At 49.8% G+C, this 60,948-nt stretch overlaps 1 protein-coding gene across 2 annotated transcripts; it reads right to left on the bottom strand.

Moving 5' to 3' along the window:
• Positions 1-1,890: 1,890 nt before the first annotated feature.
• Positions 1,891-43,344, bottom strand: HM13 (histocompatibility minor 13; the record flags this gene model as incomplete). Of its 2 annotated transcripts, XM_079719551.1 has the most annotated exons (13): positions 1,891-2,325; positions 3,232-3,378; positions 5,107-5,192; positions 9,697-9,799; positions 12,553-12,589; positions 17,887-17,970; positions 21,077-21,134; positions 21,943-22,068; positions 22,161-22,246; positions 23,871-23,959; positions 30,551-30,633; positions 35,972-36,070; positions 43,132-43,344. In XM_079719551.1, 13 exons carry the CDS (start codon positions 43,312-43,314, stop codon positions 2,226-2,228), a joined length of 1,281 nt encoding a protein of 426 aa, XP_079575677.1. In that variant the 3' UTR covers positions 1,891-2,225. The 2 variants fall into 2 exon arrangements, with proteins under 2 accessions (XP_079575677.1, XP_079575678.1); XM_079719552.1 differs by lacking the exon at positions 3,232-3,378 and having other exon boundaries at positions 43,132-43,314.
• Between the last annotated feature and the right edge of the window lie 17,604 nt (positions 43,345-60,948).

The raw sequence follows: 60,948 nt of genomic DNA, 5'->3' as shown, positions 1-60,948 counted from the left end.
CTAACAAATCAGGGGCAGAATATGGGGGCTTTGGAGCAGTTTCCCAAGAATCCACTCCCACTCCAGGGTGAGGCTGGCACTAGGCCCACCCAGGGCCCTGCCCACCCCCACCTCTCCGGCGTGCAGACCCAATCCGTGCCCGGCCTGGTGCCATTTTTCCATGGGACTCTGGCTGTGGCGGTTCACATCTGGAGTCTAGACTCGGAGGCTCTGCGGGCCGGGCCTACCGCCCGGGCTGGGCCACCACTGCCCGCTGTTTGCTCAGCTGAAGCTGGTTAATTGGAATTAGAGTGGCCTCTGCGGTGCCGGCTGGCCGGCGGGCCCTGGCCGGCCGCTGCCGAGGTCTGTGGAACATCTGGCCGGGCCAGGACGGTCATTAGGTGGCAGGCGCCCGGCGCCACTGCCACCTCAGCCTCCGCCGGGGGCCGGCGGTGACTCAATGAGGCCTTTGTGGGCTCCGGGCTGCAGAACCAACCGTGCTGTGTGCCTGGGCTGCCTGCCCCATCTTCCGCCCTCAGAGTGGCCTTGTTCCAGGACCACACGGCCTCCCCTCTGGAGGCGGCTGGAAGCGGCAGAGATACGAGAAGTCCCTGAAAGGGACCCCCTGGACTGGGAGAAGCTTTTGAGATTTCCCACCCCTCCTTTCCAGAAGGCCCAGAGAAGTTGGTAGGGACTCAGGCCCAGGGGTCTGCAGAGGAGTTGCAAAGTCCTTAGGAACTCTGGAATTTGATTCAGATTGCTCAAGGTCAAATCCATGTCTATGATCAGGTCATCTGCCTCAACTCTCTCACTTGTGCAATGGGGCTTATACTAGCACCCACAGCCTGAGAGTATGAGAATTAAGTGAAATCCTGTATTGAGGTGCTCGGTACATGTAACAGCTCCCCTTCTCTGCTCCTACCTGTGCTTTAGCTCCAAACTGTCTGGAAGCCCCTGTCATTTTCAGCCTTTAAACCTGAAGCTCAGGCAAGAGAGATCTCTGGGTGGGGTGTTGAAGGTCTGAGTCTCGGGCCAGTGGCCACCGTCCCCCACATCAGTTTCTCCACCCAGTGACCCCACCCCAGGCAGGCAGATGAGGGCTGTGCCCACCCCTGGCTTGGTCCACTGGGGGTTCTCCTACAGGACAGAGCTGCTGTCTTCAGCAAACCTTGGAGAAACCCTAGCTATGGGATCTCCAGCTCTCGGGCCTGGATGGCCTCTCGGAAGCACTGGGCCCAGTCCTTCCACCCCCGCCCCCCAGCCTCTCCAGGGGCCCTGGGGGCAGCTCCTAGAATCAGGATCTTTCTGGCCTTATAGTAGTCATTTTGGGAAGAATCTCAGGAATGGGCAGAATGGGAGCAGTGGGGCCTTCATCTCTAGGGCAACCTAGAGTCCAAGTGCTCTCCAGCTGAAGCCATGGGGACATCAGGATCACAGATGACTTCTGCCAGCCTGGGAATAAAATCCAAACTCTTTCCTGGGGCTCACGTGGCCCTGCCCATTTCCTTGGCTTTGCAGATAATGATCCCCTTGCTGAGTCAGGCCAGCCTTCTGGTACCATGGCCTCCTCCCTGCAAACCTTTCCGCCAGTAGGTAATGCATCCAGCACCTGTCCAACACCCTCACTGCCCCCAAGTATTGGGAGCAGCATGGCAGGAAAACTGGATGGCAGGGGAGAGGGCTCAAGGGCCCCCTCTTCTGGCCAGAGGGTATCCTGGGGGTGCTGAGCTGGCATACTGGCCAGGCACTGGGTGGGCATACAGGAAGGAGGGGCCCAGAAGTCAGGGCCTCAACACAGGTTGCGACGGTCCACAGTCCCCTTCCTTACAGGAAAGTCCCTGGGTGGGAAGGTGAGACCTAGTATACCCACTGTAAGATACTGGATAAGAACCTTCCAGAAGCACAGTGGACTGCCCGGGCAATGGGATGAGTTTTTAATGCGAGGCAAAGTCAGTCCACAATACAAAAGTCTAAAAATCAGACCCACTTTTCCCACCTGGCACCTGGGGGGGTGGGGGCAGTTGGGGGCTTCCTTTGCGGGCAGGGATGGGGAGGGGCACAGCGAGGCCAGAGACGGGGGAGAGGGAACCAGGCCCCGGAGGCCCCGCTGGAGGGAGCCTGCTGCCCCTGTCCCTCTCCCGGAGCCGCCGGTCCCCTTCAGCAGGACTGCGGTCGTGCGGGCCCGTGTGCGGGGGACCACCCCACCCGTGTGTCTGGCCCTCAGAGAGGGTCAGGCACCAGCCGCATCATTTCTCCTTCTTCTCCAGCCCCTTCGATGTCGAGGCCTCTGTTCCCTCTTTGGATTCTGTCACTGCTGCTGGATCCTTAGGATTTGACTCCTCATAACTGACCAAAAGAACAAAACAACGGCGACACACTTAGAGGAGGGAAGAGCAGAATCTTTGTGCCCCACCTCCCACCATCGCGGGGAAACCCCTGGGCGCACACATCCTCGGCCCAGCACCTTCCAGGACTTGGCCCGGCCCCGCTGTGTGCCCTCCTCAGACAGGCTGCCTGCTCCGCTTTCTCTGTGCCTGGTGCTGCCAAGAGGTGGCAAGGGCAGCGGCAAACGGGAGAGGTTGGACTTGGGCTTGTGAAGACCAATTTTAAGCTTCTTGAACCTTCCACTGGAGAGAATGGGGGGAGAAAAGGGGCAGCCAGGATGAGGCTACGGGAGATGCGCTGCTTCCCAGGGCACACGGCAGGAGTCAAAAAGCTCAGCCCCAGGGGTGCGGGCAGGCAGGGGGCTGCTCTACTGGCAAGTGGCAGGGTGCCACTCTCCCAGGCGGACACCCTGCTTAACTCTTACTATGGGCTCCACTTATTGAGCAAGTGAGCTCATGCCAAGGACAATACTCACATTTCCTTACCAGATCAACCACACAAGGCAGGCACGTGCCCACTTACAGATGAACAGAGAGGTTTCCGAGAGAGGAAAGTGACTTGCCCAAGGCTATACGTATACGGTATACGGAGAGTGGTAACAGTGTCTACTGCTGTATGACAAGGGCTGCTGACACCCACTCTCACGTGAGTCCCACCGTACTGGTGAGGACACCAGGGTTCTGAGGCCCTGCTCCCCCACCCTGCGGCTGGGCACCGTGACTGCCTGGTGGTGGTGGAGGAGCTGCCTCTTGCCACCTGTCCCTGGCAAACCTCCCTGCCCTGTACACTGGAGCTGGGGTGTCTGCCCTACCTTGGGCCCCAGGGCAGTGGGGGGAAGTGGGCAGGTGGGCACCCGCTGGGCATTACATGGCGCTGGGATTCTGCGGGCGCCGGCGGCGAGGGCCAGCTAGCTTCTGCTGCATGGAGTCCGCCAGGCTGGCTGGGGAGCCCGAGACTGTGGGGAAGTGGGTGAGCCTCGGGGTATGAGGCAGGATTTCCGCTGAGGACTCGTAGCTGTGTGAGAGACAGACAGAGAGACAGAAAAAAGAGATGGAGAGGAAGAGACTAAGGGAGGACAGGGAGCAGGAGCAGGACTGGGTCTTACGTTTACCTATCTCTGCACTTTCAGGCTCTGTGGAAAGAAGCCAGTGTTACTTGGAGAACAAAGAAAAAAAGATGCACCTACATAGGGGGACACTCTGCAAAAGAACTAGGATGCCCTAGATGTATACGTGCTGCTGCGAAAACATCTCTCAGATACACCCTTGTGTGAAAAATCAAGACGCAGAATGCTCCAAGAATGCCATCATCTGCACAGGAATGTGTACACACATACGTGCTTTTAGGTGCAGAGATGTCTCTGAATGTCCAGGGACAGAGCTGGCCTCTGGGGGTGGCTGAGGTCTGAGGGGTTGTCCCTCTCATGCTATGGAATTTTTTTTTTTTCATGCTGTGGAATTTTGACCGATGTGCATGTGTTACCTATTTAAAAAGTAAATGAATTAAAAAAAAAAGGAGAGTGCCAATAAAAAGAAAAGTAAAACCAAAGATAAGGTGGAGAATTAGGGAGAGAGATGGGCAGAAAGAGAAGAGAGAGACCATTTGCTTTATCACCTCAATCTAAGAACCTCCTGGGGAGTGGGGGACAGAAAGGTGGGGCACCCATGTGGGTGAACATTTAGAGAAACAAAGCACCAAGTGGTTAAAGGCAGGCACTCTCTGTCCTGGCTGGGGAGGTGACCCCAAGTGGGGGCTGGGAGCCGAGGGTGAGGGTAGGGACTGAGCTCAGGGCTCAGGTCCCACCCCTGCCCCCAGAGCTCCCCCAGATCTGCCCCCAAGTTTACCACCAGCCTTGCCTCAGAGTCCACAGGGCTTTGCCAGGCCAGGAGCCACGAGCAGGCAGGTTGGGAGCCTGGGGCTCCTAGGAAGGGCAGAGGCAGGTACGGGGGAAGGGTGAGTCACAGGTTCCCCTGCAGGCAGCCAGGTGCACAGAAGGCTCTGGCAGCTGCTCGAGGGACAACCGGGAGGCCAGGCAGGTGGAGCTGGGTGGAAGGCCCCTGAGTGGGCAGCTTCAGTTGCAGCTGGCAGCTATTTCTGGGTCCCTGGCGGGCGGGGTCAGTGCTGCTGGGGAGCAGACACCTGTCGGAGTCATGCAGGCCTTGGGGTCAGGGTGGGGCTGATCATCGGTGTGGCACGTGTGCGGACGGGCATGGGGAAGGGGTATATGTGCGACTGAGACAGAGGGAAAGCAGCTAGCTGTGGGTTACGGCCACAGAGGTGACTGGATGGGGATTGACACTTGACTTCTAACAGCGCATTTCCATCACACTAGGGTCCCCTCTATTACTCATGTGTAGAAACTGAGGCCGGAGGAGGGGAAGGACATGCCTGAAGTCACACGGCAGCAGAGTCAGGAATGGGAACGCAGGGCTCCCACCAGTGGGGCAGTCTGGGGGGGAATCTACACCAGCCAGTTCCTTCTCAAGACTCAGCTGGCATCTGGGTGTGGGGGCTGCCTCGAGAGCCCCAAGGCCTTGCCCTCCCCTGGCTCCTGGCCCCCAGGAGGGTTCCGCTGGTGCCCACGGGCCTGGTACCCATGTGCTGGTGGAAAGGGCAAGGGGTGAGGCCGGCGGTGGGAACGGTGCTCCCCTGGAGACAGGTACCAACCGCCCTGGCAGGCTCCACTAGCTGCCTGCAGCTGCACCTGTGCCATGCAGACTTCTGCCCCCTGCCGCCTCTTACCTGAACATCTCTGTCACTTCTCCCTTGGCCAGTGCCACCAGGACAGGAAAGCCGATACAGGCGGGGACCAGGTACAGGAGTGCAGGCTGAGAGAGAACACAGGCTGGTGAGGCAGTGATGGGCAGGGCACATGCTCAGGGCTGTGCCCATCACCCAACCCTCTCCCGGGTGTGACTTTAGAGGGACCCTGACTGCCCAGGTTCACAGAGCAAGTCAGTGGCTGGGCCCAAACCCAGGGCTCCTGACTCCAGACCAGGGCTGTTCTTCTCTGGGAGGGAACACAAGAAACCCAAAGAAACTCAAGTATGCAGGGCTTTAAGGGCGCCCATTAGTCTGGATGGCAGCATCCCAACTGCCCAGGACATCAGGTTCAAACTTGCAACCTCCTGAGTTGGTCCTATTCCCAGAGACCCTGCTTGTCTAGGTCTGGGGCTGGAAGTCTGCACTTTTAGCAATGCTCCAGGAGATGCTGTTAGAATGACAATGATTACGACATAGCTGCTATGGTTGGAGTACTTTCTGTGGCCTGGATTGAGGTCACCCAACTGGTCATTGGCTCCACCGGGATTCATGCCCAGGTGGTCTGGGCCCACAGCCTGTGAGGAAACTCCTGGTGAAGCTGGGTCTGGAGGACGGGACAATGACACTAACAGGTCCTGCTCCCAGAGTACCTACTGGGTGCACCGAGCTCAGCCTCTGGGGAGCGCTTCAGTCCATCTCCACACCCGCTGTGACCATCCTCCTTGTGTACGGAAGGAAGGCTGATGCTTCCAGAGGAGAGGGGGTAGCCCAGGCCTTGGAGGCCTAAATGGCAAACTGGAGGTTGAACTTGGGCACCCCCCAGACTCCAAAGCCATTCTTCTCCTTGCAGCATCTGAAAGCTGGACCTCATGCTACTGATCAACCCTCCGTGGCCCCCAATGCTCCCAGCAGCCTGAAGTCCCCATGAGATGTGACCCCTGCTTCCTTCTCCAACCTCCCCTGCCCTGCCCTACTCTGGCCACACTGGTCTCACTGTGGTCCTCCTTGTCACCTGAAGCTACAGGACCTCTGCATGTACCGTTTCTGGGATGTTCTTCCCACCTGTGCCTAGGTTCCTCCTCCATCAGACCTCGGCTCAGCTGTCACTTCCGTGGGGCAGCCTGTGCTTGCGTGGGGTCAGGCCCTCTTGCTGCACGCTCTCAGCTCCCCCACTCCCCCCGCAATTCTTCACAACATTCTCTGGCAACTTGGACTGAAACATTCCTGTGCCATTATAGGCTGGCGTTTCTCTCCTGTTACGCTGTCAACTCCATGAGGGCAGGCCCCACAGCTGTCTTGTTCACTGCTGTATTCCTGGTACTCAGAAGAGGGCCTGGTAAATACGAAGCCAATGGCTTCCTCACAGATGCTCACAAAATTAAGGGGGTGTCCTGGAGATAACTAGGGTGAGGGTGAGGGAGACATCACTCCAAAGGCAAAGCCAGCACCTGACTAGAGAACAGGGCTCCACAGTCTCCTGAGGCTGACCATCAGACCATTTCCTGGCTCCTGCCATGGGTGAGCTGTGAACCACCCCACTTCCTATATATTATCCTTGAAACTAATAACACCCTATTCATTTGGATCTGAGTTTTACAGATGATGCTATTGAGGTTCAGAAGGAAATGACTTGCCTGAGGTCACACAGGGTGTTAAGGGGCTGAGTTGGGATTTGAACTTGGGCAGCTGAGCTTCTTCTCCTGCATCAGGTATTTGCTATGAGATAGGCTTTGGGCCAAGAATGATAGAAATCACAACAACAAGACTTGTGAGAGGCAGCCAAAGCAGTACTCAGGGGAAAATTTGTAACCCTAAGTATATTTACTAGAAAGACTGGAAATAAACAATCTCAGTTTTCAAATCAGGAAGCCAGAAAAAGAATAAAATAAACACCCCCAAAGTAGGAAGAAAATAATAAAGGCAAAGCAAAAATTAATGAAATAAAAATAAAACAAATATAAACTGATTAAAATTTAATTTCTGAAAAGTAGATCACTTTTATAGATGAAGAGACTGAAGATCAGAGGAGAAAAAAGGATCTGCTCTAAATCACACAGTTGGTCAGGATACAGACCCAGGTTCCTCTGTCTCTAAGTCCAGTATATTTTCTTCACCAAGGCCAGGCTGGGCAAAACAGAAGGCTTCCCAGGAGGAGGGTGCGTAGAAGTCTGGCCCCACCATAGCCTGCCACACTTAAGAGCTGGCAGCAACTGAGGGGCTCCTTTGGGAAGAACTGAGTTTGCTTAGTATCACAGGGATACACACCTATTCTTTTTTTTCCTCTCAAGGCACCAGGGAACCTCTCCAAAGAAAGTCAGTGCTAAGGAGAGGATGGGATGTACAGCTTGGGGCAGTGTGGGGGTCAGGACTCCTGCCTCTCCATCTTGCCTTGGCTTTGCTGTGTGACCACAGATAAACCACGTTCCTTTCTGGGCTTCCCTCTCCGTCCGTATGATGAGGACACCTGATCATCATTAAAGGCCTTTCTAGGAGGCTGCTAGTCCTGGCTTGGAGTGCTTTTTTTTTTTTTTTTTGCGATACATGGGCCTCTCACCGTTGTGGCCTCTCCCGTTACGGAGCACAGGCTCCGGACACGCAGGCTCAGCGGCCATGGCTCACGGGCCCAGCCGCTCCGCAGCATGTGGGATCTTCCCGGACCGGGGCACGAACGTGTGTCCCTTGCATCGGCAAGCGGACTCTCAACCACTGCGCCACCAGGGAAGCCCTGGAGTGCATTTTTGATAGAAGCCAAATGGGAACACAGAGGCAGAGGTGACCCCTACCTAGGGAACTGCTCACACTGGGACTGCCTATGTCTTGGAGAGGGAGAAGGAGCTCAAAGAACAGGTTTCCCTTGTGTCCCAATCCCCATCCCAAAAAAGATTTTCAGAGAGATGCCCGTGTGGATGACTGGGGAGAACAGTTGGGCTGCTGCTGGGGAGTAGCAGAGGCCTGAGACCAGGAGTCTAGGGCTCTAGCCAGGTCTCAGCTTGACTTGCTGTGTCACCCAGGGAAGGCTCCTTTTCTCTCTCCCACAGAGAGGACCACCTCTCCCACCTCTGCCCTGAGCCTGTGTGAGAGCTCCCAATGGAGCCTTCTCTGAGTCTAGCCCAGGCAGAAGGCAAGCCTGCCACCTGGTGGCCCTCTGTGGAATAGCTCTGGGCTTGGACTCTCACGGGACTGACAGCTGGAGAACAGACCTCCAAGGAGGCCCAAGCACTCTCTGCGCCCTCCTTGCCAAGTGCGTGTCCCTCTCAGCTTGCGGAGCTTCCAAGGCCATTTGGGGCAGAAGTGAATGAGAGGTGCTTCCCCACTGGTTCTTGGTTTCTCTATGGGCCAGGGGACCTTGGACCTTCTGTAAAGCATCAGTATCAATTTCACAAACACTGTAGATATGAAAATATTGTAAGGACTAAATGAGTTAATGAGCGAGAGGGTTTAGCACGGTGCCTGGCACAGAGTAACTGGCCAGCAGCTCTTGTGATTAACTTAAATGTGGCTTCCCTGTGGCCGGTGCCCTGGGGAAGCGGGAAGGGAGGAGGAGGAGGAGGGGAGGGTGGAGGGGGTACAGTAATACTAACTGGGCCGGGCATGGTTCTGAGCACGTTACTTATATTAACTCATTTCACCCTCAGACGACCCCAAGGTGGCTTCTATTATTTATCCTCATTTTGTTTTCACGAATCAATGAGGAATCCTGAGTATAACTTCAGCAACTTGCCCAGAGTCCTGCAGAAGCAGACGGTGGAGCCTGGATTCACACCAGGGCTCCCTTAGCCTCCACTCCACACTGCCTCTCCCATGGCCGGGGGTTCAGAGCCTGGGCTTGGTCTTCACGTGACACAGGTTTGAATCCTGGCTCCACCACACACCTGCCACGTAGCACCTGAACTCCAGTTCCCTCATCTGTTCACAGGATCCTCCTGAAGTACTGAGCAGAGCCTGACCCATGGGGAGTGCTCTTATTTCCAGAAGAAAGCAACCTTGCCTGCCGGCTTTCCCCTCGCCAGCTCTTCTCCAGGCCACACACTGACAGCTTTCAACCCCAGCCCAGCCTGGTTCACTCTGTGGCAGCTCAGTACCCATCTAGGTGAGAGAAGGGGGCAGAGCCTGGCCTGCTTGGGGAGTGATGGAAGGGGGGCCCTGACATCCTATCACTTACCTGGTGGGTGGACAATGGGCTGAGACGCCCAACACCCACCTGATCCCGTTCTTCTGTCTGCTCCCACTACCGAGGCTGAGAAGCCATGGCCACATTACAGCTGGAGCCCAGGGACACTGATCTGTCCCAGGAGATGTGGGCAAAGATCTGCTGAGAGGACTCGGAGAAAGGTGTCGCCTTCCTGATGAAGGTGACAGGCAGGCTGGCGTCCTTCCTCCTTCTCCTCGCCACCCGTGTGCGTGTGCTGCCTGAAGTAGGGCAGTCACCTTGCAACGACCACAGGTGGAAAGGCCAAGAGAATCACAGACACGCTTGCTCTACACCACTGGACTGCTTGCATGTGGGACAAGTAAGTGCCCACCACTTGCAGTGAAAGCACTCCCGATACACCGAGGAGTCATGCTCACCTGGGCGTGTTTGAAGATGTGCATGATGAAGATGGTCAGGCCCAGGCCGAAGATGTAGGCTGCAAAGCTGGTGTAGAAGTAGGTGTGGGTGTTCTTCTTCAAGCTTCAGTGATGGTGTGGGGAGAGAGGAGGGTGAGACTGAGGCACTGCAGAGCAACAGTGAGGAGGAGGGGAGCTGGGGAAGACCCTGGAGGCTGTGTGGGATGGCTGAGAGCTCTGGGCCGGGGGCTTGGAGGTGGGCATGCACTCTGATTCTGCCCCAGCTAAGTGTCTCTGGACCAGTCACTTTCCTTCTTTCAGCCTCAGTTTACTCATCTGCAAAATGGGAAAACCATGAGCCATCTCCCTAGTGGTTGTTGAGTATCAAATGCTATAACCTAGAACAGTGGCTAGGAAGCTCAGGCCAGCATAAAAATCACCTGGACAGCATGTTAAAAAAATAGAGCTGTATGGGAGTTCTCTGGTGGTCTAGTGGGTAGGATTCTGGGCTTTCAATGCCGTGGCTGGGTTCAATCCCTGGTCGGGGAACTGAGATTCCGCAAGCCACGCAGCACGGCCAAAAAAACAAAACAAAAAACAAAACAAAAACAAAACAAAAGAAACACCCAGAGTTCTACGTCCAATTCCCAGGGAGTCAGATCTAATAGGTCTGGGGATCTGCATTTAAAAAAAAATTTTTGGGGCTTCCCTGGTGGCGCAGTGGTTCAGAGTCCGCCTGCCGGTGCAGGGGACACGGGTTCGTGCCCCGGTCCGGGAAGATCCCACATGCCGCGGAGCGGCTGGGCCCGCGAGCCATGGCTGCTGAGGCTGCGCGTCCGGAGCCTGTGCTCCGCAACGGGAGAGGCCACAACAGTGAGAGGCCCGTGTACCGCAAAAATAAATAAATAAATAAATAAATAAATAAATAAAAAATTTTTGTAATAACTATTTATTTTTGGCTTTTTTTTTTTTTTTGGTATGCGGGCCTCTCACTGTTGTGGCCTCTCCCGTTGTGGAGCACAGGCTCTGGACGCGCAGGCTCAGCGACCATGGCTCATGGGCCCAGCCGCTCCACGGCATGTGGGATCCTCCCGGACCGGGGCACGAACCTGTGTCCCCTGCATCGGCAGGTGGACTCTCAACCACTGCGCCACCAGGGAAGCCCGGCTTTTTTTTTTTAATTGAAGTATAGTTGATTTATAATATCATGTTACTTTCAGGTGGAAAGCACAGTGATTCATATATATACAAATATATATATATATTCTTCAGATTCTCTTCCCTTACAGGTTATTACAAAATATTAAGTATAGTTCCCTGTGCTATACAGTAGGTCCTTGTTGGTTTGGGGATCTGCATTTGAATCTGATATACAGGTGGATCATGCTTTGAGGAACACTGATACAGAAACTGTACAGCTAAGTTCTTTTAAGCGCAGTGGAGCTAATAGTTCAGTAAACCGCTGTGAATACTGAATGGATGTTGATTACATGGATAGAACGCCACTGGCTTTCTGGGCGATTCACCCAAGATCAGCTTCAGAAGAGCTGACCCGTGCAACCTGGCACTGCCATCACCTGATGCCCTTTCACAGTGCCAGCTCAGGACCTGTGCCTGTGTCCAGCAACATCTGTGGAATGAATGAGTGCTTCTGAAGCCCTTCCCTCCTTACCCTGGCGGCTTCTGAGCCTGGAGCTGCAAGTACACTGAGACCTGTCCTGTTGTGCAGCCTGGAGGGTAACGGATTCCCTGTGGGAATGTCACGCAGATTCTGGAACCATCTTGGAAGGACCTGCTTACCCTGCAAGTCCAGGCCCGGAAGGAGATCCTTCCTCCGAGGGTGCTGCCAGCTGAATCTGTATCTCTAGCAAATGGCCGGGAGGCTCTCGTGGGTTGCTCTCTGTATTACCTCTGAACATCTAGGGGCAGAGCAGCTGGCACAGATGTGCTTCTACTTACAGACTGGCCAGGTCCCTTCCAAAGGCTCCACAGTGGCACTACCCAAATAACCCACATCTATGTCAGTGAGGAAAAGTTAAAAGTTTCACATGCAACTTGGATTTCCATGACACTGGCACTGAGTTTCTCACTATCACTTTCAACACTATTACTGTTTTGGCAACTACTGGGCACAAGGAGATTAAGAAAAGTTCATAAACCACCTCAAAATTAAGCGCACACACAGCAAGCCCTCCGCTGGGAAGACTGAGCACCACTTACTGGTGGCAGGCCCAGCTGACCAGGTGCATTAACTCGGTGTGACCTTTTCTGAGTTTCAAGGGGTGGCTCAACTTGGTCCCCTTCCCTCGCCCTTGTGCTCACGTTCTACAAAGGACTGAAAATGTCTGAGCAAGGAGAGGGTGCGGAACAGCTAGTGCAGCTGGGACACGGTGACCTGACCCCGGGCTGATAAAAAGCGATAATGATGACGACGGTGCCTGCAGCTGGACTTCCCTGGGAGCCGCTGGGGTCAGCCTGTGCTCAGCACTCCCTCCACATCTTCTCGGTCAGCCCCAGGCAGGAGCTCCTGTTTACTACTAACTTAAGGATGAGAAACCTTCCCTCAGAAAGGTCAGTTCACTTGCCAAGATCACACGGTGAGAAAGCTCTATGGGTACCACCAGGACCCTCTGGGTTTAAATCTCACTCTGTGATTCATACCTCCCCCAACCTCTCCAGGCTCTTTGAACACTTAGAACCTCAAGATGCAAAATGCAGATAAAGTCGGAATTGCCCTGGCTGCTGTGGGGGTGGAAGGTGTGGTCCCGAGTTACCTCCTTTGGGCTCCTGGAAGCTGAAGAACCCCAGAGAACCTCCCTGCCCAGGGGAGGCCCCTCACTTGTGGAACCTGAGCATTAGGGTGCCTAAGCGGCTTACCTGATGTCAAAACGCAGCAGCAAGGCGATGAAGATTCCTGCAGGGAGAAAGCCAGGTTAGACAGTGGTAGAGGAGGAGCAGGGTAGTCAGCTAATATGCAACTGGGTCCCCACTTGTTCTCAGCCACGGAGCAATCATCAGGGGCCAAGGGTGTGGCTGACACTGCTAACTGCCAGCAGAACTCCCGTTTCTCCACCTTCAGGCCACCTGGAACAATGAGACGGTCCCAGGATTTTGCTTTGGTCTGGGACCACGTTGACCTGGCACCTCATAGCACCACAGTGTGGCACACTGGGCCCACCCTCCCAAACATTTACAGGGTGCCTAAGCACCAGGCACTGTACGCAATACAGGGGGAAGCAAAACCACTGCTCTCAGAGCCCAGCCGAGGGGGCAGGGCATGCTGATCGAATATTAACAAAAATCAATGTAAGTAATCGGAAAAGAAGTAGTAAAGCTGTCATTGTTTGCAGATGACATGATACTATACATAGAGAATTCTAAAGATGCTACCAGAAAACTACTAACCAATGAATTTGGTAAAGTAGCAGGATACAAAATTGATACACAGAAATCTCTTGCATTCCTATACACTAATGATGAAAAATCTGAAAGAGAAATTAAGGAAACACTCCCATTTACCACTGCAACAAAAAGAATAAAACACCTAGTAATAAACCTACCTAAGGAGACAAAAGACCTGTATGCAGAAAACTATAAGACACCGAGGAAAGAAATTAAAGATGATACAAAAAGATGGAGAGATATACAATGTTCTTGGATTGGAAGAAGCAACATTGTGAAAATGACTATACTACCCAAAGCAATCTACAGAGTGAATGAAATCCCTATCAAACTACCAATGGCATTTTTCGCAGAACTAGAACAAAAAATTTCACAATTTGTATGGAAACACAAAAGACCCCGAATAGGCAAAGCAACCTTGAGAAAGAAAAATGGAGCTGGAGGAATCAGGCTCCTGGACTTCAGACTATATTACAAAGCTACAGTAATCAAGACAGTATGGTACTGGCACAAAAACAGAAATATAGATCAATGGAACAGGATAGAAAGCCCAGAGATAAACCCATGCCCATATGGTCACCTTACCTTTGATAAAGGAGGCAAGAATATACAATGGAGAAAAGACAGCCTCTTCCATAAGTGGTGCTGGGAAAACTGGACAGCTACATGTAAAAGAATGAAATCAGAACACTCCCTAACACCATACACAAAAATAAACTCAAAATGGATTAAAGACCTACACGTAAGACCAGACACTACAAAACCCTTAGAGGAAAACACAGGCAGAACACTCTATGATATAAATCACAGCAAGATCCTTTTTGACCCACCTCCTAGAGAAATGGAAATAAAAACAAAGATAAACAAATGGGACCTAATGAAACTTCAAAGCTTTTGCACAGCAAAGGAAACCATAACAAGATGAAAAGACAACTCTCAGAATGGCAGAAAATATTTGCAAACCAAGCAACTGACAAAGGATTAATCTCTAAAATTTACAAGCAGCTCATGCAGCTCAATATCAAAAAAAACAAACAACCCAGTCCAAAAATGGCCGGAAGACCTAAATAGACATTTCTCCAAAGAAGATATACAGATTGCCAACAAACACATGAAAGGATGATCAACATCACTAATCATCAGAGAAATGCAAATCAAAACTACAATGAGGCATCACCTCACACCAGTCAGAATGGCCATCATCAAAAAAATCTAGAAACAATAAATGCTGGAGAGGGTGTGGAGAAAAGGGAACCCTCTTGCACTGTTGGTGGGAATGTAAATTGATACAGCCACTATGGAGAACAGTATGGAGGTTCCTTAAAAAACTAAAAACAGAACTACCATACGACCCAGCAATCCCACTACTGGGCATACACCCTAAGAAAACCAAAATTCAAAAAGAGTCATGTACCACAATGTTCACTGCAGCTCTATTTACAATAGCCAGGACATGGAAGCAACCTAAATGTCCATCAACAGATGAATGGATAAAGAAGATGTGGCACATATATATGATGGAATATTACTCAGCCATAAAAAGAAACGAAATTGAGTTATTTATAGTGAGGTGGATGGACCTAGAGTCTGTCATATAGAGTGAAGTAAGTCAGAAAGAGAAAAACAAATACCGTATGCTAACACATATATATGGAATCTAGGGGAAAAAAAGGCTCTGAAGAACGCAGGGGCAGGACAAGAATAAAGATGCAGATGTAGAGAATGGACTTGAGGACACGGGGAGGGGGAAGGGTAAGCTGGGACAAAGTGAGAGAGTGGCATGGACATATATACACTACCAAATGTAAAACAGATAGCTAGTGGGAAGCAGCCATATAGCACAGGGAGATCAGCTCGGTGCTTTGTGATCACCTAGAGGTGTGGGATAGGGAGGGTGGGAGGGAGATGCAAGAGGGAGGAGATATGGGGATATATGTATATGTATAGCTGATTCACTTCGTTATACAACAGAAACTAACACACCATTGTAAAGCAATTATACTCCAATAAAGATGTTAAAAAAAAATCAATGTAAAACTGTGCCTGTGAAAGGGTGCTTCCTGTGTCATGGGAAGGTCTATCAGGGGATGAGACTCAGGCTGGGGGGAGGTGGGGAGGAAGGAGGGCTTCTTTGAGGAAGTGACACTTACCAGGGAAAGGGAACAGCATGTGCAAAGAGGAAAGAGGGCTCAGGAGGTGTGGCAGGGCTCTAGGAGCCAGTAAGGCTGCAGCCCAGAGCAGGAGATGCTGGGGATGGACCAGCCATGCAGGGCCCCATGGGTACGAGGAGTGGGAGTAATGGGACACACTGGAAGAATTCTAAGTGGGAGAATAACCTAAAAAGATTTTGAGAAAGACCCTCATGGCAGTTGCTTGGCTGGAGGGAGAAAGAGTAGGAGCAAGCAGACCACCGGGAGGTCCTGCAGGAGCTGAGACAAGGACAGTGAACTCTGTCCACCCACTGCACTATTTGCACTTCAAAACCAAGCCCAGTCACGCTGGAAACTTGAGTCCCTGAGACACAGCCAGCCAGTCCAGCCTCTGCATGTTGTACACATGTCCATCTGTGTGTCTGTCTCCCTGACTTATCTTTGGGCTCAGACAGAGCAGGGCTGAACCTCATTCAGTTGAGAGCAGGTTCTCAGGAGCCAAAACATTCCGTGCTCATCAGAAGCGCTGACTGGCAACATGTGATTAATTTCAAAGAGGAAAATGAATTAGTCCTCATTGAAGACTGCGAGTAGGGAGCTGGTGGGTGGTGAGAACAGACAAATGCTGCCGTTCTGGAAACAAAACTGGGAACCCAGTGGCCCCTGGCAGCTGAATTCTACAACTGTTCTTCAACTAATCCACGGGCCAGAGCTCCCAAGAGCTTTTACTCATAATAATGCATCTGATTCTCAAAGCAACACCCCACAACCCATTCTTCCTTCAAGGTCATCCCCGAGGCTCTGTGAGGGTACAATAACTCACACTGATTGTGACTGCTGAAAAGACTCAGATACACAGGAATATGAGGATATGCAGAGATGTCCCATGCAGGCCTCAAGCCCAGAACCACCCAACAAGGACAGTGGGGAAGTCTGCGGGTGCCTGTGACAGACCCCCCGCCGCAGGGCGAGACGAATGCTTTATGGGACTCGGTTTCTTCAGTCGGATGGAGCTGCTTCCCTCCTCCCAGAACCACCAGCTATGGGAACACCTGGCTTCAAGACCATGGCCCCACGGCCTTAGGCAAGTCTCTTTGAACCTCAGTTTCCTCATCAGTAACATGGAAATACCCTCTACCTCATCGGGCTGCTAGAAGTAGCAAAGATAACGTATTAAAAAACACCCAGCATAGTGCTTGGCCAACAACAGGTGCTTGACAAATGATAGTTCTGGGACTATCTTATTATTGTTATTACTGTCATAAAAGCAGTTCTGATAACATTTTTTGCAGTCAGATAGACCTGGTCTGAGTCTTGGCCCTTTTGCTTCTTTTTTTTTTTTTTTTTGCGGTATGCGGGCCTCTCACTGTTGTGGCCTCTCCCGTTGCGGAGCACAGGCTCCGGATGCGCAGGCTCAGCGGCCATGGCTCACGGGCCCAGCCGCTCCGCGGCATATGGGATCCTCCCAGACCGGGGCATGAACCCGTATCCCCTGCATCGGCAGGCGGACTCTCAACCACTGCGCCACCAGGGAGGCCCCCTTTTGCTTCTTAGTGTGTGAATTTACCTTAAGTCCCTTCATTTCTGAGCCTCAGTTTCCTCATTGGTACAAGAGAGAAAGCCTTTGCGTCATCATCATACGTATCACAAAAGGAAGGTATCACAACACAAGTGCCTGTACCATCCCTGCTTACTAGCAGAATTGTTATTATGTCCTACACTGGAAAATAAACTGGCTTTTAATTTGTTCCAAACTTTCTTCTTTCAAGCAAGCACCAGGGGTGCTTCTAACCCTCTGACTCTGAGCCTCTGGGACTAGGGGATAAGAATGTTCTTTGGATGTTCTGTGCCCCTGTCACCAGGCCTGGATCTCGCAGACACACAGAATCCAAGCCTCAGCCATTTCAGCTGCCCTCAAGAGAGGCAGCTCAGCTTTGCCCCCAGGTAGTTCGGGCTGCAGGCCGCCAGGGATGTATGTCCAGGCTCAGACCTTCACACGGGGCACCTGTCTCTGTATCCACAGGTACGCTGACTAGCACCCACACATAGATGATGGGTTCAAAGGCCAGCTCGTGCAGTCGAGCAGGTGCGTGCCACCTGTCCCTCTGCTAAGACTGCAGACAAAGGAGCCCACAGCCATGGTGCTCCGTGTCCACACATAGTGCATGTTCTCCCTGGAGCCCTCCCAGTACTGGGGAGAGGAGGACCAAGGGGACTGTGGCAGTTCTAGCACATTTGTGTTACCTGAAAACACTGGGAAGGGGTGTGTACACGTGCAAGTGTGTGAAGGGATCAGATTCCTTTAACACTGCCACAGAATGTGCTTTTGTAGAGTGTATTTCGGTCTGTCATATACATTTACTTCTGTAGTTCTTGAGTAATGTCTGCTCACCCAGTCAGAAGCTCCGTGAGAGGCAGTCTTGCTCAGCACTGTCCCTCCAGCGCGCAGCCCATGGCTTGGCCCAGGACTGGCACTCCACAATGTATGCCGAGGTGGACCCCTTCACCAGACCCCCGGGCAGGGGGCGGGGGGATCTCCCAGCCTAACCCTTTCTCCTTCCCTCTCCTGGTGGGTAAGGCTGTGTTTCACAGGACTCCTCCTTCTCCAGGGAAGCCCCCTCCACCCTTTGCACTGTGGCCCCCACCTCAGCCTGGTCACCTGGAATGACGATGTCTCCGAGTCCCAGCATGGCAAAATTGTCCGCTTCCAGGCCCTTCTCCAGCAGATCCTGGGGAAACACCACTGCAGGGGGAGGCAGGGATGCGAGGAGGTGGTGAGAGCCCAGCGCACTCTGACTCCTACCCTTCCACCTCTGGTGTATGGAACGTACACACTTGCATTTCTGGGTGGGGGGATGGGAGTGGGGAGCTCAGAGGATGTCGAAGGGCTGAAGGGCAATGTCTCCATCTGGAATCACAGCTGGTTAGAGCAGGGAAGAATCTAGGATCATCTAGGCTAAAGGTTTAATGCCTTTATTCAGCTGTAACTCACATGTCATTTCAGTGCCCTTTTATAGCTAGAACTCTGGTTAAATGGGATTGACCCTAAAGCCTAGTATATAAAAGATGAAACAGCCCACACGGTGCTGGCATCTAATAGGCTTTGCATCTCACTGCAGCTGGGGTGTGGACAGACCCTTGTTCTGAAGCAGGGAGAGCTTGGGCTACAGGCTGTTTCTGTATCTGCTGAGAGTGAAGAGGTCACATACCTATAAATTCCTTGCTTAGAGCCCCTTACTCAGAAACCCTGCTGGCCAGCTTGTTTGGATAAATACAGATTGAGAGAAATGCCTCCCTGTCTGTCCAGTTATGGCAAGAGGCAGCTGTAGCTGGATTTCATCCATAGCGGCCTGGAGCAGAGAGCAGTTACGTGTGGGCTTCAGGGTCAGACTGTGTGGGTCTGAATCCTGGCTCTGCTGTGTGACTGCACAGTTTACTTAACTGCTCTGCGTCTTCGTTGTCTCACCTATAAAATGGGTATAACAGCTGAACTGACCCCATAGGGTTGTGGTGAGGATTAGGTGATTTGCACACATTGTTAACTGCTACGTCATGCCTTCTTTACTAACCCAGTCCTGCTTTTGTGTGGGGCCGCCCTCCCAGGGGATGAATCAAGTGTGGCATAAGGCTAAGACAATCAGGACAATCTGGTTCCCAAATTCCTGACTTCCCTTGCAGCTAGGAGTGGTCATGTGACCCAGCTCTGGCCAATGGTACGTAAGCAGAGGTAAGCTGGGGGTTCTGGGCAAGCTTGTGCCTCCCTAATGAATTGTACAGAGGCCCTTCCTTGCCTGCTTCTTCCTGCCTTGAATGCACAATCACAGTGACTTACAGCTCTCCTCATTTGATCCTCCCAAACCTGGTACCATTCAATTCTGAGTGGCAGATGTGGAAACCAGGGCCCAGGGAGGTGAAGTCTCTTCCCTCAGGCCACGTAGCCAGCGAATGTCACATCTGGGATTCAAGTCCAGGCCTCCTGACTTCAGCATCTGTCCACTTAACCACTCTGTTAGACTGCCTCTGAGCTCGACTCCTAGCAGGGGAGGGCAACGGACTTTCTCCTCAAGCCAGAAAACCAAATTTCAAGCACCAGAAACCAGAGATGAATGTCATTTCCCTGTTCAGAGTCTTCCAATGGCTCATCCACTGCCTAGTGGGCAGTGTCCAGGCTCCTTGACACGCCATCCTTGGCTTCCCCATATCTGGCCTCTTTTCTGCTGCTCCCCTAAACTCAGCCACATTCCCTGCCCGATTCTCTGCTCCCTCCATGCATTTTCCTAATTGTAGCCCTTGGCTGAAGCTGTACTCTCTCTTTCAAATGCCCCTACTGCCCCTGCATGCTTGGTAAACACATATTCATCCTTCGTGACCCAGGAAAGCTTTCCTGACACCTTGGCTGGGTTCATCCATCACAGCACGTAGGGCATAGCTGCTCTTCTTTCTGGCTTGCCCAGCATCTGTTCTGTTGCTCTGAAGAACTGCCCTCACCTTACACCCCTGGTTCTGGGAGGCTGCTGATTCAAATACTCTGCCCTCAGGCACTGGAGAGGGCAGTGACCCTGGCCTTTCCACCACTCCCAGCTGGAATGCCTAGCTTACGGGCCAGGCCAGGCTCCATGGGTTCATCCAAGCCAAAGCTGGGAGAAACTTGTTTTCCTCTAGGGTCGCTGAGCTGCGACTGCAGCAGCTAGGAACGAGTGGCCACCAACCTCTCCCCAGCTCACAGAGAGGACCTGTGTGCATCAGGGGAGAGTCAGACCGTGAGGAGGACAGCCATTTCCTGACTCCTGGGGCTGACTCCACCCCGTCTGCCCGCTGCCCAAGCAGCACTCCTCGTGGAGCTGTGAGGTCTTCCTGACAGGATCCCCCTGCTTCCTTCCATCATGTCTTACTGATTCCGTTCCTCCTCTTTGGGTCTTGGGATGCCAGGAGGTGATTCTTCATTAGTCTAAGGCTTAAACTCTAAGCTCATCATGCTTTTCCCATCCCCCTTGATGACGAATGACAGAATTGGGCCTGTGACCCAATTCTGGCCAGTGAAATATGAGAGAGGCTACAGGGGGGATTTGGGGAAAAACATCCCTCTCTGATGAAAGAGAGACATAAAGTTCCCCCTTTCTGCCCGTGAACATGTTGAGAATGGTGGGGTGGAGGGCTGAGGTGACCTTGGCTCTTGGCAACGCCACTGAGGGTCAGAAATCCAACTCTAGATGCTCTGCCACTGGGCTTGCTGCAGTGTGAAATAACCACATTTCCACTTTTTTTTTTTTGCCACGCAGCATGGCATGCAGGATCTTAGTTCCCTGACCAGGGATTGAACCCGCTCCCCCTGCAGTGGAAGCACAGAGTCTTAACCATTGGACCGCCAAGGAAGTCTCCACATTCTTTACAGATGCTTGTAGGTGGGCTTTCTAATATTTATAACAATGGATACACTGAAGAACAAAATCAGGGCAGTGTGAGAGGCGTGGGGCAGACAGCACCTGATATTTATGTACCAAAGGGATCCAGGGAGAGGGCTCCAGGTCTTGGCGTGGGGGATATCCTCCTCTGGAGGCCCCTGCCTGTCCTGCACAGGCTGCATCAGACACCCATCTCTGCGCTCGCCCCCATTCCAGCTCGTCCCACAGAGCCATGCACTGTGACCAGACGGCCGGAGGCCAGGGTCTGGGATGGCTGTGCAGGAACACAGTGGACGAATCAAAGGGGAGAAGGAAACCAGGCTGGAGACACAGGGGAGCTTGGAGGAGGAAGAGCTAAGGGAGGGTACGGACCAAAACAGGGACCACGAGGGGATGGGCCACCAGGGTGGGGGCAGACAGGCTCCCCATGGTGGGGTGGTCACTTACATTTTATTGGTGCCTCAAAGGACTTGGCCACTGTCACCATCACATTGGTGCCAAATACCTAGAAGGAGGAGAGAGGAGTCTGGAGGGAGGTGAGGGCTGGGTGGGAAGGAATGGCTGTGCTTGGGCTTCTCAATGTGCTGCTGCCTGGGACGGGCAGGAAAGGGGCAGGGAGCCAGGAAGGGCTCCAGAGCAGATGTGAAGTTGAGATGAGGTGGCCACCGACACTGGCCATGTGGACACTTCACGGGGCTCCTTGTTCTAGGTAGCAACGAGGGGCAATTCCAAGGAGTTGGTAAAGGGCCTCTGATGGCCCCGGCCAGGCATCCTATGTTAGTTCAGGAGTCTGCCCCTCCCAAGAGAGAAAGTCCTCCAGCACCACGTACTTAAGGGGAGAAGAGGCTGCCTGAGGCCACGGAAAGGGTGCCTGAGTCAGGCTGCCCTCGATCCCTCAGCGGGGCCCCTCAGAGTGAGTGTGGCAGGTCTCTTAGCCCAGGGCTGGCACGCGGCCTACGTCCTCACAGTCGGTGCCTTGCTCACCAGCGTCCACTCATCTGCTTTAACCACACCTGCCTCAACGTCCCTGAGCCTCAGCTCGCTTGCCGGAGAGACACAGGATAAGCAATACCCCTGCTGGGGCCACGAGGAAGAGAGGGCGGCTGGAAGGCACTGGGCATAGGGTGCGCTCTCAGCAAGTGAGGACTCTGTTCTCTCATGCACTCCACAGCTGAGGGCACTGCTCTGGGGTCTTACTTCCAGGTCAGGGCAGCTTCCCTCCATCAGACGACCGCAGCCTGGGCCAGAGACAGGAGAGGAGGCGGCGAGGGGGCCCGGTAGCCAGACACCCTTTGCGTCCCTGCCCAACTCACCCAGAAGACATCGTAGACGAAGAGCCCGCCCAGCAGGATGCAGCCGGTGCTGACGTTGTTCAGGTGCAGGAGCTCCACCCCGTTAAGGGAGAAGGCCAGGCCGAAGAGGTTGTTGGCGACCCAGTGCTGGGGAAAGATGAGAGTGAGACCAGCTCTCCTGCCCCCAACCTGCCCCTCAGGTGCTTCCCCCAACACTGCCCCGGGCCCTGGCTACTTACCTTCCTCAGCAGGTACCAGACACCAACGATGCTGCTCAGGGCCAGGCACACCAGGTCCTTGGTGTCAAACTCATAGTTGATGATCTCTGGGCAGAGAGGCCGGGTAAGTCCACTCCCCGGGGCGGGGCTGCCCCTCCCACCTGTCAGCCCCTGGACGGAGGAGGGCATGGCTGTGGGCTCTGTCAGAGATCCACAGGTTGGGGGTGCTCACTGGAGCCCCCCCACCCAGCCCCTCCAATTTCCTAGAGGAGGGAATGGAGGCCCAGAGAGCACCCAGGCCCGACACAGGGTCAGTGGGAGGTGGCTTGTGGTTCTGGATGCACGGGCTCTGCGCTTGTAGCTGGGCGGCCTCAGGGGAGGTAGTTCCCTCTCTGAGCTTCCATTTCCTCATCTGTAAAAAGGGGATCACAGCACCTCCCTGAAAGGACTGCTGTGGGGAGCCAGTGAGACGGCCCTTACACAGCGCTCAGCATGGAGCCTGCACACAGTGGGTGCTCAATCAATGCTGACTGCACTGAGCCCAAGGCTTTCGCAAGGTCCCAGTTCATTCAGGAATCTTTCTACTGTGCCACCAAAGGAATCAAGAAGCTTGCTGGCAGCGCTGTGTCAACAGCACAGGAGGAGGAAGGTTAGGAGAGGGAGGCCTGGAGATGCAGCAGGCGGGAGGTCCCCAGGCTGCTCTGGTGGGGAGCCTGTGGCAGACGTCCTGATCTTAGACCCCTTCTCCACCACCTCCAAGTGTCCTAAGGAAGCCCAGAGAGATGGTGGAGCTTGCCCAGGGTCACAGAGCACAGCATTTCTCTTGATTCCAGGCTGCAGCAGTGCTGGTTGGCCCCAGTTGTTGTTCACTCCTTTGTGCTAACCATACCCTGATGATTTTCACCTGGACACAAGGCCAACTAGCTCTCGGCCACATTTTCTAGCTTCCCTTTAGCTAAATGGGCCCGTGATACAGTTGTCTCTCCTTCCTTCGGGAGGGCCCGTGGAGCAATGGTGCCGCTATTCTGGACCCGCGGGCCCCTGAGTGCGGCAAAGCACAAGACAGGTGAAAAAACTCAACAGTCACTGGCTGGGCACAGATGCCTAGAAATGCACAAAGGAATCCTGCTCTCCAGGGACAAGGCAGAACATGCTAGGCACATTCACAAGTGCGACATTCGCAAGCTCAGACTTTGACACAAGAGAGAAATACCTTCCATCTGGCCAAGCCGCTGATAATCCTGTCACAGCAGCAGAACCCACAACCTAACTAACCCACGTGACCCAGGCTTTCCCCAGTTCCCTGCGGTTTTCATTTTTTCGAAAGCCACGGAATTCCCCTTTCAGATCTTAGGTGGGGAATAATCACACTGAAAACTGACATGATAAAAATAGCCACGAGAGTCAACTGTTTACTGTTTACTGTGTGCCAGGCGGCGTGCTGAATGCTGTCTACTCATCACTTACTTACAGTCCTAACAACATGCCTGTAAGGGAGGTACTAGATTATGATGTTCATTTTACAGATGAAAAAAAACAAAAACAAAAAAACCCCAACCAAACCACTCAAGGCTCAGAGAGGTAACGGTGTGCACTCAGCGGCAGAGCTGGGATGTGATCCCAGAGCCCACCTTTTCCATCACTCGCTGTACCGGGGAGTGCCAGTATTGGAGAGACAAAGGCGGGGGTGGGGGGAGACACCCAAAGCAGGGGCAACTGGGCAGCACTCACCTTCCTTGTTCTCCCCAGAGCCCTGGGTGAAGAGCAGCTGGTACTGTCGATTTGGGAAGTTGGCTGGAAAAAACTTATTCATGAAGGGGCTGGAAGGAAAGACAAAGCAGGTTGGCAAACAGAGCCCCCATGGGCAACAGTCACTGAGGTCCTCCCCAGGCATCTGTTTACAAGCTGTTATCTCCCAACAGCCTCACAGCTGCCCTGAGAGGTAGGTGTTATTGTGCCCATTGTACAGATGTGGAAACAGAGGCCCTCAGAGGGCAAGTGACTGCCCAGGTCACATAGGAAGTCAGTATCTGAGCTGAGACCTGAACGTAGGCCTCTGGACTCCTAGTGCTTCCGTACTGCCTCCTAGTTATCACCCAAGAAACACAAAGCAGCGGCAGACTTTCACATAAAACACAGTTTTTAGGACAGCAATGGATTCCAAAGTCTAGTTTATGTACCATCTGTATCAGAGTCCCTTGTCAAGAATGCATATTCTGGCTCAAGCCTGAGTAGGGCAAGTCCTCATTCTTGAAGGAGACCCACTGAGTCTAGGCAGATGGCAGAGCTGAAATGAGGTGCCAACCAGTAGCCTGGGGTGAGATCTGACTCCTTAGAGGGTGAGCATGCCTGGGCCCCATACTGCTTAGGAGGCTGGAAGGCTAGCAGCAGAGAGGGGCTCATTAACCTCAGATGGTCCTAGATAAACCACTTTCTCCTTGCCGGCTCCCCCCCCAGCCAGAGGCAGCTGACCTGGCCTGGTCCAGAATAAAGCAGAGGATGCGCCAACCATGGCCAGGCCCACAGAGGGAAAGAAGATCTGCAGCCCTCTCTCCTGGGCTGGAGGTAGAGAGGTAGATGGGTGAGGAGGCATGAATTGTTTTTGTTTTTTTTTAAATAAATTTATTTATTTTTGGCTGTGTTGGGTCTTCGTTGCTGCGTGTGGGCTTTTTCTTTAGTTGCGACAAGTGGGGGCTACTCTTTGTTGCGGTGCATGGGCTTCTCATTGCGGTGCCTTCTCTTGTCGCGGAGCACGGGCTCTAGGCGTGCAGGCTTCAGTAGTTGTGGCAAACAGGCTCAGTAGTTGTGGCTCGCGGGCTCTGGAGCACAGGCTCAGTAGTTGTGGCACACGTGCTTAGTTGCTCCGCGGCATGTGGGATCTTCCAGGACCAGGGCTCAAACCCGTGTCCCCTGCATTGGCAGGTGGACTCTTAACCACTGCGCCACCAGGGAAGTCCCATGAATTCTGCTTTTGACTCTAGGAACGGAAAGATAAACCCCTTGTCCCAATTCCTCAGAAGTCTCTGTTTATTCCCAAAGCCATTCAGATGTGTTCAATGTGGCAAATCAAAGCTGCAGCATTCCTTTGCATTTTGAGGCTATTAGAGACTTTCCATTAAAATGTCCATCCAGGGCTTCACTGGTGGCGCAGTGGTTGAGAGTCCGCCTGCCGATGCAGGGGACACGGGTTCATGCCCCTGTCCGGGAAGATCCCACATGCCACGGAGCGGCTGGGCCTGTGAGCCATGGCCACTGAGCCTGTGCGTCTGGAGCCTGTGCTCCGCAACGGGAGAGGCCACAACAGTGAGAGGCCTGCGTACCGCAAAAAAAAAAAAAAAAGTCCATCCAATCACTCTTTCAAAGGTAGCCTGTTAAACTATTTTAAAGTTTTTTAAACCCCATAAAAATCTAGCACATTCCTCTCTCTCTAGCAGTTAGCAGACCCAGAGCCAGCCAGCGTTGACTATAAAGTACACTATTCTGGGGATTTGTTTTAACTATTTCCTTTAATTTTCAGTTTCCCAGAACACTTAGCTATGCTGACATGAGGCATTTCCTTCTAGGTGATCCCGTAAATATTATATAAACTATGCCAACACAGATAAAGCATAAACAGTATAATGTGAATTATTGTTACCTGCACCTCTTACTTCAATAATAAGCATGGTGTCAGCTTTGTAATCCAAATAAAAGGAATTAAATATGGGGGAAAAAAAGAATGCATACTCCTGGACTCCCTTCCAGACCTATTAAGTCAGATGACCTGATGGACACCCCACTCCACGACCTGTTAGGCCTGGGATTTTTACAAACTCATCCGGACTTGATCAGCTAGATGAATCACAGCCCCTTGGGTGGGAGCAACCTCACATTCACTCCTTCTGTGAGGCCTCTGTTGTGCACGATGGGCTTGGCCTCATCTCTGGAAGCATTCTCTCTGATTACTCAGCATGGTCCACTTCCTGGCCAGGCAGGGAGCAGAGACTTTCTTTTCTGGATCACCTTCAGAGCAGGAACAGAAAACCAGGGGCTTCTGCTCAGCCTGGTGCAGCAGCATCGTGGAGTGGACACAAGCTTGGGGGGCCCAGCCCCGAAACGTGTTCTGCCACGTGAGGCCCTGGGCGAGCCACTTTAGTGGCTCAGTCTCCTTGGTTATATGTGGGGATAATACCACCTGACTCAAAGGGTTGCTGTGAAGGTAGGAGAGAAGGTGGGGAGAAGTTTAGCCCAGCACTGGATCCTCAACAGGGGTCATAAAAACTGTGAGTGTCCATCATCGCTGGCACTTGTCCAGAGCCTGAGCTCGAAAGCATTTGGCAACACCAGATCAGACCGACAACAACTGATGGGGTAGGCAAATCCAGAATGGTGCTCCCAGCTGTAGGAAAATGGACCCAGGCCGAGTGGTACCGAGGGCACAGTGGTAAAGGCAGGGAAAAGGGAGCTGTCCAAGACCCTGGGGCTTGGAGGAAGAAAATATGGATTAAGAACCATCTCTGGGCCTCAGTTTCCCCACTTGTCCAACAGCCAATCCCTCCCAGTCTGCAGGGCTGTGGTGTGAATGATGAGAGGGCTTCGTGATTATGTCGAGACATGGTCAACACAAGGATGCAATTGGGAGTGGGTTTCTACAAATGGGCTCTGAGCAGGTGGGAGGCAGCAGCTGGGATGGATGAGACTGGAAGCTACTTTCAGCTCAGTTTGCTGAATCACTTTTAGGGAGTTTGAAGCCAGAGGGTGTGTGCAGAGGCAGAGAGAAGGCCTGAGGCGCTAAGCCCTTCACTCCAGCCTGGCATCTGCCTTAGGAGCTCAACCAGCAGAATGCAGTGGTTAAGAGTATGGACTCTGGAGCCAGGCTTCCTGGGTTCAACACCTGGCCCTGCCACTGAGCTGTGTGACCTTGGCGAAGTTACTTAACTGTTCTGTGCAACTGTTTCCTCATTTGGAACACTATAACAATATCTTTCTCATAGGGATATTAAGAGGATTATATGAATGCTTGGCACCCTGTAAGCTTAACTGCAGCTTCAACTCCAAGTAGGAAGTCTCTAGACTGATGTCTTTGTTATCTCGAGAAAAGAGGGGCTGCTGGGTAACAAATGGTAAGAGTCAAGCAACCTGGCCGGTGTGAGCCTGCCTTGAGGGCAGGAGTCCTGACTTATCGCCTTCACTACACTCATGCCAGGCTTGGGGCCTGGGAGGCAGCTAGTAAATGCTTGCGGAACACCTCTGAATGCGGGCTTTTGTAGCAGGCAGAGACTCCTTCCGGCCCTCGATGGCTCATGCCAAGCCTAAAGGTCACTGCTTCCTGCTGGGAAATCACATCCTGGTGCCCTTCTCCCCTGGGGGTGAAGGCAAGGGTCAGTGAAACAGGTGATGTGGCCTCGCCTCCCTGGGGTGGCAGATTTTGGTCTTACGAACCTTTTCGTCTAAAGGTCATCTGGATGGGATATGAACTCAAGAGGTGATAAAAATAAGCTGTGCTTCCCTTGGAAGGAAGGATATTGGCATGGGCTTGAGTCTTGGTGACCGTACAAGGTGAAGGCAGGCTGTGAGCCCTTGCCTTTCTCCAAAACCTCAAGCTGTGCTATCTTTCCAGGGAGGCTTGAGGCGGCCGGGGGAAGTGGAAGGAATCCCATGAGCATCTCTGCCTGGGCTACCCAGCTCCGGGCTCAGCTTCTACAGCCTCTCAGCAGGCCTCTCCTTTGCCAGTCCTCGGGAGACCACAGGCCCACCAGAGAGGGTGCGCAGGCCCCTGTCTTTTAAGTTCTCTCTCCCCTTCACTTTTGCCAGACCGGAAAGAATACCTGGCCGTGGAGTTAGACAGACGTGGGCTCAAAACTTCACTCTGCTCCTAGCAGCTACGAAGCTCTCTGAGCCTCAGTTTTCCTGTCTTGAATCTTTAGACCTTGTTTGGATCCTGAGGCAGGTCTGACTGAGTTTGTGGATACATATAAACAATTCATCAAAATTCTAACAACACTGTAGACTTCTTTGAGAAAATATCTAAGGAAATTCAATTTGATTGAAGAAAAGTAAATTTAATTCTTAGATCAACTACCTAAATAGCATGATTAAACTATGCCCTTCCCCTTTTCTAGTAAAATTATTTTCATCTGATTCAGTTCTTTTCCATGTACATTTTCCAGTAATGATTTCTTTCATCCCAGCTTTTAGCCCGTATCAATTTTTTTCAGAGGATAGCTCGGACCCTGAATGGTGAGTACCCTTTATGCCCATGGCCACCCATTATTTTCATAAGGTCTAATCTTCCCAGGTCAAACTGTGTGCTCTAAATCTTATCAAGAAAATGATTCTTCTGTTAATTTTTAGTCACTAACAAATTTTACCATGTGCAGTTTTAGTTGCTTTGGTTCTATTTTCTTTGATAATTTCTAACAGTAAAAATTATGAATTGGTTAAAAGACAGACAACTGTTTCTTGGTTAATCCATGGGAAATTTGGGATAATGTTCCTTAGTTACTATTCTAAAAGGGAAAAAAAGGTCTCTGGTGTCAAAATGACACAGGCTCAAAATACCCTGCTCATATTGATTGTAGGATTGTTGAGATAAAGTGAAATAATCAACTCCTCAGCACATGGCCGAACAAAATATACTGGGTTCTTGCACTCTGAGGTGGTGGCTGGGCTGTGGGGAGGACTGGGGTCTCAAGGCTCTTGTAGATGCTGGGGGGTGGGGGGAGATGGGCTAGAATTGGGGGGGGATCCAAACCAGCATGGGAAGTGACTGCTCCCACACCAGTCCCCCAGGAAAGGAGAGGTCTGTCCTTTGAGGAAGGGTGACTGGGTCTGCCACTATCTTGCTGGGTCCCGGTCAGTCAGGCTCTCTGGGTTTCCACCCTAAAAGGCTGGCGGGGCTGGCGGGAGGGGGGGCGCTAGAACAAGGCCTTGTGGGTGAAGGTAGGCGTAGCTGGAGACAACACTGAACTCAGTCCCAGCTGTGTGAATTCGGGCCAGCCGCTCACTCTCAGTGCGCTTGGCACTTGCTCTGGGCAGGTCACAGACGTGCTCACTTGATCCTTCCCACGCCCCTACGAGGAGGTACTCGCAGCATCTCCATTTTATAGGTGAAGAAACTGATGCTAGGAGAGCCTGAGTAACTTGCACAAATAACAGAGCCTTGGTTTTAGGGCCATGTGCCCTTTGAGCCTATGCTCCTGACTTCCAGGGTCCTGCTTAGAGGAACGAGGCCAAACTCCCCCTGGCTCTCCACGCTTCCGTGAGGATCCTGTTCTTTCTCTCTGACTGTTCTGGGAAGATCCCACCTGCACTGTCAATGTGCACAGACCTTCTAGCTCCTGGCCTGGCATCTCCCTCCTACACCCTCTTCCGGGTTTCCTACCCTTCGGAGTTGAGTCCAAGTTGTGTTCCTGCCTTCTGGAAACGTTTCCTGGTCTGCGGACCACCTCTGTGGTTCTCAGCCTGAGGCTGTACCTCCTCAAGAGACCAGATGGAAATAGACTGGGATGCTTCTGTAGTCACAGTGAGGGGGTGTGCTGGGGGCACAACTCCCATTTGGTAAGCAGCCCCACCTGAGGACCAGTGGCTTAGACCCTTCCTCCCCACTGAACTGACAACAACATGTGGCAACCTGAGCAGGGTGGCAGTGAAAAGAGGATGGGCTCTGGGGCCACAGAAACTTAGGTTTGAATCTTGGCTCTGCTGCTTATCAGCTGTGTTGTCCTAGCAAATTTCTTAACCTCTCTGAGCTTCAGTTTCTGGATGTAACAGATAATAATAATAATAATAATAATAATAATAATAATAACAGCGGCTAACACTTATTGAACACACTGAGTGCCAGATACTGTGCTAAAAGCTTTCCACATGACCCATAAGGAAGGTACTATCAGTTTTCTTCATGTTCAGGTGAGGAAATTGAGCCCAGAGAGATTAAGTAAACTGCCCGAAGTCACAGGGCTATTAAGTGGCAGAGTCTGGATTCAAAGTCAGATAGTGAAATTCCAGAGCCTGTGCTCCTAACTTCTCTCGATACTGCCTCGCTCTCTTATGAGCTGAGACCACGTGTGAGAGGCCAGCTTAGTGCGTGTGCAGCAACTATGACACCTCGCAGGTGGCAATGGCATCACTCTTCTCAGTACTGTGACAACTACCGTGACATTACTGTTCACAAATAACTTTCCCAACAACCGTGGTGGGAAATACCCACTGGATATCCTTACCATTCCTTGTAAAGAAACTGTGGCCCAGAGAGGTTATGGTTCTTGTTCTAGGTCACCCACGGTATAACACAGGGGAAAGATTCCCTTCGATTTTACAGCCAGGATTCAAACCTGGCTCTGAATGACGCCAGAGGTCATGTTCTCATCCGAGACCCTGTACTTGCTCTTGAGAAAGCTGCTTCAAATGTCGCAGAGATGCCTTCTGACCTGATGGTGTGGGACAGGGCCAGGATTCCCAGCACGAAGAAATACATGGACAGCAAGAGGTTGATGTACTCCTGGGAGAATATCTGAGGCAGAAATACAAAGAGAAACAGGAAGTCAGGGTTGCCAGTGGCTATGAGGAAACCAGAGTCCACGCTTCTCTTCTGGAGTTGGGGAATGGTGTCAGAAAGACTCTCAAATGGTACTGGGGGCCTTCTAGTTTCTATGGCAACGGGAAAAAGGGAAAGAACTTCAAGCCCTCAGATGCACCTCCCAAAGGAGTCTGTAGGTTTGCGCTTGGTGGCTCCATTATTTGCAGACAGGCAATATTGTGTGCGTGTCGAGGGTCCTGCATGGGGGAGGGAAGTCTGAAGTTCAGAGTCCCAAGAGAGCCGTCTGAACCTCAGAATGCACTCTTCCAAGCTTCCTTCTCTCTGCTCAAAAATCTAGGGAGCCCCCTACAGCGGCCACCCAGTTATGAATCATCTGCACCCTGTTTCATTCTCCAGGCTCTTCTGGACGACCCCTCCCACACTGATTCTGAAGCTCTGATGGCAGGCCCTCACAGCTGCTTCTTGGTCCTGTTATTGTTAGGTGAACACAAGGAATGTTGTCTGTCACAGGGCTAAAGCCAGTGGTCACATGTTGTTAATTCTGGACTTCAGGCAGGCTGTGCCATATGGCTCCATGGTTGCTGCACTGTCATTTTTTTCATAAATTTATTTTTATTTATTTTTGGCTGTGTTGGGTCTTTGTTGCTGAGTGTGGGCTTTCTCTAGTTGTGGCGAGTGGGGGCTACTCTTCATTGCGTTGTGGCGCATGGGCTTCTCACTGTGGTGGCTTCTCTTGTTGCGGAGCACAGGCTCTAGGCATGCGGGCTTCAGTAGTTGTGGCACAGGCTCAGCAGTTGTGGCGCACGGGCTTAGCTGCTCCGTGGCATGTGGGATCTTCCTGGACCAGGGCTCAAACCTGTGTCCCCTGCATTGGCAGGCAGATTCTTAACCACTGCTCCACCAGCGAAGCCCTGCATCATCTTCTAATTTGTTATTGTGAGGCTTTCTAACTGGGAGGGAATAATGTGCTGTGGTGTGGGGTCTGGGGCCACTGGTCACTCTCAAGTAGGGACCTGTTTAAACCTCTGTCTGAGCCCCTCGATCCGCTGCTTAATGCCTCTCAGCAGCTTCCCTCTGCTCCCACGAGCTCAAGGCCCACATCCTCCCCTTGGCCTCCCATGCTCTCACGGTGACCACCACAGGCCTCCTCAGCCGCTCCTTCTCGTTCTCCGTGCTGTGGCCACACTGGCCTTGTTGTGCCACATTCCCACCCACGGGCAGCCCATGTACATGCCTCTCTGCTGCCCAGGACGCTCTCCTCTCCTCACCCAGGCTTCCAAGCAGTTTTCCTTGACGTGACCTCCGTTAATTCAGCTCATGTTTACTGACTGTCTGCTACGTGCAGTGAGTCGTGCTCAACACTGGAACAGGCAGAGAAGTCCCTGCTCTCATGGAGTTCATGTGCCAGTGAGGGAGAATCTCGAGATGAACATGCAATACACTGTCCGGTGGAGATGGGCGCTAAGAAGAAAAGCAAAGCAGGGCAAGGAGGCCGGGGGTGGGGGTGGGGCATCAGCCAGGTGGCCTGGGAAAGCCTCCGACACTGACTTCATTTAGGAGTAGAGCCCTTAACGAAGTAAGGAGCGGCTGTGAGGATATCTGGGGGAAGAGCCTTTGAGGTGGAGGGAAGGGTGAGTGCAAAGGTCCAGAGGTGGGCAGGCGTTCATGTGTGCAGGGGATGGTGAGGGCCTGTGGCCAGGAGCCAAGGTAGGAACTGAGTGTCAGGAGACGAGGCTGGGAAGGTAGGAGGGAGATGGACCGTGAAAAAGGCTTTAGCTTCGTCTGGGTAAGACAGGCCGATACTGCAGGGCTGAGGGCAAGGCTGTGATCTGATCTGACGGCCTGAGAGGATCCTTCTGCTGCTGTGTGGAAGGCAGACTCCACAGGGCAAAAGTCAAGGCCGACAGCCCAGCGAGCGAGCTGCATCCAGTAGGATGGTGCCCTGGGCTGGGGGGCAGGAGGGATGTGATGAGCCGGGGTCGGATCCCCGATCAGCTCTGGACTAGCGAAGTGGGTTGTGCCGAGGGCTGCGCGCTGAGAGGAGGGAGGAACCCTCCTAGGGTTTTCGGCCGAGCAGTGAGGTGGGTGAGGTGTTGCTGTCTGAGACGGGGGCGTAGGCAGGAGCAGATTCTTCCGTGCTCTTCTGGTGCTACAGACCCCGCGTTCACACCACTTTCTAGGACTGTCACTTCGCATTTATCCGTGTGACTGCTTGACTGGTGTCTGTTTCCACCATTTAACAAGAAGCTCCTTGAGGGCAGGGGTGGGCCAGCTGTTTTTCTCACTGCAGTGTCCCCAGCACCCAGCACAGGATCTGGTGTGTGTTTGTAGAATGACCGAAGGGACGAGCACATCAGTGGCTACAGTGTGAATGCTCCTACCCACACAGGCGTGTGGACCGTGTTTACCCGTGAAGCCATGGTGCCCTCTCACACAGTGTTCTTTCAACATGGGCCCTGGGGAGAAATTTCACTCTGGCCACACCTTTGAGCTTCTGGTCGGCTTGACTGTGTGGACTATGAATTGTGCACCAAGTCTCACTTTCTTTGTGCTTTGGCTGCTAGAAAATCAGAGTCACGCCTGTGTCAGAGGCACTTCTGGCAAGAGTACAAGTCTTTAGACTTTAGAGCATGGGGTCTGGGTATGGTCCTCACCCAAAGCTTCACTGTCTTTTCCTATTTTATTTTTTCTCCTTTACCCCAGTTTCTTCCTTTATTATTTTTCTTATGCTGTTGGATTTAATTTTTATAAGCTGCCTCAAAGCAACCAGGTTTAAATGAGGTGGGATAAGGTAAATTTTATGATTTTGAGAAATGCAACAAACTCCAGTGCCCCAACCAGGAAAGGAGGAGGAAAGGGGCACAGCGAGAGCCACTGTTAAGCAAACCACAACCAGCGGTCCGTCTGGAGTCTGGAAGGGATGTGGTGGCCGTGCTATCCAGGCAGCTGCCTTTCAGACATCTCAACAAGGACACTCTGGTGACTTGGGAGAAGGTATGCTGTGTCCTCTGGCACAAGGCAGGCTGGGGCTTACCTGCCTGAAGAGGAGGACAGGCTGAGCAACAGGCGTCCGGGGCCTTAAATAAAAATGTTCACACCCTCTGCTGCCAGAAAGTCCTTTCTGGGGAATCTAGCCTAAGGAGAGAATCCTAAATACTAAAAATGTTAGATGGTCCTGAGGCAAAGGCCTGGGTGTATATACCTAGCACTTAGCACAGCAGAGACTTGAGAAATACCTGCCAAAAGCCAGGTCGGAGGCAATGAGTTAGATGTGTACAGAGCCACAGAGAGATCTCAAGAGCATAGGGCAGAGGAAGAGGAACACAGTTCTACTTACGGAAACTAGACTCTCACTAAATACACACAGATACATTAACACCATATATTTTATAAAAAGACACACATCCAAGGACACAAATCAAACGCATTAGGGCAGGTGCCTCTGGTGAAGGGAAATGAAGGTGGCAAATGTGATGGGCATCAGGGTGAAGGTGGTGAAGGAAACAAGGAGGGGGGCCTGGCATGGGCCGATGCCAGTGTGCTGTGAACCAAAGCATGTGATAAATTCACCTCTCCTCCCGAGGTCCAGGAAAAAAAAAAAATCAGTGAATACCTAACGTTATTTGATGCACTCTTACTTTTAAGAGTAAAAATCAGAACAATATTTTCTGTTTAAAGTGAGGGGGATGCTATAAGTCAGTCGTGGTGTATCTGCTTGTGGGGATATTCTGAAATCATTAAGAAGAGCAGTTCTGATCCAATAATGAGGGAGTGATGGAACAGGAAGCAGGCATTAAAAATTATGTTTCTGACTCACTCACAGACTGGTAAAAATAAAGAATTCTGATGCGAGTCAGTCTAGGTGGGAGTACAGTGAAGCCAGCACACTTGTAACTGTTGGAGGGAATGTAAATTGGTACAATCAGAGGGATTTGGCACCAACTATTCCAGATGCTGTTTGATCTGGTAATGCTACTGCAGATATACTTGCCAAGATACTTACATGAGGATGCTCATGGCAGCAGTGCTGGGACATCCCACCACTGAATGCCCCTCAGGGGCACATCCACGAAACACAACCACAAGCAGCTGTTACAAAAAATGAGGTAGCGCTGACTGTGTTGATATAAAAATATCTCCCTGGTAAGAACCATATGTTCGATACATATATTTGTTTTAAAATTTTTACATAAATGTAGATCTATGCATAATAGAACGAGTCACAAGAAACTACGTTGGGGAGAGGATTATGGCTCATTTGCACCTTCCCTTAGATTGAAAAAAATTTTCTTAAACTATGTACATGTATTTTTAAAATGTGAATTAAAAGTTATCCTTGAGGAGGGATTTCCCTGGTGGTCCAGTGGTTAGGACTCTGAGCTTCCACTGCAAGGGGCACAGGTTCGATCCCTGGTCGGGGAACTCAGATCCCATGTGCCGAGCAGCATGGCCGGGGGGAAAAAAAAAAGTTATCCTTGAGGAATTTTCAGTGACCAGGAAAAAAGTGCTTGTAATGTATTATTTTAAAAAATTAGTTATAAAATGATTATAATTAGGTTAAAAATATGATTATGAAAAGCCTGAAAGGAGATATGCCAAAACGTTAATAGTGATTACCTCTGTGTATTTTTCCCTCTCTTTAAGTTTTCTGCATATATTACTTTTATAATCAGAAAACAGTACGTTATATTAAAAAAAAAAGTTTGAGAGTTTGCAGTAACATGAGAAAATGCTCATGATGTAATTAATGTGAAGTGAGAAAAGCAGTTACAGGACTGAATACACCACATGTTCACAGCTATGGAGGAACCATGCACAGGGAAAAGCAGAGGAAGGACACACCTCCAAAGGGACTCTGTGACTGTCTCTGGCAGGGGGGTTTTGGATGGCTGCTGTTTTCCCCTTTTTACTTTTCTGTGTTTTCCAGGTTTTCAACACTGAGCCTGTGTAACTTTTATTGGGAAAATAAACCTCGATAAATTAAAAAAAAAAAAAAGCAATTAGTATGGTAGAGGTATGTCTGAGACATAGCTATACCCCACCCCAATATGAAGAGTACAATGAAACCAAACCGGTATCAGGAAAACAAAAGAGAAAGCTCCTTGAAGAAGGGAAATAAAGACTGGTGGTGGGAAGGGGCCCCCTACATCACAGTGGGGTCTCTGAGTAGTGGGTCTAAGGGTAAATTGTTATTTTTCCTGCTCTTTATTTTCTATAAATGAACATGCATGTCTCCTGTGATGGGAAAAATAAAACAAAATCAAATAAAGTTATTCAAACCAAATGCTACAACAGGTGACAAAGGACTTACTTTGAAAAAGAGGTAGAGCCCCAAGAGCGTGCAGCTGGCGATGATGGGGAACCGGGCAGCGTCCCGGCTGGTGATGGTCTCGGGCATGTCCGAGGCATTCTAGACGAGAGAAGAAAGGCCCTGCTGAGTGCGGGGAGTGCTTCTGGCCTCTGAGGGCTGGATGCTGGCGGGAATTTGGTGCCCCAACAGCTCGTTCATCTCCTTCCCCTCCTGCCATCACTGAGGTGCCTCAGGGGTCCCCACGTTCTCCTGACTCAGGGCTTTGCAAGTGCTGTTCCCTCTGCCCGGGCTGCGGACCACCCAACTTGGGGAAGGACGCTCTGATCCCATCGTCTTGCTATTGAGGAGACCTGGACTCCAACAGGGACAGTCCTGGGAGGACCCAGGGCACATGTGGCAGAGGCAGTGGGTACGTAATAACTGAAAGAGAAAACCCTGGATACTGGTGACAAGAGAGCAGTTCTGGGCCTCGTGAGGACTACCTCCAGTTTTCTTATGGATTAGCTGAGATGTAAATATGATCAGTCTTTTATCCAGTAGGCAGTGAATATTACGAGTGGAAATAAACCAACAACACACAAAACTTAACAATGGCTAAAACCGAGTATGGGAAGACGCCAACTGCAAGGAGAAGCAAATCTGGACAAAACTCAAACTCAAGAAGTGTGACTGCGAAAACTGAATCTGGTCAGAGTAAAAGCCACCTTTAAATTCACAATGGCAGATGCAATAGCTGGCAAGAATGGAATCTAGGTAAAGAGCTGACGGAGGATAAATATTTACATGAAGAACATCAAAATCACTTCAGTATTATCAAAATGGAAAAAAATTGGAAATAGAGTAACAGTGCAACATAGAAAATTAAGTCAGCTCCATAGAATTCATGACAGAAGACTTTCGAATGAAAATCCATCATAGTAGTATAATTCTGGTTTAAATTTATATTAAAAATGTTTTTTAGTCAAGTGGGAAGGCCCTTAACCAAACCCCAACATATGCATGGCTGAGGTGGCACAGGGCTGAAGGGAGACCCGCCCTTGTGGAGGGACCAGGTAGCCCTGTGTGAGTCACTCTCTGGCAGCTTTGCTGGGAGTGGGGTGGCGGTGGGTGAGCAACAGTGACACGGAGAGGCAGGGTCATCTTCCTTCCCTCTTCTCTCCCAGCCCTTGGTTTCTGCTTTTGGCAGCACTGTGCTGTGGGGTCTGGGCAAATTCATCGCCCTCTCTGTGTACCTCCATAAAATCATTATATTTCCTGTGTAGCAGCAGGGTGGGCACAAAAATAAATGAGCTCCTGACCATAAAGAGTTCACAGGCAGGTAGGCCAAGACCTTGACATGTAAACAGAATATCACCACATAGTGTGACATGTGACAGAACAGAGACACGCATACTGTGGTGGTACATGGCATGAGTGCCCAGTGGTGAAGAGAGGGCTCTGATGTCAGCAGGCCCAGCTGCACTCCCAGCTCTGCTTCTTTCCAGGTTTGGGACCTTGGGGAAGTTATCTTCCTTCTCAGAGCCTCAATTTCCTCAGCTGTAAAATGGGGTGCCAGGATTTGATGATTTTTTTTTTTTCCCACAGCACTGGAAGTACTTGTGTTGTGCCTTGAGCTTCCCACAAGCTGTATAAACTATTTGTATTATTCTTATGTATAAGGGAATCATGAGAAAGCAGACAGGACACTACTTTCGCAAGGAAGCAGGGGAGTGTCAGAGGTGGTTAGAGCAGATATCACTTAAGCAAGGCCTTGAAGGCCAAGCACAGGGTCTGGTATGTAGTAGAAGCCAGATAAACGCTGACTAAGTTGAGGAGTTTGCTTTGTGTACGAGGAAGGGAAGCGCTTACCAGGCAGAGGGACCTGTAGATGCAAGCAGGGCACATGGTATGAAAATATTCACGGACTCTGGCTTCACCTACAAACCAGTGTTACCACTCATTTCCACATAGTCATTTCAATTCAGCCCAGGATCCTGGGCAGGAAGAGGCTTAATATTATTTGATGACAAACCAGGCTGGACAGATGCTCCATCACACAGAGGAATCTGGTCTCCTCTGTGGGTGACTATTGGAAATATCCCACGTGCAATGTTGAGTCAGAACGGGAGACTTGAAATCTGACCAATGATGACAGTAACACGGATAACACTTCCTGAGAGCTTTCTAGGTGCCAAGCATTGTTCTAGGTGCTTTACATGATTTCATCCTCACAGTAACCCCAGGAAGCAGGTACTTTTAATAGCTCCACTTTACAGATGAAGAAACTGAGGCTCAGAGAGGTGACGTAACTTGCTTTAAGGTCACACAGCTAACGAGTGGCAGAGTCAGGATTCACACTGAGGCAGTCTGGTTCCAGAGCCCAAACTCTTGGCTATTACCCCCTAGACGTCCTCTACCTTTTCTATCTGGAAATTTCTGCTGGCAAGTTGTGACAAGATGCTCAGGGAGCCTGCGACCTTTCTGAGGAACAGAATCCTGAAGGCAACAGAATCTCTGTAGTTGGAAAAATACAAAAAGTTGTCAGGATTCTCCACTGATTCAATTTGGATTTTTAAACTAGACGTTCTTGTGCAAATGCAATGGCCCCTGAAATGCAAAACATACTTGGGGGCGGTGGGGGGCGGTTGGGAACTGACACAAAGAGCAGAAATAAATTCAGCTTCCAGTGACATTCTGCATGCTCAGTTATCACGGCGGAAGCAAAAGCAGCGAGGGAAGATGGCTCGCTCAAGTCGTTGGCTCAGCTGGAGCTCTGGGAGTTCTGCTTCCAGGCCATGCCCTAGAAAGGAACTGGAATGCGTGGGCCATTCTGTTACCCCAGGGTCTCCTCTCCTCACTGCCACGTGCACTCACTCACCTGAGCATCTCCTGAACTAGCCCCCACCCCAGCCCTTTGCCCCTACTGTAGTCTCCACTAGCACCACCTCACCAGCCCCCTTCCCGCCTGTCACCTCCCCTATCAGGAGCTCTTTCTGAAGGACCTGATCGCATTCCACAACAGCTCAGAAACCTCTGGAAAATGGGCTACCAAGCAGCCATCAAACAAGAACTGAGGTCACTGCAGGTGGGAGTATAAACTGGTACAACCTTTATGGTGGATAATTTGATAAAATCCATCTGAATCAAACATGCACAGAGCCTTTGACCCAGCAAATCGATTTCAAGGAATTTATCCTACAAATACACAGAAAAGTGTAAAGTAACAAATGTGTAAGATTAATTTCAGCATGGTTTGCGATAGCAGAAGATTGACACACTTAACTGACCAGTGGAGGACTTCAAATGAGGGGCCCTCACACTTGGGCTCGCATCAGAATCGCCAGGAGGGCTTGTGAACAGATTTGCGTTTCTAACAAGTTCCCAGGTGATACTGATGCTGCTGGTCCTGGGATTACATTTTGAGAATCATGGCTGGGGGGTACAGGTGGACACCACACAGCTGTTAAAGAACACAACTGTGCCATGTGTACTGACATATTAGATCTCCAACATATAAGTGGTGAAAACAGCAAGGTGTAAACAAGAGGGTATCTATAACAAAATGTAACAGTTATGTGGCAAAAAATGGGGGGAAAGCATATGCTTATTTATTTGTAAAGGCACAGAGGTTCTCGATGGATAGCCAAGAAACAGGTAACAGCGGCTCCCTCTGGGGAGGGAAACTGGGCAGCTGGGGTGGGAGGGAGATTTCACTTTGTCCCCCTGTACCTTTGGAATTCTACACCTTGGGCGTGCGTGACCTACCCTCCCTGCCATAAAACAACAAGGTACATCTGCATGTACTGACACAGGAAAATGACCAAGACATACTGTTAAGGAAAAAAAAAAAATCAAGTTTCAGAGCAATTATGTACCACAAAATCCCACTTTTATAAAAATAAATTTACATATGTATATACACATAGGCATATACATGTTTGTATATATACAGAAAAAGGTCTGGAAGATGGCACACCAAACAGCTAACAGGGTTACTTCCACAGAAGTGGTACTGGGGGGCTTTTCCTTTATACTTCTGCGTTGCTTGAATTTTTACAAATGCAAACATGTAGTAACTACGAAGATTATCGGGTGCGTTGCCCTCGGGATTCTGTACCTCAGAAGGGCCGCAGGATCCCAGAGCATCTTCCTGTTACATCACCTGAGTACCTGTACTGGGCTCACATCAAACTGCTCACTGCCTCCTGGAAAACACCTGTGGGCCCACGCCTCCCTCTCCTCCTGTCCTGCCTGCTGAGCTCTCATCCACCTTGCCAAAGATCACTGCTGCCACCTCCAGCAGTCGGCTGGTCACACAGCTGTTTCTCCTTGGTGACTGCGCTCTGTGAGGGGAGGGCTTGACCTTCTTTGTCTTGGCACCCCTGGTACCCAGCCCAGAGCAGGAACCCAGTCCAGCTGGCTGAGGGGCTCCTCTGAGTTACAGGCCAAAGGCCTTTGAAGCAACGAGTAGTAGCTGTTGCTGGGATTTACTCCCTTCTGGGAACAGAGGTCTCTGACAGGAACGGGCACTGCTCTCAGATGGCTCTGCCCATGGCTACTTCTTCCCAACACACTCCTGGACTTCTCCTCCCATAATTTCACAACTCACCCTGCCTGTCATGGACAATTTGCCCCCAGGGAGAATTCTGTCCTCACATGCCCTCTCAGCTGGCTGTGGGGGGTCTAACACTAGTGGGAAATCAAAACTCCTGGGCCCCCAAGCTAACTTTTCTCTCCTTGCCAAATGATTAGAGAAAAAACTCAGGGTAGGAAAAGGGAGTCGTTTGGCCTGTCCTCTCCCTAGGCCAAAATGCCACTTGTATGGGTCTTCAGAGGCACCTGCATCAAGGAGAGAGCCCTGGACTAGGACCAGGGACACCTGGTTCTGCCCCTAATTGGCAGAGAAGTCATTTCTTTGACTCTCAGTTTCTCTGTACAATGGTGTTAATAAAACTGGCTCTGCCTGTCTCACTCAGCTGCTGGGAGACTCAGAGGGCGAAGGCTTGTAAACTTTAGAATACCCTGGTTACTGGTGGTGGGAGGCTACTAAGGGTCAGGCTGTTTGCAATTCCATGCACAGTCTTCCAGCCCCCCTGTCTTGCTGGAGATGCTGGGAAGAGGTATTTAGATGCTTCAGTAGATCTAAAGCTCTCTTCTATCCCTACCCTCTGCTCCAGCCACTCCAGACCTTCCACCATCCCCTAAACTGCCTCGTACAGCTGCTTTCCTGGTTTCCTCTGCCTGGAATATCTTCTGGGGGAAATTTGACCTCTACATCAAGGCTCCAGCCCACCTCCAGCACAAAGCCGTCCTTCCCTGCCCCAGGTGTGCTCAGTCTTTCTCCCTAAAGCCTGCAGCACTACCCATACTACAATCACAGATCTAGTTATTCCTCTCTCATCCAGACACCTAAAGTCCTTGGTGACAGGGCTCTGACCCACTCATCTTTGCAGCATCCATCTGCCCTGGACAACAGTGGAGGTTCAGGAAATTCTGTTGTCTGGAAGGTGTTTTCTGAAGAGGTTACTAATCCATGTGTAGACGGTGCCCAGGAGAACTACTCAGTACAGGGAGCCCCTCACATCCAGTGCCCAGCTCACTCCTTGCTGCCCTTCCCCTTCTTTGTCCTGATCTATTTCAGAACATCCCCCTGTACCAAGGGTTTGCCCGAAAGGCAAAGGTGGGGAGGATGAAAGCCACCAGAACTCTGCTTAGAAGAGGCAATAGTAAGGAAAATGGGGCCACCTAAGCCCTGCGTGACCAATCCCCTTTGCATCTGACCACAGAGGGAACCAGCCTCAAGTTCTCTGATCTTGAGAAAGGGAGGTGGCAGGCCTCGGCCACTGCTCAAGTTGGGTAATGTTTTGAGAACCTGGGCTTGAGCAGTTTCAAAAGTGGCAGCTCCTCTATGGGTCTGCCCTCTTTGGGCACGACGGCTTCCGCTAAGGTTCAACTTCAGGTCTGGGTGGGGGAGGAGCAGCAGGGAGCTGCAGATCAGGAGGTGGTGGAGGATGATGGGAGAGGCTGCCAGGAAGTGAGAAGTCACTGGTGCAACGGGCTAAAGAGGGCTTAATATAGGGAAGAAGGGTGACGGAGAGGAAGTCAAAAGGTGGAAGGCCCTGGGGTCCTCTTAGGTATCCAATGGGACAGATGTTGAAGGACAGGGCTGAACTCTGGCCCAGATTCACAAGAGAGGCCTACAGCAGCTCAGTTACTCAGCAGGTCAGCCCAGTTTGGTGGAAAGACTGTCTTAATGGGCATGAGAAGAGCTACTTTGAGGTAGGGTCTGGGGTGGGAACAGGGTTAGGGTTAGGGGTTAGGAATAGGGTCTGGGCTCAGGCTTGGACAGGTCCAAGCTTGGGTGTAGTCAGGGAGAGGAAACCAGCAAACCAAGGGTCTATGGCTGGTTAAAAAGAGAGGCACCAAAGTGCCAGGTCCTGAGGAGTTGGCTGACTGGAATTGGTTCCAGAAAGTAATGCAAAAAACTAGGAGCTGAGCTGGGGTTTCCAGGAGCTAATATTCCTGTGTTAGTTTTTTTTTTTTTTTTTTTTTTTTTAAGGTGGGGCAAAGGCTTGATCTGGGGGTTCTAGGAAAGCACTCTACGGGTCACCGATTCCAGCTGGACAGGTGTCAGAGTCTAGGGATGAACCTGGGTGCCAGAATTTGCCTTGGGTTAGGGTGAGGAATGACAAGAGGCTGTACCATTCAGGAGGTGTCAGAACCAGTGCCCCATCAGATGATGGATGTTGACCCAGAGCCTGGGATGGGGTGACTGTCCCAGATGGGATGAACAGCCAGAGCAGAGGGTGAGGCTGGTCTGGCTGGGTCCAGCAGGCTCAAAACAATTAGTACCCGAATCACAGTGTCAGGGTCGGCCAAGTGCTTCCAGCATGGTGCACAGAGGGAGGGATGTGTCAGGGTCCGAACGGGGGTGGAAACCGCTCCCTATCTGAGAAAGGTGTCAGTACCTGGTTCGCGAATCGGTGCCCAGATCCTGGGGCACCTAAGGTCAGCCCCGGGATGTGGGCCCGGGTTGGGGATGCGGTGGTGAGCAATGCTGGGAAGGGTCAGTGTCCGGGCAGAGGAGGTGTCTGTCCCGTCCAGGGCGGGCGGGGGAAGGGTCCGTGCCAGCCGTGTCAGGGTGGGAGGTGGACAGCGCCCGGCTTTGCCGCTGACCCTACCTTGCCGCGGGCGCAGCGCACGGAGCGCAGGGCGCCGAAGAAGATGGGCAGCAGCGCCATGAGCAGGAGGCTGCCATAGGCCAGCGCGATGCCCTCGGGCGTGGAAGGCGGCCGCGTCGTGCCGTTGGTTGGGCCGCCTGCCTCGACACTGCCGTTATGCGGGTCGCTGAGGGCGGAGTCCATGGCAAGGCTGCACTCGGGGTCCGACTCCAGCTCCGGCAGCTGCAGCAGAGACGCAGAAGGAAAGACGTGCACTGTGGGGAAAGCCACGTTCCCCTAAAGCAACAGGAAGTGACGTGCTTCCCTCGCCGGCCTGCGCCGCGCACGCGTGCGCGTTCACGTCTCCCCGCCCGCGCGCCCTCTAGCGGTGGCGGAGGGACAGGCGGCCGGTTGCTAAGCAACTTGCTGGTAGCAGGGAGAGGAACACTGGACCACTGCGGTGGGTATCCATCCCTAGGGAGACCTGAGGACCCCATTCCCCAGTCCCAGTCAACCTCCTTAACTCTAGGATGTCCCACTCCCCGCAGATACTAATAACTAAGAATTTGTTTACTCATGCAGGCATTCATCCAATATTTAATCATTCCCTCACTCCTTAAGTATTTGAGTATCCCATCATATCCAGGCACTGTCCTAGGCTCTGGGGACACAGAAGGGAACAATATAGGCAAAAGTCCGTCCCTGCCCTCATGAAGCTTGCGCTTTTAGTGTGGTGGTGGGGTTGTTGGGAGGATAATAAAGAAAATGAATAAAATAAATAAATCAAAGTCTATAGGATGTTAGTGTGTAGTTATATGTTACTAGCATGTTTTTAAAAAAATTTATTTATTTTAGGCTGCATTGGGTCTTCGTTGCTGTGTGCGGGCTTTCTCTAGTTGTGGCGAGCGGGGGCTATTCTTTGTTGAGGTGTGTGGGCTCTCTCATTGCGGTGGTTTCTCTTGTTGTGTAGCATGGGCTTGGGCTTCAGTAGTCGTGGCACGCCGGCTCAGTAGTTGTGGCTCATGGGCTCTAGAGTGCAGGCTCAGTAGTTGTGGTGCATGGGCTTAGTTGCTCCGCGGCATGTGTGATCTTCCCGGACCAGGGCTCGAACCCGTGTCCCTTGAATGGGCAGGCAGATTCTTAACCACTGCACCACCACGGAAGCCCTACATAGGAGATTAAGTAATTTAGAGGGAGATTAGTAATTTAAGTAAATTAAATTAAATTAAGTAATTTAAGGGAGATTAGTCATTTAGAGAGACCTCCCTCTCTAGGAACCTAGTGAACTTTTGTATATGGCTTGGACCAGGATGGTTCCAGCCAGTTCCAGAGGACAAAAGTCAGGTGGCTTGCTCTGCAGATGGCCATCTCTGTGGGGTTCCCAGTGTATGTGTGTCCAGGAGTGAGGAGAGGGTGTGGGTAGGAGTGACCTGAACTTGGGTGCAGGCCCAAGCTGTCTGGGGCTCCTGGCTCTGCTACTGATGCTCTAGTTAAGAGCTGGAGAAAGTATGTAGCAGACAAACTGATGAAAGCTGTACCCTGCAGGCACCTAGCACTGGAGAAACCCTGCGCCAAGCAGTGGGAAAAAAAGCATGCTCTCCGGGAACCCAGGAAGTGAGCCAACCTCGAACCAGGAAGGGAAGGTCCATTCTCCTCCAGTGTTCCTCTAGTACACTCTACTGAAAAGGCTTAAGGTATGTCAGCTGGCAAGGAAGAAATATTTACGAAGTCTGGCTCCATTATCACAGAGCTGGCAAAAAGAGTGGTCTTAGCGCAGAGAGGCAATAAGTTGATAAGTGACACTGATAGTGTAAAATCACATGGCCTGGTCCAAGCTGGACAAGTGGTGAGGTGGGGTTGGAGTATAGGGTTCACAGTGAGAGGAGACAAAGGCAAGGAGTCAGACTATAAAAGTTTGCATAATGGAGTTTGCCTAGTTCATGCCAGGCACTGTACTGGTAACTTTATAGGTGTTTTCTTTGATCTCAATAACACTGGTAAGATATGATGAGTCCCATTTTGCAGATGAGGAAACAGGCTCACAGAGGTAAACTAGCCAGCCAGATCACAGTCCAGCAGAGGAAGAGGAGAGATTTGAACTCGGGTCTGTAGGGCTCCGAAGCCTCTGCTCTTTATAATCTTCTAGCTACAAAGAGGGCTAAGGAGTTTGGACCAGAGTGACTTAGTTCTGGGCAGATGGTGTACAGTTTCAGGCTCTGTTTTTCAATAAGCTGGACATGACCTGAGTGGATGGGTGAAGGCAGTGTGCCTGATGAATTCATCCATCAATAATTCAGGCCACAGGATTTGCCCAGCAGCTGGGCCTCATGGCTCCGAGCCTCTTCATCTGAGAGCATACAATTGGAAATCAGAGACACTCCTGCTTCATGCAAGGCTGAGCACTTGATTTAGTTTGGTCTGGGGCAGATCTGGCCATCTCCCTTTACACTCATGGGAGACTGTGAATATGACCCAGGGAACTGAGGGGTCGACTCAAGTTCAGAAAGCTCCTGTCAAGACTTCTGGAGGGTTGGATTTCTGGCTTGGAGCCAGCCTGTCTTAGTATTCTCTGGAGACAGGGATAAGACAATCTTGTGCGTGGGGGGGTGGTGCCCCGAGGCTTCATCTGCCAAGCCTCCTGTATGGTGTTACTTTCCCAGAGGAGATCTGAGCTGAGGTCAATAATGGAGCCTGTTTAGAGCCTGGGATAGTTAAATTACCAAACACTTGTTCCAGAGAAAGATGCAGACTTACTCCCACCCCATTTCTCTTATTACTGTGTTCAGTCACTGTGAATGGATTTCAGTTTTTCCAATTTTTTTCTCATATATGTGCACACACATATACACACACACTTACACACACTATTACATGCTTAAATAATTCTGAAAATAGTAAGCAAGGATCATTAGTGGATGCTAACCCTTGGGAGAAAGGTTTTTGAGGGACAGGATAGTCTCACAACTTACCCTACAGATTACTAGTTATTTATAAAAGGAAACACTTCCCTTTAAAGTGGAGTGACCTGGTAGACACTCCCTTAACCAAGCGATCAAATTTAGCATCACCGAATGGGATGGGACAAAATGACTAGACGTGATGCAATGCGGGGGACACATCACCTGCGTAGTCTTCTTGCCAAACATGTTTAACCTGCATCTACTCATGAGGAAGCATCAGGAAAAATAAGAAAAAGCCAGACTGTGGCATATTCAGAACAACTAGCCTGAGCCCTTCAAAAATGTTGGTGCCATGAAAGAGAGAAAAAAAAAAATCCATGTTGTAGATGAAAGGAGAATGAAGGGAGGGGGAAAAGCAAATGTAATCTATCATCCTTGATTGGATCCTGGATCACAACATTTTAAAAAAGGCTCTAAAGAGGGCTTCCCTGGTGGCGCAGTGGTTGAGAGTCCGCCTGCCGATGCAGGGGATATGGGTTCGGGCCCCAGTCTGGGAAAATCCCACATACCCCAGAGCGGCTGGACCCGTGAGCCATGGCCGCTGAGCCTGCGCGTCCCGAGCCTGTGCTCCGCAACGGGAGAGGCCACAACAGTGAGAGGCCCGCGTACCGCAAAAGGAAAAAAAAAAAAAAAAAAAGGCTCTAAAGAAAATTTTCAGACGCGTGGGGAAATTTGAATGTGGATTGCTTGGGAGTGATAATGGTATTGTGGTTCTGCAGGACCTTGCTAATCAGGGCGTGATCCCCAGACTAGCAGTAGCAGCTGGGAGCCTATCAGAAATGCAGAATCTCAGGCCCCACCCAGACCTACTGGATGTCCCGGTGATCTAAGTGCACATTTAGTTTGACATATGCTGGTGTAGGAGACCCACTGTATTTGTAGGAGGTATAGTCCTGCCTCAGGAGCCCAGGTGATCCTGTATTCTTGATTCTTGGGAGAGAATGGGCAAGGAAGCAGTAAAACTCTGTGTAAATGTTTCCTGTTAAATTACCTACTGAGGCTACAGGACCTTTAAATATATGTGCTCAATAAATATTTATATGTGAATGAATGAGTTTATTGTTCCCTCCACCTAACCATGTTTATCTTTCCTCACAACACTGGTTAACCCCTACTCATTCCTCAAAGCTTGAGTCAAATGTGATTTCCTCAGGGAACTTCAGGGAACTCCTGTATTTCTAGCAGCGTTGAGCCAGCAGTAAGCGCCACAGGGGTTTTACTAAGATAGAAGAAACAGGGAGAAACACTCTCTGTGCCCCTACACCTCCTTACAGTAAGACTGGAATTTTCATTTGGGAAGTTTTTTTTGGAGGCTAAAACTGCTCATGTGGCTTGTGTTTTCAGTTCCATCATCCTAGAGAAATTCTCACACAGGTCTATTAGGGAACATGTCTGAGGATTTTCCTGCAGTGTTTTTTTTTTTTTTTCCTGGTGGTAGCAGGAAGTTAGAGTGAACCTAGGTGTGTGTCCCTGAGGAACAAATAGACAAAATGTGCTGGGTGTATACCATGGGATACTAGGCAGCAATGAGAAGCAACGAGCCAAGTGCCTGCTCAGTCAGTGCAGTCAGGACAGTCATGGCTTCTGCCCTTTTCCCTGGATGACTTTTTTTTCAATATTTTTTATTTTTATTTTTTTCAATATTTTCAATATTTTTTTCAATATTTTAAATTTTTATTTTCAATATTTTCAACATTTTAGTTGATTTACAATGTCGTGTTAGTTTCTGCTGTACAGCAAAGTGATTCAGTTATACATATATATACATTCTTTTTTTTTAATATTCTTTTCCATTATGATTTACCATAAGATTGCCCTGGCTGATTATTAATAGAACCCCTTGCATTCTCAAATGTGTACCAGTTTGGATGATAATGCATGGTCACCCTCATAGGTCAGAGAGCCAGAGATGAGGATTCTTGTTTAACTGCCTTTGGTGGGGAGTGTCCTTAGGAGGAAGGGAAGAAGGAAGGAAGAGAGGAGATAAAAGGCCAAAAGTGAGGATAAGGTCTCTGCCAGGGACTCGCTCCAGCATGACCTCATGGGGACCTCTGTGGCACAAACTGTGCCACAGACTTGTTCCCACCTTGAGGCCTCTTGTAACCCTGTATCTGTCAGTCACTGGCCAAGTCTAGGGGTCAGGGAGGGAGGTGGGGAGTCTCCCTGGCCAGTTGTCTTCTGTTTGACCAAGGGCAATTCTCCAAGAAGGTGGCAGCTGTGTGTTTTTTAGCCAATACTTACAATAGCTGGTGGTCAGGCCACTATGTCTGGTAAAGGGGATCTGGGTGGGGCAGCAACTGCATCCCTTATAATCCCCCTACCCTCATCAACATGTGTAGATCTTTAAAACATAGAGCTGACCATTAAGAAAAATGTGTGATATGATGTATGTAGATTAAAAGCACATATCAGGGACTTCCCTGGTGGCGCAGTGGTTAAGAGTTTGCCTGCCAGCTCAGGGGACACAGGTTCGAGCCCTGGTCCGGGAAGATCCCACACGCCACGGAGCAACTAAGCCTGTGTGCCACAAATACTGAGCCTGTGCTCTAGAGCCCATGAGCCACAACTAATGAGCCCACGTGCCACAACTATTGAAGCTCACGTGCCTGGAGCCCGTGCTCCGCAACAAGAGAAGCCACCGCAATGAGAAGCCCGCACACCACAATGAAGAGTAGCCCCTGTTTGTCGCAACTAGAGAAAGCCCGCGCACAGCAACAAAGACCCAATGTAGCCAAAAATAAATAAATAAAATAAATAAATTTTTAAAAAATGTTAAAAAAAAGCACGTATCACACTGATAAACCCTAATGGAAAAGAATATGAAAAAGAATGTAGGGCTTCCCTGGTGGCGCAGTGGTTGGGAGTCCGCCTGCCGATGCAGGGAACACGGGTTCGTGCCCTGGTCCGGGAAGATCCCACATGCCGCGGAGCGGCTGGGCCCGTGAGCCATGGCCGCTGAGCCTGCACGTCCGGAGCCTGTGCTCCGCGGCGGGAGAGGCCGCAACAGTGAGAGGCCCGTGTACCGCAAAAAAAAAGAAAAAAAAAAAAAAAAGAAAGAAAAAGAATGTATACATGTATAACTGAATCATGTTGCTGTAAGTAGAAATAAACACAACATTGTAATCAACTATACTACAATAAAATAAATTTTAATAGTACATATTACATAGCAACATTGTAAATCTAACAAGGATATTTACATATTAAAGAATACATATTGAGCACATTAGAATGGTTACCTATAAAGGGATGGGAATGAGGATGGGAACTGGTAATTAAAACAAACAAAAAATGTGTACATAAGTAAAGTAAAATAGGGGCCTTGAGGAAAAGAGTGATGATGGTCTACTATGAAGAAGTGAGTGTGATGAACCCATCCCTCTGCTCCTGACATTCAAAAAGGAAATAAAAGATCTTTGAAGACTAAAGAAAAAGTTGTCACTTACAGTTCCCTTTCTTCCTCGCTGGGTTGGGGACAGAGGCTGGGTTTGCCAAGGGAAAGGCAGTGCCTCTCTGACGGCGAGTCAGGGCACCGTGGTTGGTGGAACCAGGAAGGCCAGCCGGATGCATTTTAGGCAAAAGCGGGAATGTATAGGCTCCAAGGAAGAGGTGAAAAACTAATCCCTGGACAGGACAGGCAGGGACAGAGCTGGACTTCAGTTACCCCCCAAAAACCAGGATGTCTATATTGCCAGGATCCTTTCTCTGCATTGTGTCTTTATTTTCTTCCACAGCAAACCTGTGCACTACAATGGCAGCCCCCATGAGCTGAGTTAACATGATGTGATTTGCCTCAGGAACCCGGAGACTCCCTTGTGGTCAGGGTGTCCAGTTCTACCGACACAAGTCCTCTGTGGGGGGTGAAGCATCCATTACATGGTCTGAGTCTGGGCTCAGCGGGGATTTCAGTAATCTCAGGCCACGCCATAGGATGTTGGAATGATGGAATGTTAGTCGTAGAATGTTAGCACCACGCTGTACCCAGGTGAAAATGTTATTGTCTTGGTATTTTTCCTGGGGAGGGAACTGTGTATATGTATAGTATGGGAAGATAACCTTGACAATCCGCTTGAGGGGAATGTGAGACCCCAAGAGTCCTCGCTGGCAGGTGCCAAATAAACAGAGATGGCAAATGTGCTTTGCATTAGAAATGATAAGGAATTTGTGGGAGGGAGAGAATGAGACAGACAGAAATGAAGGGGAGGATGGAGGCAGGAGAGGGGCCAGTGAGATGGTGAGGCTGGGACACCACGTGGAGAGAGGGGGAAATTCCCAGTGGTGGGCGGGCAAGTGCGTTTGTGAGGCTCCGATGTGAGCACCGCTGTTCTCCTGAATCTTCATATGATTTTCCACGCCTGCAGAGTGCCCAGGGTGGATGGGGCTGTGTGTATATCAGGGATTTCCCTATTTGGTTTAACATTGAATGGTATGAGGAGCTATACACTGAGGAGAAAGGATTTTGGAGTCAGAGTATACCATGAGCACTCTGCCTGCTGAGTGGGAAATGGATTGGCCAGGACAAGAGTGACAGTGAACAAATCGGCCAAAGAAGAGATAGTGGTGGCTTTGGCTAGGGTGTGTCCGGTGGAGATGGAGAAAAGTGGACGTGATTAGATATATTTAGGACATTTCTGATTTAGGATTTTATTCAGAAAATAGAGTCAAAGGGACTCGCTGATGGGGAGTGAGGGAGAAGGAGGAACTGAGTCCTGGGTTTCTGAATTGAGCTACCGGATGATAGAGATTCTATTAACTGAGACGGGGAAGATGGGTGCTGGCGAGGTATCCTCTTTTAATTGAGAATTGTGCAGCTTTGGGAAGCAGCTGCTCCCCTTGCTCTAGTGCCCTCTTCTGCCAGCAGAGGGCAGCTGAGGCCAGTTAACAGATTCAGCCCAGGTGAAATGGGGGTGTCCAAGATGGGCCTGAGGGACACTGGCTATGGGAAGGCCACTACCTGGCTGATGTAAAAGCAGCGGGTTTGCTTTGAGGCTTAAATCCAGCCTCTGATTTTGAGGCCAAGCCAGACAGAAATTTGGGGCTGTCCACGTCCAAGGCTGCTGGCCAATCCAGGCCACATCGTCTCTCCCAGGCTATTTTAACAGTTTCCTAATTTGTCTCCTGAAGTCAACTCTATATCATACCTCTTTGCTTGAAACCCTTCAATATCTCCCAATGGTCCTTAAAATAATCTCATACTCCTCACCGTGGCCTTTGAGGCCCTGCATGTACTGCCCCTGCCTACATATCCATCTCATCCATTACCACTCTCCTCTTTTGCATTAAGCTCTTTTCTGCCTCAGGCCCTTTGCATAGGCTGTCCCCCCCGCCCCCCCCATCTTCTCTCTTCCTGATTGTTTGTTAAGCTAGCTCCTTATCATGGGTGACACCTTATACATTACCTTCCCCACAACATTTCCTATTCTTTCTCAGCTACTTAAAAACAAAAAAAAAATCCTCATAACACATAGCACTTCAATGTGCAATGTGCTATCTACCAGGATAATTTGATATGTTAATTTTTTTCCCCTCCCCTTTCTGTATCTCTTGGCTAGAAGAGGTTTGGTCATGGGGTTCACAGCAGAAACTGCCTCTGACTCTTTCCTTTCAGGCTTCATTTTCTATGTGTTTAAACATCATAGAGCAGACATTGCAAGCTGCGTTTCCTAGGCCCTATCCTGTTCATAGATGTGTTCTGTATGCCCTTCACCAAGGTTTAACAACTGCCTTCACTCAGTTGCCAAAGTTAAAAAACAGCAATTTCAAAATAAAAATTTGGATATTTGGCTTTTCTTGAATATTTAGAAGATGTGGCAGTCTCAGCCCTGAATTTTCACGAGATGAGCACTGATATTTACTGAGTACCTACTAACGTCGGGCACTGTTCAATGTGCTTTCTCACAGGAAGTTGTTGTACAGGAGGTACGAGTATTATTCCTTATCGTGGTTAAGGAAATGGGCACAGAGTGGTTAAATGACTGGCTTAAGAACTCACAGACAGTAAACAGCAGCAACAGAATTTGAACCCAGGCAGCATAGCTCTAGAATGTGAGCTCCTAACCACTGGGCAACACTGCCTTATGGCTGTTTGGTGAGCTGAGCTGTGCTGCCTCCTTTAAGTGGGACCTGTGCTCTCCGGTCACCAAGTCTCACACTTTTTTTTTTTTGGTTACCAGTTTGTCTCCTGGAGACTCAGAGTTTGCAAACCTTTGGTGTAGAGAGAGTGCTCATTTCTTCTGAGGTCAAGGACAGGGGAGAGGAAGGAGCTCTTGGAGGCTGTGAACTGAAGGAAGGTCAGTGGAGTCTGGGATCAGGGGATCCTCCCCCTTCTTGGCCAAACTGTGGGCATGAATGGACAGGGTATAGGGAGGCTGGACCCAGTCCATTGATCCCAGCCTCCAGCAAGACTCCCAGGTCCCTCCTTGGCTTAGAAGCCGGGGCTGCTGGACTCAGGTGTCCTTGAGGGCTTGGGCACTGTGGTTAGAAGCCTCACATGGTCCAGCGCTACTGAGAGCCCCCTGGCTTCCCTCTTTGTCCCCTGGCAGGAGTAGCCTCCAGTAAGGATGAAGACTGAATTTCCCTCCAGTCCAGAAGGATAGGGGAATAGTAGAACTTAACTTGGTTTTTGAGAAATGAATATTCCTTGCCCACCTGAGTTTGGGGGTTAAGATTTACATCTGACTGCAACAATTTGTAATTATTTTTATTTTTTCTGTTTTTATGAAGTTTTCTTTTTCGGTTTGTCTCCTCCATTAGACTATGAGCCCCTTGAGGGCAGAATAATGTACAGTGTTTACCAGTGTTCACACTGTACATCTACTGTCTAGAGGGTTCCAAGCACATAGTAGATACTCAATAATCATCATAATTATAGCACACATTTATGGAGTACTTATTCCTATGCACTGTGCTTAACATTTACATGTATGTATTAACTGACTCATTTGAGCCTCGCACCAGCCCTTCTGTGGGCAGGCATCTTCACACAAGAGGAATCTGAAGTGCAGAGAGGCCAAATAATTTGCACAAGGTCACACAGCTCAGGTTGTGTCTAACAGATACTCAGTGAATGAATGGATGAATGGTTCCCTGGTATACACCTTGCTCTCTTTGCCTCCAGGCTGTCCCTCATCCTACATAGTTGTATCCCACAGTATTGGAATTATGTGGGTCAGACCCAGGCAGGGGACTGTCTCAGAGCATTCAGTGAGTCCCTGAGGTCCATGGGGCAATGTCCTCACACCTGGGACTGGTGTGACTGATCCTTTTCAATCACCTCTGGCCTCTCCTTGTAGCCTCTTCCCTTCATTCCCAGCCTTACACCCTACACTTCAACACACAAACTACTCATAGGTTCCTAGATTCTTTTCGGCCTCCCTGCTTTTGCTCAAGCTCTTCCCTATGTGGGGACCATCCTTCCAAACCTGAGATTCCATTATTCTAGAAGAAGATAACAGGAAGGTAAGCAAGTTCTTTAAACCACACTACCCCTTTTGTGGTGATACTACGACGCCAAATTTCATCTGGTCCCCAGCAGCCTTAGGATGGTGGTGGTAATGGAGGCGATTATAGAACACTATGCTCATCCCCATCTCTCTGGAAGGATACAAGTCCCAGAGAAAAGAAGGGACTTGAATAAAGCAAAACAGGGGTCAGACTCAGAGCGGGGAGGGCTAGAATCCAGGCCATTGGCCTCCCAGCCCAGAGATCTCTCCACAATGAGGCAGCTCTGTCTGGCATCACACAGGGCCTGACTGCCCCAAAAGAGCTCCTCAATTCTGAGCTAACAGTGCCTGAAATTCCAACATAGGAGATCATTTCCTTTGAGGGGGGGCAGAGGGTGTTGAAGGCTTTTCAGTCTTCAGGGAGCCCCAGCTAATGATGAAAACCCCTGTGATGGGTCCTACATTAAGCTCATGTCAGCCTGTTCCCAGGAAGATGAGTGGCTGACAGGCAGCCAAGGGTGAGATGCCGTGGGAAGGAGATCCTGACCGAGGGTGGAAGGAATATGGGAAGCACTAAGGCAGGCAAAAAAACAGGGGCAGGGGTGGGGGTGTCAGCCACAGAAAGGGTGGGGCAGCTGTGAGCCTTGGGCTGGGGACTCAGGAAACCTGGCTTCATCACCAACTTCCTGTGTGATGTTGGTCAAGTTTCTTTCCTACTCAGAGCTCTGATCTGGGTCAGTGCTACGGAACAAACTTGCTTCTGGGTTTATCTTAAGGCTCTTGGTGTCAGAAAGTTGGTGGTTGCCCTGACAACTATCTCTGTGGCGATAGTGACCAAGGAGACTGTTGCCAAGACTATAATTACCAGGTACAAGAGTCAAGTGATTGGTTATCAGTTCTGTCTTAGGACAGGTTCCTCCCTGTCACCTTCTTCCATCACCTGCTAAAGTTTAGTGTTTGTGGGGCCAGACGACTTGACACCCAGGGAGTTGTCAGGAGTCTGGGACCTGTGTTCTATTGTCCTCGCTTATGCTGACAGGCTGTGTGACCTTGGGCAAGTCTCTGCTTCTCTCTGGGCCTTAGTTTCCTCATCTGGAAAATGAAGAGTTTGCACAAGGCCCTTTCATCTCTAAATTTTTATCAATTTGCCTTTAAACAAGGGACAAAGTTATAAGTGAAAGGGTTGTTTCTAGGAATGATATGAAAAGTGTTAGCAACTGTTATGACTGTCACTCACCAATATATCCACACAGTCCTGGACAGCCCTGCTATGGCAGGTATTACCCCTTCAGTGGTTGTAAGTGGGGAGGTCTGCATGGCCCCAGAGGAAGCTCTGGAGTGGCCATTCCTTGGGGGATACTTGGGGGACATTTGGGACAGGGGTTCTTAACAACTAGTAGGAATGTATCTAAATATTTTGACAACTGATACAGCCATACTTTGCATCCTGGCTGAACACCAGCCTCGGTCGAATCTAGAATGGTGGAATTGCAGGCACTGTGAGTAGCAAAGGGAGATTTTCCAGGCAGAGGGGCTGCATGGTTGAAGCCAATGGCTGTCAAGCCCAGCCCTGGTCAAGATCTCCAAGAGTAAGACCAGTCCTTCTTCCTGGCCACTGCACCTCCCTGAGTCAGCTGTGCACAGTCCCCAGAGAGTCGGGTTTGCCAGTGTCTCAGTTCTAGGATGGCTGATGCCCAGACAAGTGGGCAGGGCACAGCAGGAGCTGGCAGAGGGAGAGAGCCCAAGGAGGAAGTGGGGAGCTCGGGGACGCCTGCTCCTGCTCTCCCAGGAGACAAGGCCCTGGGCAGATGCCAGATCTTTGGCCTCCCGGGTCTACTCCCCCTCCCCCTGCATTCCCCTCCTTGCATCTCCCAGCAGGACTTTGCAAACAGCCTCTCCGGATGGGGATGGACGTGGCTGCCGCCTCCTCCCTGCACACTTTCCATTCCCAGCCCTGAGCCTCAGCCAGGGTTCCTCAGGAAAATTGGCTGAAAGAGACATTTTCCATGCTCTTGACTCCTCTGCTGGGTGGCTGTCCCTGCCTCCACTCTCTTGTCTCTTCTGCAGCTGGTCACCCAGACCTGGAAGGAGGGGAAATATTTGGTCAACTGGTTGCTGCTCGCTCACCATTTAATTTTATATGTTATTTTGTCTCCCTGGGCTTCAGTTTCCTAATCCGTGAAATGAGCTAGCTACGCTGGGAAGCAGGCTTGGGAGTCAGACATTGTTGCTTTAATCCTTAGCTCTGCAGGTTACTAACTGAGTGACTTTGGACAAAATACTTAGCCTCTTGGAGCCTCAGTTTTCCTCATCTGTAAGATGGTGTTGTCTCTTACTGTTGTGAAGATTAATGAAACAGCTCTGGTATCTGGAAGAAAGAACACCCTTCTACTCCAGGCAGATAATGAAGAGTGGAGTAACCTAAGCTAAAAATTTAATCTGGTCCTTGGAAGCTGTAATTTCAAAGTTTCACTGGGATTTTGGGCAGCAAATAGGCACACTCATTGAGAGAAATATTGCTCAACTTCAGAAGAATCAGAGAAATGCAAAGTAAACAACGAGACATCTTTTTTCCCCCCAACCTTCCCTCATCCTGTCCCTGAGAGAATGTCAAATGAGAAAAGACTGGTCTTTTGGGTTCCTAGACCCAATTCCAACATGTGTGTGTATGTGTATGTGTGTGTGTGTGCGTCCCCATACCAACAAGCAATTCTTGGATACCCTGCTGGTGTCAATCCTGATGCCATCTACCTGGAGATAGCATCAGATCTCCTAGGTACAGGGCTCAGTCCCACAAGACAGCCCTCCACTACAGATGCCGGGTTGTTAGCTGTACTTCTGGCTGACTGGCTATAAATCAGAGGTTCCCATGACCCCTTTCTTGGGTTTGATTAATTTGGTAGAACGGCTCACAGAACCCAGGAAAACCTTTTACTCACTAGATGACTGATTTATTACAAAGGATATTAAAAGGACACGAATCAACAGCCAGATGAAGAGGTGCATAGGGTGAGGTCCTGAACAAAGGACTTCTGTCCTCGTGGATCTTGGGGCCCAGCACGGGGACACATGGACGTGGTCTGGTTCCCCAACTTGGAAACTCTCTGAACTCCCTTCTTTGGGGCTTTCACCTGGGCATGTTTGATGAACTCATTGGCCATTGGTGATTGATTCAAACTCCAGCCCCTCTCCCCTCCTAGGATATCACATGGTGGGACTGAAAGTTCCACCCCTCTATTCAGGGTTGGTTCCCCTGGCAACCAGCCCCAATCCTTAGGTGCTTTCCAAAAGCCACCTTTATGAACATCAACACAGTTGTGGCAGAAAGGGGCTTGTTATGAATAACAAGCCACCCATTTCACCTTTATAGCTCTGAAGCTAGTTTTCTGGAACTGAGGTCAAGAGACCCAATATTATAACAAAACACGCCCCCATTGCTCTTATCATTTATATCAAGGGTGTTGGGAGCTATGAGGCAAGAACTGTGGATGAAGATCAAATACACATGAGGAATATATTTTGGTTGTCTGAACGACCAAATATATATGTTTCCTATAAATTACAATATAGGGGCTTCCCTGGTGGCACAGTGGTTGAGAAGCTACCTGCCAATGCAGGGGACACGGGTTCGAGCCCTGGTCTGGGAAGATCCCACATGCCATGGAGCAACTGGGCCCGTGAGCCACAACTACTGAGCCTGTGCGTCTGGAGCCTGTGCTCCGCAACAAGAGAGGCCACGACAGTGAGAGGCCCGCGCACCGCGATGAAGAGTGGCCCCTGCTCGCCGCAACTAGAGGAAGCCCTCGCACAGAAAGGAAGACCCAACACAGCCATAAATAAATAAATAAAGCAAAACTGTCAACAAGTAAAAATAAATAAACACTATAAAAAATAAATAAATTACAATATAGCAACTAGTAACATCTAATGTGGGGAACTGGGCACTGTTGATACGAATATAAACAATAAGAGTCCTTTTGGAGGGCAAGTTGGCAGTCTGTCAAAATGTAAAATGGACATGCCCTTTGACTGAGTGAATGTGAATTCAGTAATTTCTCCTCTAAGTGCAAGAATATTCACTGCCTCAAACAAACAAACAAACAAAAAACAAAAAAACAAAACCAAATAAACCCCAAAGGGACTTCCTGGTGGTCCAGTGGTTAAGACTCCATGCTCCCAATTCACGGGGCCAGGTTTGATCCCTGGTCAGGGAACTAGATCCCACATGCCGCAACTAAGAGTTCTCATGCTGCAACTAAAAGATCCCGCACGCTGCAATGAAGACCAGGCACAGCCAAATAAATAAATAAATAAATGTTTTTTAAAAAAAAAGAATATTCACTGCCACACTGTTTGTAAAACAGTTACACTAACCTAAATTCACTCAACTTTGATTGGTAAAATATGTAATCCATACTGTGGAATATTTTGCAGCAGTGAAAAGAACAAGTTAAAGAAAAAATGTACAGACTGAAAGGAGAAAAAGACATATCACAATTATAATTGAAGATTTCAACACTCCTTTCTCACAAATTGATAAAACAAGTAGACATAAAATCACTAAGTATATGGAAGACTTGAACAACATTTTCTTTTTCTTTTTTTGCAACAAAATGAATTTTTATAAGAACTTTTAGGCTACAGCATTATTTCAATATCTCATTGATTTTTTAAAAAAAATTTATTGGAGTATAATTGCTTTAAAATGGTGTGTTAGTTTCTGCTTTATAACAAAGTGAATCAGCTATACGTATACATATATCCCCATATCTCCTCCCTCTTGCGTCTCCCTCCCATCCTCCCTATCCCACCCCTCTAGGTGGTCACAAAGCACTGAGCTGGTCTCCCTGTGCTATGCGGCTGCTTCCCACTAGCTACCTATTTTACATTTGGTAGTATATATATATATATGTCCATACCACTTTCTCACTTCGTCCCAGCTTAACCTTCCCCCTCCCTGTGTCCTCAAGTCTATTCTCTATGTCTGCATCTTTATTCCTGTCCTGCCCCTAAGTTCTTCAGAACCTTTTTTTTTTTTTTTTTTAGATTCCATATATATGTGTTAGTATACTGTATATGTTTTTCTCTTTCTGACTGACTTCACTCTGTATGACAGACTCTAGGTCCATCCACCTCACTACAAATAGCTCAATTTCATTTCTTTTTGTGGCTGAGTAATATTGCATTGTATATATGTGCCACATCTCCTTTATCCATTCATCTGTTGATGGGCACTTATGTTGCTTCCATGTCCTGGCTGTTGTAAATAGAGCTGCAATAAACATTGTGGTACATGACTCTTTTTGAATTATGGTTTTCTCAGGGTATATGCCCAGTAATGGGATTGCTGGGTCGTATGGTAGTTCTATTTTTAGTTTTTTAAGGAACCTCCATACTGTTCTCCATAGTGGCTGTACCAATTTACATTCCCACCAACAGTGCAAGAGGATTCCCTTTTCTCCATACCCTCTCCAGTATTTATTGTTTGTAGATATTTTGATGATGGCCATTCTGACTACAAACCTCATTGTAGTTTTGATTTGCATTTCTCTAATGATTAGTGATGTTGAGCATCCGTTCATGTGTTTGTTGGCAATCTGTATATCTTCTTTGGAGAAATGTCTATTTAGGTCTTCTGGCCATTTTTGGATTGGGTTGTTTGTTTTTTTGATATTGAGCTGTATGAGCTGCTTGTAAATTTTGGAGATTAATCCTTTGTCAGTTGCTTCATTTGCAAATATTTTCTACCATTCTGAGGGTTGTCTTTTCATCTTGTTTATGTTTTCCTTTGCTGTGCAAAAGCTTTGACATTTCATTAGGTCCCATTTGTTTATTTTTGTTTTTATTTCCATTTCTCTAGGAGGTGGGTCTAAAAGGATCTTGCTGTGATTTATGTCATAGAGTGTTCTGCCTATGTTTTCCTCTAACAGCATTTTCAATCACCTAGGCCTAATTGACATTTTTAGAAGACTACACCAAACAATGGCAGAATGCAGATTATTTTCAAGTATACATGGAACATGGATTATGATAGACCCTATATACAAAACGACTCTCAAATTTGCAACTGGATTAAGTTAGAAATCAATAACAAAAAGTACCTACAGGAACCCCTCAAATATTTGGAAATTAAACAATATATTTCTGAATAAACTATGGGAGGAAGAAATCACAGGGGAAATTGGAAAATATTTTAAACTGAATGATAATGAAAATACAACATACCAAAATTTGTGGGATGCATCTCGAGCAGTGCTTGGAGGAAAATTTATAGCTTGATATAAATTATATAGCTTTTTTTTCTAATACAGCTTTATATGCTTGTATTATAAAAGAAGAAAGGTCTCAAATAATTGACCTAAGTTTCTAACTTAAGAAGCTAGAAAAAGAAGAACAAATAATAAGGTAGGTTTCTGTGTACTGGCATGGATAGAAAGCCAGGAGAAATTAAGTGAAAAAAGCAAATTATACATAATATGTACAGTATCGAGGCAACAATTTCTTGCTGTCCCTTGCTGTTCTTCTACCTTTCCTTCAAACATAGAATCCCTGATTTTGAGCTAGCACATGGCTATTCAGAATAAAGTATTCTGGACTCCTTTGCAATTAAGGGTGGTGATGTGACTAAGCTCTACCAATGAGATGTAAGCAGAGGTGATATGTACATCTTCTGAGAGGCTTTGCTTTTTTCTGAGCTCCTAACTACTTCCTGCTGGCTGAAATATGGATGTGACTACTGCAACTTGGGCAGCACAGTAGATTGAAGATGGTGGAACCACAAGATAGAAAGAGCCAGGGTCCCTGCACTGTGGAATGCCATGCCTGCCTTGGACTGCCCACTTCTGGACTTCTTCTGCATGAGGGAGACAAATACTTCTATTTTGTTTCCATCACTGCTAGTTTGGATTTCATCCCTTGCAACTTTTCAGTCTTTTGTAGCTTTCATCCCTGTGCAACTGAACACATATAACTCTGACACCATTTATGTGAAAAAAAGCAAAGAAACCTATATATGTGTACCAGATGGATGATTTTGACTTTGGCACAGAAACCCCAAGGTAATTTGCTTCAACACTGAAGACATATTATCTTACATAACAAGTCCAGAGGTGGGGCAGCTTCAGGGTTGGCTAATTCGGTGGCTCGACTTCATCACCAAGGACTCAGGGACTTCCCATCTTTCAGCTTTGCCATCTTCTGACTAGATCCCGTCATAATTGCCAGATGGTGGCTACAGTTCCAGGCAACTCGTTCATATATTTCAATTACCAGAAGATAAGGGACTCCCTTTCTGCTGCAGCTCTTTTTGTTTGTTTGTTTGCTTGTTTTTCATCTCTTTTTCAAAAGCAAAGAAACCTTTTTCTAGAGCCCTCCAGCCAACCTTCCCTCACATTTCATTGGTCATAGCTGGTTTGTAAGTCCGTCTTTATTTTATT

Source organism: Hyperoodon ampullatus (assembly GCF_949752795.1).
Source record: "Hyperoodon ampullatus genome assembly, chromosome: 14".
Taxonomy (NCBI): Eukaryota; Metazoa; Chordata; class Mammalia; order Artiodactyla; family Ziphiidae; genus Hyperoodon; species Hyperoodon ampullatus.
Note: the sequence above shows the minus strand (reverse complement) of the source record. Positions and strands in the feature narration are given on the sequence as shown.